The 60948-nt window shown below is 37.7% G+C and overlaps 3 protein-coding genes across 3 annotated transcripts; all 3 read left to right on the top strand.

Moving 5' to 3' along the window:
- Window positions 1-3522: 3522 nt before the first annotated feature.
- On the top strand, window positions 3523-7940 carry LOC110917268 (synaptotagmin-5). Its single transcript, XM_022161859.2, has 12 exons — window positions 3523-3720; window positions 3793-3917; window positions 4700-4801; window positions 4916-4966; window positions 5077-5197; window positions 5260-5381; window positions 5477-5575; window positions 5645-5725; window positions 5826-5911; window positions 6425-6650; window positions 6728-6892; window positions 7370-7940. Exons 2-12 carry the CDS (start codon window positions 3813-3815, stop codon window positions 7760-7762), a joined length of 1551 nt encoding a protein of 516 aa, XP_022017551.1. The 5' UTR covers window positions 3523-3720; window positions 3793-3812; the 3' UTR covers window positions 7763-7940.
- Window positions 7941-13313: 5373 nt separating this feature from the next.
- Window positions 13314-15274, top strand: LOC110920030 (glyoxylate/hydroxypyruvate reductase HPR3). The gene is made up of 2 exons (XM_022164272.2): window positions 13314-13760; window positions 14738-15274. Exons 1-2 carry the CDS (start codon window positions 13314-13316, stop codon window positions 15272-15274), a joined length of 984 nt encoding a protein of 327 aa, XP_022019964.1.
- A 36551-nt stretch (window positions 15275-51825) lies between these two features.
- Window positions 51826-54932, top strand: LOC110917285 (nascent polypeptide-associated complex subunit beta). Its single transcript, XM_022161872.2, has 6 exons — window positions 51826-51933; window positions 52155-52222; window positions 53111-53259; window positions 53460-53516; window positions 54192-54230; window positions 54579-54932. The coding sequence occupies exons 2-6, from the start codon at window positions 52155-52157 to the stop codon at window positions 54752-54754; spliced, it is 489 nt and encodes a 162-aa protein (XP_022017564.1). The 5' UTR covers window positions 51826-51933; the 3' UTR covers window positions 54755-54932.
- The last annotated feature ends 6016 nt before the right edge of the window (window positions 54933-60948 follow it).

The raw sequence follows: 60948 nt of genomic DNA, 5'->3' as shown, positions 1-60948 counted from the left end.
AAGATAGTGTCCTACATTGTGTGTGTTTACGGAGCACAAGTGTTACACTCACTTAATCTAACATGAAACCCAATAAGTGTATAACTGTAAAATTGTATATTTCTTTTCTCCTCCTTTCAACTCGGGAAAACATAAAATTTTTACTTTCTTTCGAACTCAGGAACACAAAATGAAATTATATCCCCCCCCCAAATGACCCTCCCTTCGCGAATCGTACTTGGAAACAAACTTCCTTCTTCCCCCACATCTGTCGCTTTTCTCCATCTTAGTCTTCTCTCTTTCACGTAAGAGTTTTAAGGGTCGACGAACCCATTGTAGGTGCTCTCATCATATATATACATACTACATAGTGATAATCAAATACAAGGAGAGAAAAATGAGGGCGGTTTACACGGTCATATAATAATCTTATGCGTTATATTTAAAAAGATAGATAAATACTCATACTAATCTACTTAAAATTAGTCATGTATTGAAACATCCGCTTAATTTCATATTACCAACAAAATACCATAATATAAAGAATGTACCCATTCAACACACGTAACATGTCATATTATCCGTTTACATATGCAACTCATAATATAACTATTCTATGATTCTTCTCATATGTAATCCGTAACCTAATTTGCGACCCGTTAACATGTGAAGATAATAAAATCTAACAGCGACTCGTTATTTCTAGAGGAAAATAATTAAACATATAAAAATTATTAATTTAAAAATGAACATAGTTAATATCAACATATCATATATTTAAAAATGAACATAGTTAATATCAGTTAAGGTAAAATGAAATCATACGAGTTGTAAGAACTTAGATAACTCGGTTTTACGAAAAGTTTTTCAATTTTTTTTATCAAAAATCCTAGAAAAAATTAACATTTCCAAAAAAAAATCTAGTTTTTTTATTTACAGCACAACAATTGTAAGGGGTCGAAAATATTGGCTCGATTTTTTTATTTTTTAGGCTGTTTTTGTAACATTATAATCTATAGCGTGAACAGGGGCGTACCCACCTATATCTCAAGCTGGGCGGGCGCACTCACCCCTTGAAAAAATAAAATTTAGTGTTAAATTCCCTTGAAAATTTTCGTCCGCACCCCTTGGAAATTTTCGTCCGCCCCCCTTAGGAAAAAAAATCTTATGAATTTGTAAAAAATTTACGTAAACACTGTTTTTTTTAAATACAACCTAATTAACTTTCCACTTAATTAATTAACTTTCACTTAACCCAATTAACTTTCTCTTAACCTTTAACCCAATAAATACACCATAACTCAAGCCCAACCCAATCTAATAATCTAATTTGAACTAAAATATAATAACCCAACCCACCGCAGTTTCGGCCACCAAATTCACGAAAACATCATCTCATCACTATTTTCGGGTATGGTTCGATTATTTTTTTGTTTTCTTGTTTATTTGGATTTTTAGGAGAAATACAATTGTTAAAAAAGTTTGAAATTTTAGATGTTTTGTTGTTTTTTTTTGAAACTTTAGTTGGTTGATTTTGTTGTTTTAGTTAAACTTTAGTGTTTTTAATTGGTTAGTTAGAAAGAATCACCAGCTAAAACTAGGCTTGATTTTAAAGTTGAAAATTATGAAGTTTGGTGATGATTGTTTAAGTGTTTAGTGTTGAAATTTAGTTGTATATGTTATATAAATAAAGACTTGCTTAGAAAAGTAGCTCTAGATGTTTTGGATAGATTTCAAAAATTGAAAACCCGTAGGACGACATTTTGAATAGAGTTAATTACATAAATGGGTCCTGTGGTTATACTTAATTTCGCCTTTGGGTACTAACTTTATTTTTTAACAGATTTAGGTTCTATGGTTTCAATTTTGTAACACCTTTGGGTACTAACACCAATATTAGTTAATTAAAGACTAAAATACCCTTGCATTTTTTTTAAGTTTATCAATGTAACACATTTGGGTACTAACACCTAATTTTATTTAAGTTTAAATCAATTTTACAAAATCTATTTATTTTTTTTATTTTCATCTTTTTATTATATCTCTTAATTAACATAAAGTCTATTTATTTTTTTATTTTCATATTTTTATTAAATTTCTTATTTAACATAAAATCTACTTGTTACACCAGTATTTTTTAAATAGATTTTTTAAATAAAATCTACTAGCTATATAGTTTTATGTAAATTAAATTTCTTACTAGTTTTAAATAATGTAAATCTTACTCGTTTTCAATTTTGGATATATATGATTGATAATAATAATAATAAATATCTTTCATGTAAAAAAGATTAAGCCATTTTTAACTTGTTTTTTTGTTCATTTACATTTTACTATTTTAGAAAGATATTTAATTTTCATAAAACCTACTAGTTGCACCAGTAAAATCTACTAGCTATATAGTTTTATATAAATTAAAAATCTTTTTTACAAAAAAAACGAGTTAAAAAAAGGCTTAAATTTTTTTAGTTTTATCTAAAATACCTAGCTATATAGTTTTATCTAAAATACCTAGCTATACAGTTTTATGTAAATTAAATATCTTTCTAAAATAGTAAAATGTAAATGAAAAAAAAAACGAGTTAAAAAAAAGCTTAAATTTTTTTACATGAAAGATATTTATTATTATCAATCATTTCAATCGAAAATTGAAAATGATTAAGGTTTACATTATTTAAAACGAGTAAGAAATTTAATTTACATAAAACTATATAGCTAGTAGATTTTATTTAAAATAATTATTTAAAAAAATACTGGTGTAACAAATAGATTTTATGTTAAATAAAAATATGAAAATAAAAAAAATAAATAGAGTTTATGTTAATTAAGAGATATAATAAAAATATGAAAATAAAAAAAATAAATAAATTTTGTAAAATTGATTTAAACTTAAATAAAATTAGGTGTTAGTACCCAAATGTGTTACATTGATAAACTTAAAAAAAATACAAGGGTATTTTAGTCATTAATTAACTAATTTTGGTGTTAGTACCCAAATGTGTTACAAAATTGAAACCATAGAACCTAAACCTGTTAAAAAATAAAGTTAGTACCCAAAGGCGAAATTAGGTATAAACCACAGGACCCATTTATGTAATTAACTCTTTTAAATATGTTTGTAATGACGTTTGGCATGTTTTTGATAATTACATAAATTTTAGCTTGATATTCTTTTGTTTTACATGACCCGGACCGACCCGATACGACCCAATATGAACCGATTTTTTTTTTTAAATATTTAGGGCCCTAAAATCTTTAAAAATATGCCCCGCCCTCATAAAAAAATTTATGGGTCCGCCACTGAGCGTGAAAAAAATGAGGGCAAAACTTGCACGAGAATGTCGATTCTTTAAATTCTCACAACTCGTAAAAGTTTTTCCTTGATCCGAATAGCGAATGCTATCAAAATATCATATAAATTCTATAGTGATGAAATGATATTAACTTACGTTCTTGTTATCAAGATATCATAGTGATAAAATGATATTAACTTACGTTCTTGTTTAATTAAGTATCTTGGTTAACTAACATTAATAATATTATTAAATTGAACGTTACCTTTACCTGTTTCTTTCCTCTCAAATTCATCCAACAAGAAGATATTCTGCAACTGAAGCAATTGGCTACACCGACCCCATTAACTGTTGCATAAACCAATCCAACTCAACAACGAAGCCGATTGCGACTTTTAGAGAGAGAAACAAACAACACACCAGTTTAAGCTTTGATCTACTTCAATCGGTAACAATAATCTTCACCTCTTTCACTTTCACTTTCTCTCTCCTGTTTTATTGATCGTAAATTTGCTTTCAGTGAGTTGAAACTGATAAACAATGGGGCTGATTTCTGGAATTCTTATGGGGACCATACTCGGGATTGCGATTATGGCTGGTTTCCGTCAGATGATGAGGTATCGAAGCAGTAAACGAATCGCTAAGGTAATTACTTGTTAGGGTTTGTTGATATCTTGCTCTGATTTTCATCATATGTTTGTTAATTTGATTGCTAGGGTTTACTTTTGCTACTGATTTTGTTTACTTAGGGTTTAAGTAAGAGCTGTGTGACTGAAATTAGATAGATCAGTGATCATAGCTTGTTCAAGAAATGTTACTTTAGGGGTTTTTTCAATGTTGACTTTATTAGGTTTAGTTATAGGATGTAAAGATGGTTGTGAGGCTGAGGATAGACTCTGATTTTTTGTGGCTTTTAAGCTGCAAAGGTTCTTGAATGAAATCTGATATGTTAACGCGTAACTACACGAGTTTCGGTTTTTAGGAGTGGGATGTTTGACTTGAGGTCAAACCACAACCACAACCACCTATGTTTTCTTCCATTCGGTAAGAATTCATGTTTGACCCTAATAGTCAAACACTTTGAAATTCTTGTTTGTAGTCAAACATGCTGGAATTTTGTTTCACTTCATCTACTTATGTTTTTGAAAAAAAGTTGAACTAAATTTACTCGTTAAGCATACTGTGAACCTTAAAATAGCGTAACGATATCTTGACAATGAACATATGGCTTGAACGGAGGGTCAACTGGTCAAGGAGCTGCATTGACACATTTGCTGTTAACATGATGGTGTTTACTTTTTGACGTACTTGTAGTAACAATAATTTAAGATGACCATGTTGACTTTGTAGCACTGAAATAGTGTAATATCTTTCTTTTGAGATGAAATGATATTCCAACATATTGAGATGCATTGTTTCTTCCTCAGGCAGTTGACATAAAACTCCTTGGATGTCTCAACAGAGATGATTTGAGGAAAATCTGCGGTGACAACTTTCCAGAATGGATATCTTTCCCTGTTTATGAACAGGTTAGCACTTTCAAAAGACAAATAATTACGTTAACTTTGTATGTTTTTTCAATCGTCAAAATATCATAAAACCTTGTGTTGAATGTTTCTAATCTTCTTGGCTTGATGTTTCAGGTGAAATGGCTGAATAAACAGTTAAGCAAACTTTGGCCATATGTCGAAGAAGTAAGTTCTCTATGTTGAATATTCATTATAGATAAATTTTGCATTTATATTTTCTAAATTTATTGGGTTCTTAGGCTTACTGGATTTTTGGATAAATGTTATATGTTTAGGCAGCTCGTATTATTATTAAGGATTCTGTTGAACCACTATTGGAAGATTATCGCCCAGCTGGAATTACATCATTAAAGTTTAATAAACTCTCTCTTGGGACTGTACCCCCAAAGATTGAAGGTACCATATAATTAGTCACAAATTAGAGTTTTCGATTTTATATAATTACTTAAAATGTGCAGGTATTCGCGTTCAGAGCCTTAAAAAAGGTCAAATAACGATGGACATAGATTTACGTTGGGGAGGTGATCCAAATATTGTTCTAGGAGTTGAAGCTGCAGTTGTTGCTAATTTACCTATTCAGGTCGGCACACTTACGATATGATTAATCACCTCCACGTATAAAGTTTATGAATCATTGTGCTAATATTAGATTGTGTGTTCTTGTAATGCTTACAGCTGAAGGATCTCCAAGTGTTCACAGTTGTTCGTGTTATTTTCCAGCTCTGTGAAGAAATTCCCTGCATCTCTGCTGTTGTTGTTGCTCTACACTCTGAGGTATAACTTATATTTTATTTTGAAACATGTGAAACTCGATGCGTATTGACCTACCATATAATTTATCAGCCAGAGCCAAAAATTGACTATACATTGAAGGCTGTTGGTGGAAGTTTAACAGCCATTCCTGGACTATCCGATATGATTGACGTAAGTTTGTTTATGATGTGATTAATGTTCGTCGTTAAATAATTTTGTCTGATTCATTTAGGCTGATAATCATCATACATTTACTTGTTAATTCATGTAGGATACTGTAAAGACAATAGTTACCGACATGCTTCAATGGCCACATAGGATTGTTGTTCCAATTGGCGGTTTAAATGTGGATACAAGGTGATAATAGTTCTCGGTTTAATATTGTTTGTAAAAGATGAAAAATTTAATTTAGTTTGGCCAGTTTCGCGACTTTCGTCCAAAGGTTTGTTTTTTCGCATCTGGATCCAAAAGGTTTGAAATCTTGTCATTTTCATCCAGCTCGTTAACCCCATTTATTTTTCTTCGGCAAGTCGGGGGAATTTTCGTCTTTTTTGTTAACTTAAGGGACAATTTGGTCTTTTGAATACTTGTACATTATGCTAGATTCTTGTACATAAAGTGAAAAAGACCGAATTGCCCTTTAAGTCAACAAAAGACATGGAAATACCCCTGACTTAACGGATAAAAAAGGATGGAGTTAACGAGCCGAATGAAAATGACAAGATTTCAAACCTTTTGGATCCAGATGCGAAAAAACAAACATTTGGACGGAAGTCGCAAAACTGGCCAAACCTCAGGGACGAAAATGGCATTAACAATTGTGAAGGCAAACAATTTGAAAAATATATTTATTATTGTCATATTATGCAGTGATCTGGAGCTTAAGCCACAAGGACTGGTCTCATTAACAATTGTGAAAGCAAATAATTTGAAAAATATGGAAATGATCGGGAAATCTGATCCTTATGTGACTGCGTATATTCGGCCACTTGAAAAGTTTAAAACAAAGGTTGTTGATAACAACCTTAATCCTGTTTGGAATCATCCAATTCAGTTGATTGCAGAGGACAAGGAGACTCAGTTTGCCGTATTTGAGGTTAAAATCTTTTCTTCTATTTGGAAACATGTTTTTTAGTTGAGTAATATTGATCATATGTGGTGGGCCCCAAACAGGTTTTGGATCAAGACATTGGGCAAGACAAGCGTTTGGGGATAGCAAGATTGTCTCTAATTGATCTCGAACCAGAAGTCGAAAAAGAGATTGAATTGAGATTGCAACCTTCGCTTGATATGCTCAAGATAAAAGATAAGAAAGATAGAGGAACTCTTACAATCAAGGTATGCAGCTGATCACACTTTATATAATTGATTATTATAGAAAACTGGTGTGAGGTTCAATGGGGAACGCTAAAAAGTGGGGGTCCGGGGAACAGTGTATTTACCATGTTAAATATATCTTAAAATTCAATTTAAAATGCTAAAAGTTATTTCTTTTTTTCAAAAGATTTTCGTAGCTTTTGCATATAAAGATGTGTAGAAGCTATTCCAATAAAAAATAATTTTTACCTTTTTCTACTGTATTATAAGATTTAAAAAAAAAAAAGATTTTTGAGTTCTTGAGTTTTCGAGTTTCTTTTTTTTTTATTATTAAAAAGGCTTCTATATATATTTATATGCAAAAGCTCCGATTTTTTTTTTAAATTGATTTTTAACATGTTAAGTGCATGATTCACCGGTTCCCTACTTTTTTAGTATTCCCCATTGAACCCTCCTCTAGAAAACTAATTATAAATCGGAATATATATGTGTATATAGGTCAAGTATCATGAATTTACCAAAGAAGAGCAAGATGCTGCTATAGAAGAAGAGAAGAGGATTCTGGAAGAGAAAAAGAGACTCAAAGCAGAAGGAATAATTGGAAGCACCATGGATGCCATTGATGGAGCCGCAGGGTTAGTTGGGTCCGGTGTCGGGCTCGTGGGTACAGGAGTCATCTCTGGGGTTGGGCTCGTGGGAAGTGGAGTCGTCTCTGGGGTTGGCGCTGGTGCTGGGCTGGTTGGAAGTGGGCTGGGGGCTGTTGGTAGCGGACTAAGCAAGGCTGGAAAGTTCATGGGGCGGACCATCACCGGAACCAGTGGTTCTAAAAAGAGCGGTGCATCGACTCCCGTGAACTCTGTTGAAGAAAATGGCGGGGCTAAACCGCGCTAACCAGTGTCGGTTATATATGTTGTCTATCAAATATGATTGACTTGTTATGTGAATTTGATTCTTATTTTCGTTTCGTTTTGTTTTTTCTGTGTATTAAGATTTTAATAAGTAGATTGACTGTAAATCATTGACGCTTGTTAATGTGGATATTTGAATGATACTATTCAGACCCTCCTCACCTCTCTAGTTCCGCCCATGGTTCTAATTTCTGAACATGTATTGGGATTCAGATCTAAATCCGATGCAGGGACCCCGTATCGTATAATCTAATAAGGTGGCGAAAGCAGGGATTTGCGTACCTTAATTTCGATGTGAGCTTTGGAAGGAAGGACATAGATCTGTTTGAAGGTGTTAGTAATCTGTTGTTTGGGGGAAACTAGAAGGATTGAGACGCTAGGTTAGTTTGTTAAGGTTTCTGTTTATAGATTTAGGTAAAACTATAATTACAACTATAAAAAGCTGAGTGAAAAAATATTTAAAAAGATTATTATTTATTAATCTGGTCAAATAATATAAAATGATAAATATTTTGTTCCTACTTTTAAGGTTTGTTACACTAGACTTGCGTTCAATAAGTATTTTGGTCTAACTTCACGGGTAACCGTTAATATGCAAACATGAGACCAGGGAGATAGGGTACGGTCAGGTTATCTGGGTTGGTTAGCCTGAAAGTGCAGCGGGTCAGACAATCTTAAGTTACAAGTTCTATTTAGCTATTTGGGTAGCTTGTTATTTAATGATTTTTGGTTGTCTAACAAACTTTTTTTAGCGACAAACTAACCTACTTCTAAATACAAGCACCTTGCATGATTTGAATATTTTATCTGTTGGACAGAAGGTAGACACCTTGCCACCACACATTCCATCTTGCGTTTAATAGTCAACCATTTATGTAGGCCAAAATCAACATGTATTGGTGATGCATTGTTTAGCCGTCATAGGATAAATATTTTAGGTTTCTGTTTGGAACAATTTGGTAATCAACTAATAAAGCATATGAGATGGATAAAGAGACGAAGATAAGAACACATAAGAGAAGAAGAAGAAGCTAATTCAATTCAATTCATTGATGACACATTCTGTTAACTGGGTTTGTTTAAGTTAACTGGGTTTGTTTGTTTAACTTACATCTACAACCCTCCATTATGTTACAGTTACGCACGACCTCCCTCAACTCTTTATAGAGTAAACTGCCATTTTGGTCCCTGTGGTTTGGTCAATTTTGCCACTTTAGTCCAGATCTCAAACTTTTTGCAATTGGGTCCCTGTGGTTTCAGTTTTATTGCCATTTTGGTCCAAAAATGAAAACAGACCAGATTCCCCTAATTAAACCCTCAACTTTTGTCCTTTTCCTCAGGGGTATTTTAGTCATTTACGTTTTATTATAACTGATTATCAGTTAAAATTAATAAAACTAAATTATAAAAACTGAAACTCAGTCAGTCTCTCTCTCTCTCTCTCTCTCTCTCTCTCAACTCTATCACCACACACACACAGAACTTAATCAAACACCTACCACCAACCGGATAACATCCACCACCACCTCTAATAGCCATCGCCCACCAGAAACACTCCACCACCTCTAACCGCCATCGCCCTCCACCGAATCGGAACCCTAGAAAACTACCAGCCCCCATCGCTGGAATAAGAAGAGTTCAAACCACCAGGGTTATGGTTTCGTTGTTGGCAGCATGTTAATCGTTGAGCCAGAGGCTTCTCCAGCTTACGGCTGCCTAGTTCCAGATAACATGATTCCGTATGTTGTTCCGTCACCGTCGCCGGAGACGGTGGCGTTGCGGCGGACGAATTGAGAGCTTGAAGTTTCTGCAACGCTAGGGTTTTGGCTCTGGTTCGAACACCGAGAGAAACATCGAGTACAGCTATTGTGTTGCCGGTGAATTTAGGTTTCCTCATGTATTTCCCCATTGATTGATGATGATGATGATACTCTATTTGAGAATGTCATAGAACTGTAAATTGTTTGAAGATGATGGTTGCAGGAGTTTGGAGAAGAGATGATGATGATGATGATGATACTCTATTTGATGATTATTTTGATGATTTGGGTGCTGGAACAAACTCGTGGGTTAGCGGCGGGTGGCTATGGGAGGTGGGTGGTGGTGGAGCATGGTGGGTGTGGCGGAGAATGGGGTGGAGAAGATGATGGTTGCAGAGAATTGGGGTTTGGATTAGGGTTTGCTTGTGACTCATTTGGGGAAGATGAAGATTTTTTATTTAGTTTTACTATTAATTAATAATCAGTTATAATAAAATGATAATGACCAATTTACCCCTGAAGATAAGGACAAAAAACAAGGATTTAATTTGAGGAATATGAGCTGAATTTACTTTTGGACCAAAATGGCACAAAACTGAAACCACAGGGACCAAAATGAAAGTTTTGGACTAAAGTGGCAAAACTGCCCAAACCTCAGGGACCAAAATGGCAGTTTACTCTTTCTAATATAAATGATTAAGGAATGATTCAGTCATCTTTTAGTTTCTTATGGTTCAAACATAGGTCTAATTGTAAGTCGGTATCTTTTAGTATCTTGGTATGCTTGGTGCTCTTTTAGTCTAATGTAATTGTTTAGGTTTTGGTCGTTGTGCTTTTTTTGTGGTTTTTGCAGCGTTGTTGTTTGTTTTAATAAAATTCAATGTTCAAAAAAAAAATCTATAATAGTTATTGTAACCTTATATTTTGCTTGATTTTGACGAATTCCTTTGGATCTAAGATGTGTTTCTATGTTTGAAAGTCTCAATGCATATTTATTAATTACCGTAAATTAGTAATTGTATATACGAAATTAATTATTTAGAATTGAACTAAAATATAATAAAACCTTAATTAAACGTGGAAAGTACGATGAAATAACCACCAGTCCCATAGAGGCATAGATTACTACAAAAGTTTGACTGAATATAGATTTAATTTCATAGGATCCAACAACATTAGCCCATACATCAAATATGGAAAAAAGAAAAAAGTACACATTTTTTGCCAGATTTTATTTTATGAAATCATATCGAGGAAATATGTTAAACAAGTAAAACACTATTATAGTGATATTTAATATTTAGTACTAGTATTAAGCCACTGCTTTGCAGCGGTTGTCATAAGACTGCGTTAAGTAGTAGCAATACTATACCATTGTCATCGACCACCAACACCGGAAAAGCTCGTAAAAACAAAATAAATAAAAGCGGGAAAAAATAACGTCGAGCGAAAAACAGACGTAAAATCTTTAAGTCATGCGCGCTCGTTGCTAAGAAATTAAACTGAAACGTAAAACATAGAAAAAATAACTAAGTCCATCCAGGACCCGCGTGTAGGACGAACTTGTCAAATGCAGAAAAATAGATGTGATGCGACGGGGCAGTCAAACGGGAAAAAAACATATGAAAAAATGTTGAACCCCACACGCACGTTGCGGTGCGTTAACTCATAAAATTTAGAACGAAACGAAAAACTTGGGAAAGATGAAAAGTATGGTGGACCAAAATTGAAAATAAAAAAGAGTTGGCATTAAATTGTAAAAGATGAAAAACTTTTGGTTAAAAGTAAAAAAACAAAGGGTCTAAATTGTAAAATTGAAGTTATTTATTAATTTTAGATAAAGATAAGGATAAAAATAAGTGATATTTATATATTAGTCATTAATTAATATTAATATTAAAAGAAATTTATTAAACAAATATAAATAAAATTTATGAGGTTGCAGAAGAAAATGTCATGTGATATTATTTGGAGTCTTTTATTATAAGTTAGATTATTAGAGATGGATGATGCAAATTCATGTAGTTGAATTTCTTCATTATATGAAATAAATGTTAAATTCTTTTAATGTGTTAGAATTAGAATTTTCTTTACTTGAAAGAATTTTCGAGCCGGAGACTCACCGGAAGCAGCCTCTTTATTCCTACGGGGTAGAGTTAAGGCTATCTACATCTTACCTTGAAATAATTAATTTTATTTCGATTCCTACCCTTGTTTGTATTCTATTTTGATGGTTCCAAGTTCCAACTAAGATTTGTGAAAATGGTTCCAAAGTTCTAAATTAATGAAAATGAAAATTATAAGACATCAACAACCAATTCCTTTCGAAGGGTGACACCATGAGGCATGAACCTCAATTTCCCTTTGAAGGGGTAGCACCCTAAATGGTCCGGTTCTACACGGATATACATGATTGGTGTGGAAAATACGATGGTGATCTAGTATGTTAATTTATCCAATCAAACACTGGTTTAAATCGAATAGTTGATGAAAAAGACTACGGGTTATCCTTTTGGGTGACCAATGCAACTCAACAAACTAGGGGCCACCACTTAACAAATTAATTAATTACGAACATATACATAACAATATTTGCTCTGAAGGAGGAATCACATGCCATTCAACTAGACTGTATTTTTTTTTTTTTTTTTTGTGTTACCTCTAAGGTATACATATAATACATAGTATTAAACTCATTTTGGTTGCTAAAAGGATGTCAATCGAGTCTAGAGGGTCGGAAATGCCAGATCTTGGAGCTAATGGACTGATTCTACTTTTTCCCATGCTAGAATAGAGCAGCACCATTTCGTCCCTTCTTTAAAGGAGTGGTACGGTTTTAATCAGATTCAATGACTAAACCTATCCAATCCTGAAACGATAATGCGCGATCAAAGACAACCATATTATCTCTAAACTAAGCCTCAACAATAAACAACACTAAAAAAAATTCATAATCCTTAGAACAAACACATAATCCTTGACCATTAGCGTAATTTAAAAGGAAAAAGAAAAAGCCCTTTAACTAATGAGTTGAAGTCTATCTAAACCTGAAATCAACTCGTTTAACTTGTGTGGCTCGAGTTCGACAGGTGTCAAACTCTATGTTGAAAACTCAAGCTCGATTCAATTCAAGCTTTTACCGAGTTATTTTTGAATAGCTCACGATCAGCTTGGCATGTTTACGATTAAACTTAAGTTTAAGAACCGCTCATAAGAAGCCAAAAAAAACTTTATTAATGAAATTATCACTGCATATATGCAATATTTTTGGACATAAAGAAAGTATTCGTTTCTTTAAGTACTAAAATCCATACCTAATATATCTGTATCTGGTTGTGCTATGCGTCACAATTATGTGAACCAAAAATTCTTTTTCTCGCATTTCTTATTTCACCCCTTCGTGTCCTATTTCCTATTTTTAAAACGTTTGTTAAATAAAGATAAACAATAGTAATACACATAATATAATTTCTGAATCTTTATTACTAATTATTTGAAATTTCTTTATCCAAACCGTTTATAAATAGATCAGTTTAACCTAAGTATTATATATTCAGTCATATATATTTATCGATGTATGTATGTTCCATTTTGTAGGATCCAAAGAGTAATAATACGATTATTATAACACAACTAAAACGGATCATGTCCACTAAACTTATATTTTATAACTAGCTTTAGTTTCAAGACTTCAACCACCCCATGCAAATACGTATACATACATACATACATACCATATCATACTCTCTGGCGGACTGGAGAATCGCCTGTCCAATGACAACGCCACCGTTAGCCACCGCGATTCTTGTCCTCGGTCCACCGCTCGTCTTCAAAACCTACGAAACCGAATTTTCAGAAAAATTCAACTTCTTAAAACCATGGAAAACCCCTCTTCCTCTCCACCAATTCATTGCCACGCATTCATGTAACGTGAGAGCCATTTTCTGCTCGGCTGTTAGCCCGGTCACTGCCGAGATCATCCAAAGCCTGCCGGAGCTTCGGTTTGTGTTAGCTAGTTCCATTGGTGTCAACCATATTGACCTCCGAGAATGCAAACGCCGTGGAATTGTGGTGGCCAATGCCGGATCGACGTTTTCGGAGGATGTAGCGGATATGGCAGTCGGGTTGTTGATTGATGTTGTGAAGAGAATTAGTGCTGGTAATCGACTTGTTAAGGCTAGGGTTTGGCCCCGACAACGAGACTACCCTCTTACTTATAAGGTTTGTTATATTTACATGAAAGAATTGTTACAACAAATTTTTTAGGCTGGTGGGTGTGGGTTGCCTCCTTGGCCCGTCGAGGCCCGGCACCACCGCCCCTTCGGTCCGTCACATCACTTTCGCGGGCCCCTTGCTGCATGTGACAAGCCTCCTTTCACAAATAGAGCCGCGAAGGTGGATTTTGTTGACCAATCAAATAGCAGGGGAGCTAATCACCCACACCCCAGACCCTTCATATTTAATCTTTTATTTTTGTAAATATATCATAGAGTAAATTACACGGATGGTCCTCGTGGTTAATCAAAATTTTGGATTAATCCCTACTAGTTTTTCAAAAGTATACGGATAGACCCTATGATTTGCAGTTTGTAATGTATTTAGTCCCCAATTTTTGTCAAAAGTACACGGATGATCTCTGTGGTTTGCACTTTGTAACGCATTTAGTCCCCAACCTTTAGTGGTTAAATATGTTACAAAGTGCATACCATAAGGACCATCATATACATTAGCAAAAGTTAGAGACTAAATGCATTACAAAGTTCAAATCACAGGGACCACTCCTGTACTTTAAGAAAGTTGAGGACTAAATCCAAAATTTTGATTAACCACATGGATCAACCGTTCTTTACTCTGTATCTTATCTCAAAATATTGTTTTGTAATTTTTAAATACGCGAGTTTCTAGCCTAGTATGCATTTAAAGTATGTTATAGTTAAATATTAAATTTCAATAATAAGTATGAAATTTAAAAATACGTATACTATACATACCACATATTTTTATATTTTAGTTACCAACGTTAAAGTTTGTCAACTTTCAAACAAGAGGTATTGGGTTCATATATCAAACCTCTCATTTGTGGAGTCACACCCACTAGCTAAAATTAACTTATAATAAGGGCTAGGGAAAATCCAAAAAAAGACTTCCGGTTCGGTCTGATTATAAAAACAATGGTTAAAAGTATTTCCAATTTTCAGTTAGGTGGCAAGCGAGTCGGTATTGTTGGACTAGGAAACATCGGGCTTCATATCGCGACGCGACTACGTGCCATGGGTTGCATCATCTCGTACACATCAAGAACCATGAAACCACACGTGACATTCCCTTTCTATCCTACAATTCATCAACTAGTGGCCAACAGTGATATCTTGGTCATTTCTTGCGCCTTAACGGAGCAAACACACCACATGATCGATCGAGAAGTGATGTTGGTTCTCGGAAAGGAAGGAGTTATTGTAAATATCGCCCGAGGAGCAATCATCAATGAGAAAGAACTAGTTGAATGTTTGGTCAAAGGGGAGATTGGTGGTGCTGGTTTGGATGTTTTTGAAAACGAGCCCCACTTTCCCGAAGAGCTTTTCAAACTCGATAACGTTGTATTGACACCTCATCATGGTGCGGTGACCGAGGAGGCATGTAGGAATCTTTATGATCATATATGTAAGAATCTTGATGCATTCTTGTCAAACAAACCTTTAGGAGTGTTTGGTTCGCAGGAATTCAATGGAATTTAAGGGAATTGGAATTTGAATTCCATCTTTTAAGATGTTTGGTTCACAGAATTTGATGGAATTGGAATCCCAATTCCAATCTTCATGTGTTTGGTTGACAATGAAATTGGAATTACGCATGAATAAGGCTGTAAACGAGCCGAGCTGAACCGAATCAGGGTGGGCTCAGGCTCTGCTTGTTTAAAAATCGAATCGAGCCGAGCCAGCTCGTTTAAAACCCAGCTTACTTTGAGCCGAGCTTTTTTCGAGCGAACTTCGAGCGAGCCTCGAGCCACGAACTTCTTAAACAGAATAGTAATTTTAGGTGTACTATAAAATGAAGGGTAAATTACACTTTTCGTCCTTTATGTTTGTATCAAATTGCAATGGATAGCCTTTAACTTCAATACTTACAGTCACAATCCTTTATTTAGAAAACTCATTACACTTTCCGTCCTTTACCACTAACTAGGTTAAAAATTTAAGCTATATCTGATCATGTGACTTGCACATGAGGGGAGATCGGTAATTTTACTCATTTATTTTAAAAAATAAAAATAAAAATACATAATATACACATACAAGTCTCCTTCTCTCAGCTAATTCCATCTCTTCAACCAACCTCACCACCACCAAATTCAGCCACCACCACTACTGTATCCCAGCCACCACCACCGAATTGAGCCCCACAACCACCACCGTATCCCAGCCACCACCACCGAATCGAGCCCCACCACCATTAGACTGGTTTAAATTGTTGCAGAAAGTTAAATAAAAAGACTTGAAGAAATTGTTGCAGAAAGTTAAATAAAAAGACTTGAAGAAATGTCAACATCTGCATTGACATTCCTAACATTGGAGTTCACGATTCCAACGTTGTATCGCATCAAGAACTCCTCTCGAGCATTGGCGAACAATGGCGAGACGGTAGGAATCATGGAATAATGTTAATGGATCAAATGGGTAGTCGAAATTCGCAAGGACATGGACCATCACTGAGTCTGGGTTCGCATATTCAACCGGCCGGAATCCAATTCCATTCCGGTGATTACAGGAATCCCAGCATGGGGTTCTCTTCATTTTGGTTTAGAACAATCAATTTTGGTTTAGAACTTTCATCAAGCACCTCATGTGATTGTTGTAGATCTGTTGACTACACCCCACCATAAGAAGATCGCCGCCGGCGCTGGTGTGAGCTCCGGCCATAGCCTCTGACCGCACAGGTTCAACGTAATTCTTGCACCAACATACTCGTCTTCATCTTCTAATCTAAAGCCCCAACATCTTAATGTCTAACTATGATTAAAGAAATCGAATTTTAGGTTTGTTATAAGAGGGTTGTTCCAGCTTCTTAAATGGTGGTGGTAGGGTTTGGTGGTGATTGCCAGATCTCTGGTTATTTAGAGAGATAGGGACTTATATTAAAATATTTCTAAATGATTTGATAATTGGTAAAAAGACTAAATTACCCTTATGTGACTAAAGTTAACTGAAAATTTTAACCAGGTTAATGCTAAAGGACGTATGTTGTAGTGGGTTTTACAAATAAAGGATTGTAGCTGTAATTATTGAAGTTAAAGTCTATCCATTGTAATTCGATACAAACATAAAGGACGAAAAGTGTAATTTACCCTACATATTTTAAGGGGAAAAAAATCGATAACAATAATATGGGGTACATGGGTTCTTAAAATGCAGTACCTATTTTACTCCCTAAATGCATGCAAAATAAAACAGAAACAATTGTGGGATACTTCATGGCTCGGATCAACAGGACGTTAGAGTGTATCATTTTAACTATGTTCCAAGTGTAAAGTGTGCTATAAGTATGATTCATAAAATACCTTTGTGTTTATGATTAAACAAGCAAAATATGCCAATATAATTTTTTTATGTTTGTAACACCCCGGAAATATAAAACTTTATATTAAAATTATAAAGTTTAAATAAACAAGAATTTATTTAACTAGGAATTTATAACCTAGTTAACTACAAGTCTAAAAATAACTTAAATAGGGTTAAAACAACAAAACCTTATGTTAAACAAAAGTGAGGGGCTAAATCAACTTGAAATCGAAATCTGAGCATAGAATCGTGATCACCTCGTCAAAAGGATCATAAGGTATGTCAAATTAGGTTGTTTTGATTCAACCTAAATTTCTTGCATATGATTAAAATTGAATGTTGAGCTTAATTATGTGTTATAAACATGAAATTAGAAGTGATATGAGGTTTAGGGACAAACCCTAGACGATTTCTTGTCAAAATCTTGCATGATACTAGGATGGATCAAAATCACTATAGTGGGTGGTTAATAAGTTAGTAGAACTTAGAACTTGATAAACACTAGGATTAAGACTCTTGTTCTAGTGTAAACTGAAATTATGAGATAATCCCTAAAATCATTGATGTTAACAATATGTGTATATTGTCTAATTGAAGTTAATTTGGATGATAATTTCAAGTCATAAACTTGGTTTAGATCATGTAGAAATTTGACCCGCTAGGTGTTTGATAAAACGCCTAAATTAGGGTTAAAATGTTAAAGGTTGTGTAAAACGCAGATTTGAATATGTTAAGAAAATGATGCGTTAAAGCTTAAGAAAGAGTTCTAAACTTGTTATGAATTGAACTCTTTAGGCAAGGAATCCGGAACGTCGAGCGGACACGCCGGAGGGGATACACGTGGAAAAGGAGTGCTTTAAAGGTACGTGACTTTAGTCTCGATAAATTGTGCATATTTGTTTGAGTTCAATGTATAGATAGAATCAAAGCGTGAAGGATGCGTTTGATGCATTCTAAAGTGGCGTAGTTCACTCGAACATCAAACGGGTCAAAATAAAGACTTGGGATTGGGTTTGACTTGTTAATAAAGTGATGGTTTCACTAGATAGTCAAACGAGTTGAATAGATGTTATAAGAGGAATCACGACAATAGTGACCATGATTGTTACTTGAATTAATATAGTTAAATTGATAAAGAACCGTTTGGTAGGCATTACAATGGAGGATTTTCCATAAAATGAGCCAACGGGTCGAATAATGGTGTTATTTGTAGCGTTGGTGTCTAATTACTTAACAAAAGTGACATCAAGCACAAGAGCATTAAGCCATGGAATTGGTAAGGAAATGCGAGTGATGCTAAGCCCCGGATGTTGGGTGAAAATGCCTCAAGGTTGCCATTGAACGATAGCAAAGTTTTGTAAATATAGTGGGTCGAATATCTAAATAGAGCTTTTAGTGACTAAGCCCGTAAACCAAATTTTCGGGATAACAATTATGGTAGACACGTCGGTAATTTAAATACGGTCGTGTAGGAAAAAGAATCACCAAAAACGGACTTACGGATCATAAGTTATGGCGATTTTAAGTTGGGATTGAATATACTTGGAGCTGGGAATGTACAGCAACAGCTGAGCAAACATTCTATGAAAAACAGGGCTAGGCGTGACGCCTAGGCCCTTGGCGTCACGCGACGGCCCCTTGATCCGAGAAAATTTTATTTTTTGATTGTTTGACCCTTGGAACTTGTTTATATCCATTGTAGCTTTATCAAAACTAACATTTGTTGTGGTTTTGATCTTAAATGATGTTGGAACTAACCGGAAGATGATCGAGCTAGCTTTTGAAGAACCGAACACTACATACAAGCTTCCGCAATGTTTTAAACTTTAATATATTATGATTATGGGTTGTAAACAAATTGTTAACAACTTTTGGATGTTTTAACTTAGTCGTTAGTCGACTAAGGTTTTTGCTACTAATGAACTATATTTATGGAATCCAAGTTAACTAGGCACGTTTTATCTAAAATGGTTTGAACTATTATTTAATTCAAGTAAATTAGACGGGTGTTACAAGATGGTAATCAGAGCTTAAGGTTGTCAACAAAGTGTTCGGTTCAAGCTCGATCGATCATCCGGTAAGAATTAACTTATTATGTTAACAAATTATGTCTTATGTAAGAATGAGAAAGGAATTGAAGTGCATGGGAAGAGCGTGTTAACACACTCAAACCCGGAAAGTGCACCAAATTTGAACGGTTAAAGCAAGTTGAGAACTTGGCTAAACCGAAACAAAAGAAGCAATGTTATAAATGAAATGTTTAACGTTTAGATGTAAACATTTCAGTTTTAAAGATGACGGATATGGGAAATGACGAAGCGGTGCCAAGAGTTACCGAGCAAATGAGAGAAGTGATTGTCGAGGAAGTAGGAAAGGCAATCGAAAATAGCTTATCCGGTTTTATTGATAAGATTCAGAATACGGTATTATCGGTGGTTGATGGGAGAATCAAGAAATTGGAAGATGATGCTAATGTAGCTAAGGAAAAATCTGTAGAGCGCAAGGGTTGCTCGTACAAAGAGTATATGGCATGTAAACCGCCACTCTATCACGGAGAGGTGGATCCGATAATGTGCCAAAGATGGTTGAGTGATATTGAAGGGGTGTTCGAGAGAACCCACTGTGATACAAGTGACTTTGTAGCTTATGGCACGGGTCAGCTGAGAGGTCAAGCAAAAGACTGGTGGGATAATAAGAAAAAGGAAATCGGAAGTGAAGCGGCGAAAGCAATGACATGGGAGGAGTTTAAGGTACCATTCCTCAGACATCACAGTCCTAAAGCGGTTATCAATCGAATCAGAGAGGAGTTTATTCAGCTTAGACAGAAAGGCGAATCTATTGATAAGATCACGGGGATCTTTCTTGACAAACTGAGGTTTTGCGATGAATTAGTGACCTTCGAAGAACAGAAGGTGTATTATTATTATAACATGCTAAGCGCAAAGTATCGGGAGTTCATGGCTCCCTCAAAATATGAGACCCTTACTGAAATTATCAATACTGCTCGAGAAAGAGAAATAGAGCTAAAGAAACAAATTGAAAGGGGTGAAAGAAGGGCGCAAGAGGTTAATCCGAGCCCTACGAAAAAGGCACGCACGACTGACTCATCGAAGAAGCAAGAAGGAAAGAGCAGTACGCCAAGTTGTAAAGTATGCGGGAAAGGGCACAAGGGTGAGTGCCGGTTTAAGGACAAGCCGTGTCCTATTTGTGGGAAGACAGGGCACACGGCTGCGTTGTGCCCGGGGAAAGTGTCGGTGTGCTACAAATGTTATCAGCCGGGTCACAAGAAATCTGAGTGCCCGGAGTTGGTCGGAAAGAAGGATGACAAGAGTACGCACACAGAGGCACCAAAAGCAAAAGCAAGATCCTTCCAGTTAACAGCAGTGGAGGCGAAAACGGAGCCCGATGTGGTCTTAGGTATATTTGCCATAAATTCAATTCCTGCACATGTGTTATTTGATACGGGTGCGAATAAATTCTTTATTTCACATGGACTTATTCGACATCCTTCCTTTGTACAAACGAAATTACCTATGCCATTAGAGGTAGAAATAGGTGATAACAAAAATTTCCTTGTGTGTGATATATGTCGAGATTGCAATATAAGCATAGACGATGAGGAATATCCAATAGACTTGATTCCTATGTCCATGGGAGAATTCCAAGTAGTGGTCGGGATGGATTGGCTATCCCGACACCATGCGAAAGTCGCATGTTTCCGCAAGGAGATAAAATTAACATCTCCAAGTGGGAAATCAGTTACCATACATGGCGAGAAAGAGGGTAAACCTGTTACGTGCTCAATGATAAAAGCTTACAAGCTCATGAGGCACGGTTGTAGGGCATTCATGATATATGCAAACGAACCAGACAAGGGGTCACTAAAGATTGAAGACGTACCAGTGGTACGCGAATATTCCGACGTGTTTCCGGAAGACCTACCGGGAATACCGCCAGAACGGGAGGTAGAGTTCGGAATCGAATTGATTCCGGGCGCGAAACCCGTGGCCAAGGCGTCGTATCGGCTCGCACCCTCAGAATTGCAAGAATTAATGTCTCAAATTCAAGATCTCCTCGACAAAGGGTTTATTCTCCCAAGTGTGTCTCCGTGGGGCGCACCAGTGCTGTTTGTGAAGAAAAAGGACGGGAGTATGCGTATGTGCATCGATTACCGGGAGTTGAACAAACTCACGGTGAAAAATCGATATCCACTCCCAAGAATTGACGACTTATTTGACCAATTTCAAGGCGCAAGATGATTCTCCAAGATCGACCTTAGATCGGGGTACCATCAGTTGAGAGTCAGGGAGGAAGATATACCGAAGACGGCTTTCCGTACGCGGTACGGACACTAAGAGTTCCTTGTGATGTCCTTTGGGTTAACAAATGCACCCGCAGCTTTCATGGATCTTATGAACCGGGTTTTCAAGTCTATGATAGATAAGTCGGTGATAGTGTTTATTGACGACATTTTAATATACTCAAAGGATGAAGCGGAACACACAAGACATTTGCGTGAAGTATTGGAGACGCTCAGAAAAGAAAAATTGTATGTAAAATTTTCAAAATGTGCCTTCTGGTTACGAGAGGTGCAATTTCTCAAGCATGTCATTAATGCAAACGGGGTGTTAGTAGACCCGTCGAAAATAGAAGCCGTGGCAAAATGGAATCCACTGAAGAATCCTTTAGAAATCAGAAGCTTTTTGGGGCTTGCGGGTTATTACCGGAGATTCATACAAGATTTCTCCAAAATTGCTATGCCATTAACCAAATTAACCTGCAAGGAAGAAAAGTTTATTTGGGGCGAGGATCAAGAAAGGGCGTTTCAAACGCTTAAGGAAAAACTGACCCAAGCACCGGTATTGTCGTTGCCGGATGGAACGGATGATATGGTAGTTTACTCGGATGCCTCGCATTCGGGGCTTGGCTGCGTTTTGATACAACGAGGCAAGGTTATAGCCTATGCCTCAAGGCAGCTGAAGACTCATGAAAAGAAATATCCTACGCATGACCTTGAGTTAGCGGCAGTGGTGTTCGCCTTGAAAATATGGAGGCATTATTTGTATGGGGTAAAGTGCACTATCTTTACCGACCACAAAAGCTTAAAGTATTTCTTCGATCAGAAGGAATTAAATATGAGGCAGAGGCGGTGGTTAGAGACTGTCAAGGACTTCGATTGTGATATACATTACCACCCCGGGGAGGCTAATGTGGTGGCGGACGCGTTGAGCCGAAAGACAGATTATACGCCTATTTGAGTCTGATCGATGCAACTAATTGTGACATCGGGATTGCTTGACTAAATCCGAAAATCTCAAATTGAAGCAATAAAGGAAGAGAATGTGAAAAAGGAAAGAATAGTAGGGCAGTTAAAAGACTTGGAGGACGGTAACCAAGGATTGAAAACTCGATTTGGGAGAATTGGGGTTCCAAATACATGTGGAGCCAAAGCATTTTTACTTGACGAGGCCCATAAATCTCGTTATTCGATACATCCGGGGGCGACCAAGATGTACAATGATTTAAAACAAAATTATTGGTGGCCCGGGATGAAGAGAGATATTGTAAAATATGTGGAGAAGTGTTTGACCTGTTTGCAAGTCAAGGCAGAGCACCAGCAACCATATGGTAAGCTGCAACCATTGGACATCCCGGTTTGGAAATGGGAACAAATTACAATGGACTTGTTGGCCAAACTACCCAAAACCAGCCGTGGTTTTGATGCTATATGGGTGGTTGTGGATAGATTAACTAAAAGTGCACACTTCATTCCAATCCGTGAGACTTATACATCAGAAAAGATGTCAGAAGTGTATACCAATGAGATCGTGGCACGTCACGGGGTACCGATATCCATTGTGTCCGACAGAGATATTCGGTTTACTTCGGATTTTTGGTGTGGCTTCCAAGAGTAAATGGGGAACTAAGCTGTTCATTAGCACTGCTTACCATCCCCAAACGGATGGGCAAGGTGAAAGAACAATACAAACGTTGGAAGATATGTTGCGTGCTTGCATTATCGACTTTGGGGGCTGTTGGGATGTCCATCTACCCTTGGTCGAATTCTCATATAACAATAGCTATCACGCGAGTATTAAAATGGCCCCATATGAGATGTTATATGGTAGAAAGTGCCGAACCCCAGTATGTTGGGGAGAAGTTGGTCCGCGAGGACTAGCTCAGACCGATGTAATTCGAGCTACGAATCAGAAAATCGACTTGGTCTGCACTCACTTAAAAGCAGCTCAGGATCGACAAAAATTGTATGCGGATAAACGAAGGAGGCCGATAGAATTTCAAGTAGGCGATAAGGTAATGTTGAAAGTATCGCCGTGGAAGGGGATAATTCGGTTTAGAAAAAGAGGAAAATTGAGCCCAAGATTTATTGGGCCATTCGAAATCGTTGAACGGGTTGGTAAGGTAGCATACCGTCTCGAGCTGCCTGAGGAGTTGAGTGGGATACATAGCACATTCCACGTGTCACGTCTCCGAAAATGTTTAGCAGATGAAACTACTCGTATCCACTACGATGATATCGATGTGGATAATAGTCTCAACTATGCGGTGAAGCCAATTGCAATTCTAGATCGTAAAGTGAAGAGTTTGAGAAACAAAAAAAGATCAACCAAGTGAAGGTTAAATGGGAACACGGGAAGGGTGCGGATACCACATGGGAATCCGAAGAAGAAATGCAACGGCTCTACCCTACATTATTTGGTACGTAATTCGGTTTCGGGGACGAAACTCTTTTTAAGGGGTGTGGACTTGTAACACCCCGGAAATGTAGAACTTTATATTAAAATTATAAAGTTTAAATAAACAAGAATTTATTTAACTAGGAATTTATAACCTAGTTAACTACAAGTCTAAAAATAACTTAAATAGGGTTAAAACAACAAAACCTTATGTTAAACAAAAGTGAGGGGCTAATATTGTCAAAACTTGAACTTATATTACTAAATTAGTGAAAACAAAACCAAACACCCATATTTGAGGTGTCTGGTTGATCAACAAGCAGAGGGCGACAAGGGGTTCTCCACCCAAACCCTAATTCACAGAAAAACCACAAATTGAAGGCCTAAATCAACTTGAAATCAAAATCTGAGCATAGAATCGTGATCACCTCGTCAAAGGGATCATAAGGTATGTCAAATTAGGTTGTTTTGATTCAACCTAAATTTCTTGCATATGATTAAAATTGAATGTTGAGCTTAATTATGTGTTATAAACATGAAATTAGAAGTGATAGGAGGTTTAGGGACAAACCCTAGATGATTTCTTGTCAAAATCTTGCATGATACTAGGATGGATCAAAATCACTATAGTGGGTGGTTAATAAGTTAGTAGAACTTGATAAACACTAGGATTAAGACTCTTGTTCTAGTGTAAACTGAAATTATGAGATAATCCCTAAAATCATTGATGATAAAAATATGTGTATATTGTCTAATTGAAGTTAATTTGGATGATAAATTCAAGTCATGAACTTGGTTTAGATCATGTAGAAATTTGACCCGCTAGGTGTTTGATAAAACGCCTAAATTAGGGTTAAAATTTTAAAGGTTGTGTAAAACTCAGATTTGAATATGTTAAGAAAATGATGCTTTAAAGCTTAAGAAAGAGTTCTAAACTTGTTATGAATTGAACTCTTTAGGCAAGGAATCCGGAACGTCGAGCGGACACGCCGGAGGGGATACACGTGGAAAAGGAGTGCTTTAAAGGTACGTGACTTTAGTCTCGATAAATTGTGCATATTTGTTTGAGTTCAATGTATAGATAGAATCGAAGCGTGAAGGATGCGTTTGATGCATTCTAAAGTGGCATAGTTCACTCGAACATCAAACAGGTCAAAATAAAGACTTGGGATTGGGTTTGACTTATTAATAAAGTGATGGTTTCACTAGATAGTCAAACGGGTTGAATAGATGTTATAAGAGGAATCACGACAATAGTGACCATGATTGTTACTTGAATTAATATAGTTAAATTGATAAAGAACCGTTTGGTAGGCATTACAATGGAGGATTTTCCATAAAATGAGCCAACGGGTCGAATAATGGTGTTAATTGTAGCATTGGTGTCTAATTACTTAACAAAAGTGACATCAAGCACAAGAGCATTGAGCCATGGAATTGGTAAGGAAATGCGAGTGATGCTAAGCCCCGGATGTTGGGTGAAAACGCCTCAAGGTTGCTATTGAACGGTAGCAAAGTTTTGTAAATATAGTGGGTCGAATATCTAAATAGAGCTTTTAGTGACTAAGCCCGTAAACCAAATTTTCGGGATAACAAATATGGTAGACACGTTGGTAATTTAAATACGGTCGTGTAGGAAAAAGAATCACTAAAAACGGACTTACGGATCATAAGTTATGGCGATTTTTAGTTGGGATTGAATATACTTGGAGCTAGGAATGTACAGCAACAACTGAGCAAACATTCTGTGAAAAACAGGGCTAGGCATGACGCCTAGGCCCTTGGCGTCACGCGACGCCCCCTTGATCCGAGAAAATTTTATTTTTTGGTTGTTTGACCCTTGGAACTTGTTTATATCCATTGTAGCTTTATCAAAACTAACATTTGTTGTGGTTTTGATCTTAGGTGATGTTGGAACTAACCGGAAGATGATCGAGCTAGCTTTTGAAGAACCGAACACTATTTACAAGCTTCCGCAATGTTTTAAACTTTAATAGGTTATGATTATGGGTTGTAAACAAATTGTTTACAACTTTTGGATGTTTTAACTTAGTCGTTAGTCGACTAAGGTTTTTGCTACTAATGAACTATATTTATGGAATCCAAGTTAACTAGACACCTTTTATCTAAAGTGGTTTGAATTATTATTTAATTCAAGTAAATTAGATGGGTGTTACAATGTTGGTGCACAATGTCTATCCCCTACATCATCAGTCTAGGTCGTGTCAGTAGTATGTAATAGTTGAAATGTAAAAAGTTAAGTTTTATTTGTTTGGAAGCCAGTTCGCACGAAGTGGCGTGTTAAGTGTCAGGTCGCACGAACTAGGAGTTGTCCAGTTCGTGCGAAGTGGGTAGGTTAGCTCGTGCGAACTGGTGTGCCTATAAATAGGCATGTTGGGTTTTTCAATTGTAACATTCTGGTGAAATATGTCACGAAGTGCTGCCGGATTCTCTTGGTGTAAAAATGTCTAATATCAATGGAAAACCAGTTTAAAGTGTATTTCTCTACTTCTACTCACATTCTAACACCGATTCAAGGTTACTAGTCTGTTTTCGCCTTTCTAGTGACCTAGATTTGACTCAGACCGACTCGTTTTGATCGAATCTCGATCCTACAAGTGGTATCAGAGCTCAAGATGAGTCAAATAAGTTGAATCAGTGTTTTGAATGGTTTAGAACTCTAAACTTCTACTCTTTCTTGGATTTTTGGACGAATTCACGGACAAAATGGACTGAATTTTGGATATAACGTGTAAAACACCATTTTAATCAATCCTTCAAAGTTACAGACCTTAATTCACACTAAAACTGATAAAAAAGTGTCAAAACTTCAATTTGTGTACAAACGATACTCAGTTCGTACGAAATGATCCAGATCGTGTGAATTTTTACCAAATCGTGTGAAATCCCTTTCCAGCTCGCACGAGTTGGATCAGGTCGCTTGAAATTTTCAAAAAGTTCATCACTTCACATGAAGTGAGTGTCCATGTCGTGTGAGACTCATCAGTTCGCACGAACTGAAACTTCTTTTAATATGTTGTTGTCACTTTGTGTGACAACCCTCACTAAATCAGGTATCCGTACAACTTATTAAATAATTAATTACTGCTTAATTACTATGCTTGCTTGAAATTGTGGATAAACTGCTACCTGAATACTGATACATGTACATACTTGCATCATACTTTATTTGCTGTCACTCCATTATTTACATACTGAACTCTAGTGACAACCTTGATGCACAAAAACACGGTAGCACAATAAACGGATAACCTATTAAACGTGCTGTCATAACTAGCACCAGGCAGGTACTGCCTCTAAGGCCTGTATAAGCCTGAGATAGTTTACTACACTAGTAGAGAGTGTAGGGATATAAGGGTTGTAGAACTGCGTCACTAGGTATAAGTTATAGTGACCGGATGTGCCTAAAACGTACTCTAAGTACAAAACTCAGCACTTTAAATAAAAATTCAGCATTAAGCTAACTAATAAAGTGCCAAAACATGAGAAAAATATTACTAGATACTTTCCAAAGTGTCGGGAATAAGTTGTGTCACTAAAAATAATAATAACAACACTTTAAAGCTTTGTTAAGCACTGTAACGGATCACTATCCAACCGAACAACCGGACTTTACCCGGAACACAAAAATATTGCCACTTACATTGTTTTTCTTTTTCTGAGCCAGTTAGGGTCCCCGAATACCCTAACACCCGCTACAACGCATAACACGCTAGTAACCGAGTTAACCTCCAACTTAACTTAACTAAATGGCTAACTATTAGTTGTAATCTAACTAAGGACCCCCCCTTCCAACGAAACCGTCCCCAAGGGGACACCCTTGTCCTATTTTTGATTATTTAATTCACACTTGTCTAATATCAAGGTTACATAAGAACCCTTGGATAATTAAGTTAGAGTTTGCCTATAAGTAACAACTATAGCACACCATGATCATCACAACACTTAACCACAAAACACTCTCTCCCTCTCCTTGCTCACTCTCGGCCGAAGACACAAGCACACACACACATCATTTTCGATTTCCTTCAACCCATTCCAAGTAACTACAAGTGTCAAGGAACTCATACAAGGAAGCTTGGTGCGTTCGGATCGTGAAGGACCTCACCTCATTGCTTTTATCCACTCATTCTTCGACTAGTTTCTTCCCTAGCCTCGAGCTAGTAGTAAGTGACTTCAAACACACTCTTGATCTATTCTAAAATGGTTAAAACGAACTTGGACGGTTAAAAAAGTCATGAACTTACAAGAAGACATGCTAAAAGTTTACTAAAATGTTAAATGTGTTGGTTAAAAGCATAAGGGTTGTGTAAATCTTGTAAGACTTGGTTGTTGTAATTATTTAGTGCCGATCTATGTTGTGGTAGCTCGGATCATCATCTAACCCAGATTAGTCATGTTCATGAATCATGACATAGAGTATGTTTAAGTGTAAAAAGGGTTAAATGATGAAACACTACTACACACTAAACATGAACTTGTGTAAAATCGATTTTCTTATGAAATAGTGTTCTAAACTAGTAGATCTACGGATCTACAAACGGTATTTTCAAAGAACCAAGTGTCAAAAGAAAACATATTTTAAAATCGGATCTTCCATGAACAAGTGTGATTTTTAAACACACAAGTACGAAAACACTTGTGTAACACTAAGTTTCGACAAAGAACTATTTTTGTAAAATTCGACAAGAAGTTGTAAAGAAGAAATTCCTTTAAAAACGAGACTTTCAAGAAACCGAGTTGATTTATACGAAGATCCACTAAAAGTAATGGAAATTACTACATATTTTTGGACAAACCACAAGTTCATGTAATTTTTGCGATTTATATACATTTTGACTAGTTTGATGGTTGGATATTGTTATTGTTGAACGAGAAAATTGACTGGTTTGAATTTTAAAAGAAAATGATACGCTTGAAAGCGTGGCCACCTCCAGTTACAGGGGAAACTCTGGCGAAATTTTTCCAAAACCTAACACTTGGAAATATTTTCACTACAAGTGTTATGAATATATTTCTAACCTGTTTTCAAAAATATAAATTTCGCCACGATTTTTATTACGACATTTCTAAGTGTCGGAGGTGGGATTTTTACAAAATAAAAACTTGATAAATATATATTTAGTATATATATTTTCATAACAACACTTGTGAATTTTTATGATTATTTTGTGAACTATACAAATATTATTTTTAGGGTAAAAATAATATTACTAAATAGTAACGATTCCAAAATAATACGAACGCCTTCACAATAATTATTTAAGTTACACCGGTAATTATTATTATTACCACCCGATCTTTAAACATAACTTACGCATTTCTCGGAAAAAAATACTAATGAATGTGTATTTTAACAAGAATATTATTTTGGAGAAATTATGTGAAATGAAATATAATATTTTTGAGAAAAATATTTATATTTTGGAGAAAGGATTAAAATATATTTTAAGTGAGACTTAATAGTATATTCCGAAGATACAGAAACGTACATGTATTAAGACCCCCATCCTTGGGAAGGAAAATATTTACTAAATAATTACTAAGTGTAATTACGAAATAGTTGTCTAACTATTTCCCAAAGACATTAAACCTTAAACTAAGGCACGACCGTCCGCCTAATAGAAGTTAGTACGTGTAGGTCGTCGCACAGCTGTTTGATCAGGAGATTTACTTGGTAGAGACGCACCACTGTGAGTTCATGTCCCCCTTTTCTCTTAACTGTTTTCAGTTTTCCAAACTGCGGGGGTGAAATACATGTTACTATGATTACGAATACTTCTTACATGGTATGGTTAGCGTAGGAGGGTTACTACTTAGATCATGTGAGTGGGTAGGCGGAAACTTGAGGCCATTAATCCTCAGGGTAGGACCGAGGGACAGGAGCGGTAGATCTATCTGGGTGTAGCGAGCCCAGCCCCAGGCCCAGCATAACGGACCTCGGGGTGACTTTGTGCCCAACGCATAAATCCGCTAGGTTTGAGTCTTCCTACTTGCACTTCACACATATCAATGGCCTTGCAAACCATTGGTGATCTCTTTTTCCTTATTTGCTACATACCAGGAATTTTTATACTTACAAAGGTTTTATTACTCACTTACACATGAGCTCGCTCAACAATTTTTGTTGATTTTTCCAACCTACATGTATTTCAGGGAACTAAAGATCTGGCGCGGTATGTTATGTTTTCCCGCTGCACATGAGTTACGAGGTCATCCAAGTTTAAGGGATGTGACTTTTTCCTGGACGAGTCACAGTTCTTAAACTGTGTTTATTTCATGTTGAAGTTTGTGTCTTCTGAACAATGTTTTATGTTATCAGGTTGTAGTTTCCGTTGCATGAGTCAACGCCGTAAAACAATGTTATGTTACTTATGTTTTAAAACTTAAATGGATGATCTTGCATGGTTTTTATTTCATATAGCTTTGTTATGATTAAGCTATGGTATTAAGAAGTCACACCAAAATAAACCACGCTTCCGCAAAGCCAGGGTGTGACAGCTTGGTATCAGAGCTCTGATCATAGCGAACTAGGATTCCTTCTCGAGTCTAGACTATGATCACTAGGGCTCTCACGAAAACATTTTACACTGCATACCACTTAAGTCCAGATCCAAAACGTTTTTACAAACAAATGTTGAGCACATTTTATTTATTATATATAGGCTCGGTCTGGGAGGCCGAGGCTCGGTCTGGGAGACCGAGGTAGTTGTCTAGTGGGACTAGGGAGTCAGTCTGAGAGGCTGGGAGAATTTGCTAGTGGGACTAGGAAGAGCAGTCTGGGAGGCTAGTGGGACTAGGAAGAGCAGTCTGGGAGGCTGGGAGGCTAGTGGGACTAGGAAGAGCAGTCTGGGAGGCTGGGAGGCTAGTGGGACTAGGAAGATCAGTCTGGCAGGCTGGGAGGATAGTGGGACTAGGAGGATTATTTGATTGCTTAATTGGTGACTAATGTGTTTATCTGACTGTATGATTGATTATTTGTGCATATTTGTGTTATACAGACACCATGGACTCATCAGGCACTGGTGATTCGGACACCACGGGCCCTATGCCCATTGTATCAGACGACCTAGAGTCTTCGGAGCATGAGGTCCACACATCAGATGTTACCAGCACAGATGAGGATGACTTCCAGCCCTTTGCGTTACCCGACGCTGTCGACGAGCTCGCTGATAGCCCTTTTGCTGGGAACCTACCGCTCGTGGAGATCCCTGCCCCGATACCACTTGCTTCATACCCTGCTCTTGATATACTCCTCGACGCCGACGCTGACAACGACGTCGATCTGTTTGATGACGAGCTCCTGGAGGATGATGTTGAGGGCGAGGCCCTTCTAGCTGACGGTGGTCTTTTGTTGCTCGTAGATGCCCCAGCTGGGGAGTCACCTGCACACTCACCGGTCCCAGACTCTTTCGAGTCTGTGGCCTCTGCACCATCACACACTCAGGATGCGCATCACTTTTCTCACGGTTTAGATCCTGACAGGGCATCATCTGTTGCCCCTGCCCCGAGCTACGCTTTTGAGCACGACATTGAGGAGGATTCCGACCCTGTCTTTCCACCAGGATTTGACCCTGACCAGGACATAGAGTTTATACCCCTGGATCAGCCTATGGAGGACCCGGTTGACCCAGTTGACCTTGCTGACCCTGCGTTTGCTGACCACGCAGATTTTGAGATGGCGTTCGATGACCCCGAGCCTGCCATGGCCCCCGAGCCGGTAGCCGCTCTTGACCCTGTGTTTGAGCATGACCCTATTCATGCTGGTATACCCGTTGTTGACCCTGTGGTTGCTGATCTACCCGTTGATGATCACCCTGTCGATGCTCCACTTCTGGAGGGTGATCATGTTGTTGCTGCTGATCAGGCTGATGCCCCTTTTATCGCTGATGCACCTTTGACCCTATTGTTGCTCCCCTACCTGATCCTGTTCCCCTGGAGCCCGATCATGCACTATTCGCGACCCAAATTGATCCCCGGTATGCGCACACCCAGAATGGGTGGATTGACGCTGATGATGAGCTCCCACCTATTCCCCCACATACCACCGATGCACGTCACATTGATTTCTCTTTTTCGTTTGCTCAGTTCACACCTCCAGCTCGACCTGGAGAGGGTTCCTCGGCTCATCCCTTTGGACATGTGCCGGCATCTATCCCAGTGGTACCACAGTTTTCTACTGCTATTCCCCCTGTTCCTCCATTCTCTGTGCCACCTTTCGATCCAGCCAGTGACCAATTTCTCTGGACGTCACCGCCTATTATGCCGCCATCCGACCCCTACCATCCTTTCCATATGGGGTATTCTATTGAGGACGTTCTGATGTCGTTTGTTGTCCAGCAGGAGGCACTCACACGGCGTATACAGGAGCTCGAGAGAGCTCAGCCACCGCCGTGCCAGTGTCAAGGTCAGACCCACCCTGCTTCTTCGCAGCCCTCTCGACCATTGCCACAGGACTCTGTTGCACGCCTTTTGGCACTGGAGCAGCAGATGGCGTCCTGGTTGCGTTCCTAGAGAGCCATGGAGGAGGACTGGCTCCATTTGCGTCGTTTGTTTTATTCCCATTTTCCCCTCCTCCACCGCCATCAGTATAGGGCATCTTTAGTACAGCATGGGTGGACGTTGGTGAGAAGACGGCGATTGCTCTGACTGCACAGCTACTTTTTGGAAACTGCATTCTGATTCTGACTTTTGTTGACATGTATATGGGATGTATTGACACTGATTTGATATTCTTTTGGACTGGGGTGATGTAGCCCTTAGTCGATGATGATGTATGACACTATTATGTACTTGTACACTTTACCATGTGGTCTCGATTTATGGCAATGCAATCGCAGTATTCTCATCATATGTGATGTTGTGATTGATATATTTATAACATGGGATGTTGTGTGATTGATATGATTGTAACATGGGATGTTATGTGATTGGTGTGTTTATAACATGAGATGTTATGTACTATTACTATCATTATATACGTACGCTTTACTATGGCCTGACCCACCAGCCGAGACGTCAAACGCTGATGCCTACCAATGAGGCAGAGCTTCAGCAAGTCATCGCTGCTGCCATCGTACAGTACGCCGCCTCTCAAGGAGGGACTAGTGGAAGTAATTCTGGCAATACTGGCAACAACAATCCACCTCATGGTAATACTAAGTCATTGAGACATACCATGATCTAATTGGATATCTGTAGCAAAGATGCTAATGCCATTCATATGTTGTAACGTATGTGCAGGGTGCACCTATAAGCAGTTTCTAGACTGCAAGCCTGTCAACTTTGATGGCACCGGAGGTGCTGTCGCTTTTGTTCGTTGGGCCGAGAAGACGGACTCAGTTCTTCGCATGAGCAAGTGTGCTCCAGACCAGCAAGTTACCTACATTTCCGGGCTATTCTTGGACGGAGCCCTGTCATGGTGGAATTTGCAAGTGCAGACTCTTGGAGAAGCCGCAGCCTACGCAATGACATGGACCGAGCTGAAAGAGCTTATGCGTCGAAAGTATTTCTCTCGCGCTGAAATTCAAAGGTTGGAGACTGAATTTTGGCATTTGAAGATGGAAGGTCCGAAAATCGCAGAATATGTTCAGAGGTTTCACGACCTGTCGCATGTGGTACCTTATATGGTTACTCCAGAATTCAAGCGGATTGAGCACTTCATTTGGGGATTAGCTCCTCAAATCATAAGCATGGTGACCTCCTCCAAGCCTGCAACAATCACTGAGGCAATTGATCTGAGCGTGGCTCTCACTGAGGAGGCTATCCGCCTAAACAAGTTCGATGATGTCGAGACTAAGAAGAAGGAGACTCACGTCGAGTCATCCGGAGGTAACAAACGGAAGTTCTCGAACTTCAAGCAAGGCACTAGTGGGTTTGTTAAGAAAGGAGGGTCAAGCGCGCCAGCTCAAGTTACAGCTGGTACTGGAAAGAAAGGAAAGGGATATATGGGCACCCAGCCTAAGTGCAACACCTGCCAGCATCACCACTCTGGCCGATGTGGTTTGAAAGTATGTGAAGCGTGTGGAAAAACTGGCCACTTGAAGGATTCATGTTGGGCCACTGTTGGCCGGGGAGGCCAAGGAGGATTTGGAAACAGAAACAATAACCGGGGTGGAAATGGAAATCGCCCCCAAGGAAACAATGGAGGGAATGGGAATCGTGGCAACAACGCAAATCAAGTTGGTAATGCGAACCGAAACAACAACAATCAAGCTGGAAACGGAGGTGAAAACGGGCAAAGACCACGATGCTTTAACTGTGGTGACATTGGCACTATAAGAGGAACTGCCCAGAATTGAATCAAGTCCGTGGAAGAGTTTTCAATATCGAAGCAAGGGAAGCGTGCCAGGATCCCAATGCCGTTACTGGTACGTTCCCTGTAAACCAACGCTATGCATCCGTTTTATTTGATACTGGTGCCGATTATAGCTTCGTATCGTAAGAGTTTAAGAATATGCTGGGGTTAGCCGCTAGTAAATTAGATATTCCGTACTCAATCGAATTGGCGAATGGAAAGTTGGTAGAAGCCAATGAAGTTGTCAGAGGTTGCGTAATCGAATTGGGAGAGCGTGAGTTTGCTTTGGATCTACTACCAGTCCAGCTGGGAAGCTTCGACGTGGTGGTAGGAATGGATTGGTTATCAGGCAACAAGGCTGAGATTGTTTGTCACGAAAAGGTCATTCATATCCCAACCGAAGATGGTGAAACAATTGTGGTTCATGGAGAGAAGCAAGATACGCCTTTGAGGATTATCAACTGCCTGAAAGCGCGTAAATGTTTGCAGAAGGGATGTGCTGCCTTCCTGGCACACATTGTGGATAAGAAAGTTGCAGAACCAAAGATCGAAGAGATCCCTGTCGTGAGGGAATATCTAGAAGTCTTCCCAGAGGACTTGCCTGGATTGCCACCTCAGAGGCAAGTGGAGTTTCACATCGATTTAGCCCCAGGCGCCGCACCTGTGGCTAAGGCACCCTACAGACTTGCCCCGTCTGAGATGCAGGAACTGTCAACACAACGTCAAGAGTTGTTAGACAAGGGATTTATCCAACCAAGCTTCTCGCCTTGGGGAGCTCCGGTCCTGTTTGTCAAGAAAAAGGACGGTAGTTTCCGTATGTGTATTGACTACCGGGAGTTGAATAAGCTGACGATCAAGAATAGATACCCTCTGCCAAGAATCGATGATCTATTTGACCAACTCCAAGGCTCAAGCTTTTATTCAAAAATCGATCTTCGATCTGGATACCATCAGTTAAGGATACAAGAGGAAAGTATCCCAAAGACAGCCTTCAGAACTCGTTATGGACACTACGAGTTCCTAGTTATGCCGTTTGGGTTGACAAACGCGCCTGCAGTTTTCATGGATCTAATGAATAGAGTTTGCAAGCCGTACTTGGATAAGTTCATGATTGTGTTCATCGACGACATTTTGATTTATTCAAAGACAAAGGCTGAGCACGAACAGCATCTAAGAGCTATTTTGGAGTTGCTGAAGAAGGAGCAGCTGTATGCCAAATTCTCTAAGTGCGAGTTTTGGCTACGTGAAGTCCAATTCCTTGGACATGTGGTAAATGGAGATAGAATTCATGTGGATCCAACCAAGATCGAAGCGATCAAGAATTGGGAAACGCCAAAGACGCCAACCGAAATTCGACAATTCTTGGGTTTGGCTGGCTACTATCGAAGGTTCATTGAGGACTTTTCAAAAATTGCTCAACCATTGACACTCCTCACGCGGAAAGATAAGAAGTTTGATTGGGGAATCAAACAGGAAGAAGCGTTCCAGCTATTGAAAGATAAGCTCTGCAATGCGCCAATCTTAGCACTACCGGAAGGTACTGGTGATTTCGTGGTATACTGTGACGCCTCACGCCAAGGTTTGGGTTGCGTGTTGATGCAACGCCAAAAGGTTATAGCTTACGCATCGCGTCAACTGAAAGTGCACGAAAAGAATTATACCACACATGATTTGGAACTTGGCGCAATGGTATTTGCATTAAAGATCTGGAGACACTACCTATATGGTACGAAATGTACGATCTTCACAGATCACAAGAGCCTACAACACATATTCAATCAGAAGGAGTTGAATATGAGATAAAGACGATGGGTTGAGTTGTTGAATGATTACGACTGTGAGATAAAGTATCATCCAGGGAAGGCGAATGTGGTCGCCGACGCCCTAAGCCGAAAAGAAAGGATCAAGCCCATAAGGGTTAGGGCTTTGGAGATGATTATCCAAACCGATCTTTCCTTGCGCATTCGTGCCGCACAGAAAGAAGCTCTTAAGGAAAGAAACCTTGAAGAAGAATATCTCCGTGGGATGGAGAAGCATTTGGTGCCAAACGAGGAAGGAACGTTATGTTTTGAGAAAAGGATTTGGGTTCCTCTGTTTGGTGGTTTGAGGAAAGTTATTTTTGATGAAGCTCACAAATCACGGTACTCTTTCCATCCAGGAGCGGATAAGATGTACCAAGATCTTAAAGATTATTATTGGTGGCCTAGGATGAAAGGCGATGTTGCTGTTTATGTGAGCAAGTGTATAACATGCGCCAAAGTGAAAGCAGAATACCAGAAGCCTTCGGGACTTCTGCAACAACCTGAGATTCCCAAGTGGAAATGGGAACAAATCTCCATGGATTTTATTACAAAGTTGCCAAGAACGCCAAGAGGTCATGACACTATTTGGGTAATAGTGGACCGATTAACGAAGTCTGGGCACTTCTTACCTATCAGAGAGAAGGATAATACGAGCAAGTTGGCTGAAATTTACATGAGAGAAATCGTTACGCGCCATGGAGTACCTCTCTCGATCATCTCTGATAGAGACGGAAGGTTCGTATCAAGGATTTGGCAATCCTTCCAAGAAGCTTTTGGCTCACAATTGAATATGAGCACTGCATTTCACCCACAAACCGACGGACAAAGCGAACGGACGATACAGACTTTGGAAGATATGCTGAGAGCATGTGTTATGGATTTGGGAGGTAGCTGGGATAAGCATTTGCCATTGGTCGAACTTTCATACAACAACAGCTACCACACCAGTATTGGTGTCGCGCCATTTGAAGCTCTATATGGCCGCAAGTGCAGATCACCGCTTTGTTGGTCTGATGCAGGTGATAGAAAATTGGTCGGCCCTGATATGGTCCAGGAAACCTCAGACAAGATCGCACAGATCCGAGATCGCATCAAGGCGGCTCGTGATCGTCAGAAATGTTATGCGGACCGAAGAAGGAAACCTCTAGAGTTTGAGGTAGGTGATATGGTTTTGTTAAAGGTATCACCCTGGAAGGGTGTGGCACGCTTCGGGAAGCGTGGAAAGTTGAACCCGCGGTATATTGGTCCGTTCAGAATTTTGGAAAGAATTGGGATAGTAGCATACAAGTTGGATCTACCTGCCGAACTGAATGGTGTTCACGATACATTTCATGTATCAAATTTGAAGAAAAGTCCAACTCAAGATACCGTTGTCATTCCCACCGACGAGATTCATGTTGACGACACGCTCCATTTTGTCGAAGAACCTGTTGAGGTTACGGATTGGAAAGTGAACAAAACCCGCCGGAGCAGTGTCAAGCTCGTCAAGGTTCGTTGGAATGCCAGACATGGTCCTGAATACACCTGGGAGCGTGAGGACCGGATGAAAGAGAAATACCCCCACTTATTTCCCAAGAACCCTGCTTCTAGGAGCAGAACTTAAAATTTCGGGACGAAATTTTTCTAACGGGGGGAGAATGTGACAACCCTCACCAAATCAGGTATCCGTACAACTTAATTAATAATTAATTACTGCTTAATTACTGTGCTTGCTTGAAATTGTGGATAAACTGCTACCTGAATACTGATACATGTACATACTTGCATCATACTTTATTTGCTGTCACTCCATTATTTACATACTGAACTCTAGTGACAACCTTGATGCACAAAAACACGGTAGCACAATAAACGGATAACCTATTAAACGTGCTGTCATAACTAGCACCAGGCAGGTACTGCCTCTAAGGCCTGTATGAGCCTGAGATAGGTTACTACACTAGTAGAGAGTGTAGGGATATAAGGGTTGTAGAACTGCGTCACTAGGTATAAGTTATAGTGACCGGATGTGCCTAAAACGTACTCTAAGTACAAAACTCAGCACTATAAATAAAAATTCAGCATTAAGCTAACTAATAAAGTGCCAAAACATGAGAAAAATATTACTAGATACTTTCCAAAGTGTCGGGAATAAGTTGTGTCACTAAAAATAATAATAACTACACTGTAAAGCTTTGTTAAGCACTGTAACGGATCACTATCCAACCGAACAACCGGACTTTACCTGGAACACAAAAATGTTGCCATTTACATTGTTTTTCTTTTTCTAAGCCAGTTAGGGTCCCCGAATACCCTAACACCCGCTACAACGCATAACACACTAGTAACCGAGTTAACCTCCAACTTAACTTAACTAAATGGCTAACTATTAGTTGTAATCTAACTAAGGACCCCCCCCCTTCCAACGAAACCGTCCCCAAGGGGACACCCTTGTCCTATTTTTGATTATTTAAGTTAGAGTTTGCCTATAAGTAACAACTATAGCACACCATGATCATCACAACACTTAACGACAAAACACTCTCTCCCTCTCCTTGCTCACTTTCGGCCGAAGACACAAGCACACACACACATCATTTTCGATTTTCTTCAACCCATTCCAAGTAACTACAAGTGTCAAGGAACTCATACAAGGAAGCTTGGTGCGTTCGGATCGTGAAGGACCTCACCTAATTGCTTTTATCCACTCATTCTTCGACTAGTTTCTTCCCTAGCCTCGAGCTAGTAGTAAGTGACTTCAAACACACTCTTGATCTATTCTAAAATGGTTAAAACGCACTTGGACGGTTAAAAGTCATGAACTTACAAGAAGACATGCTAAAAGTTTACTAAAATGTTAAATGTGTTGGTTAAAAGCATAAGGGTTGTGTAAATCTTGTAAGACTTGGTTGTTGTAATTATTTAGTGCCAATCTATGTTGTGGTAGCTCGGATCATCATCTAACCCGGATTAGTCATGTTCATGAATCATGACATAGAGTATGTTTAAGTGTAAAAAGGGTTAAATGATGAAACACTACTACACACTAAACATGAACTTGTGTAAAATCGATTTTCTTATGAAATAGTGTTCTAAATTAGTAGATCTACGGATCTCAAAACGGTATTTTCAAAGAACCAAGTGTCAAAAGAAAACATATTTTAAAACCGGATCTTCCATGAACAAGTGTGATTTTTAAACACACAAGTACGAAAACACTTGTGTAACACTAAGTTTCGACAAAGAACTATTTTTGTAAAATTCGACAAGAAGTTGTAAAGAAGAAATTCCTTTAAAAACGAAACTTTCAAGAAACCGAGTTGATTTATACGAAGATCCACTAAAAGTAATGGAAATTACTACATATTTTTGGACAAACCACAAGTTCATGTAATTTTTGCGATTTATATACATTTTGACTAGTTTGATGGTTGGATATTGTTATTGTTGAACGAGAAAATTGACTGGTTTGAATTTTAAAAGAAAATGATACGCTTGAAAGCGTGGCCACCTCCAGTTACAGGGGAAACTCTGGCGAAATTTTTCCAAAAACCTAACACTTGGAAATATTTTCACTACAAGTGTTATGAATATATTTCTAACCTGTTTTCAAAAATATAAATTTCGCCACGATTTTTATTACGACATTTCTAAGTGTCGGAGGTGGGATTTTTACAAAATAAAAACTTGATAAATATATATTTAGTATATATATTTTCATAACAACACTTGTGAATTTTTATGATTATTTTGTGAACTATACAAATATTATTTTTAGGGTAAAAATAATATTACTAAATAGTAACGATTCCAAAATAATACGAACGTCTTCACAATAATTATTTAAGTTACACCGGTAATTATTATTATTACCACCCGATCTTTAAACGTAACTTACGCATTTCTCGGAAAAAATACTAATGAATGTGTATTTTAACAAGAATATTATTTTGGAGAAATTATGTGAAATGAAATATAATATTTTTGAGAAAAATATTTATATTTTGGAGAAAGGATTAAAATATTTATATTTTGGAGAAAGGATTAAAATTATGTTACTATGATTACGAATACTTCTTACATGGTATGGTTAGCGTAAGGAGGGTTACTACTTAGATCATGTGAGTGGGTAGGCGGAAACTTGAGGCCATTAATTCTCAGGGTAGGACCGAGGGACAGGAGAAGTAGATCTATCTGGGTGTAGCGAGCCCAGCCCCAGGCCCAGCATAACGGACCTCGGGGTGACTTTGTGCCCAACGCATAAATCCGCTAGGTTTGAGTCTTCCTACTTGCACTTCACACATATCAATGGCCTTGCAAACCATTGGTGATCTCTTTTTCCTTATTTGCTACATACCAGGAATTTTTATACTTACAAAGGTTTTATTACTCACTTACACATGAACTCGCTCAACAATTTTTGTTGATTTTTCCAACTTACATGTATTTCAGAGAACTAAAGATCTGGCGCGGTATGTTATGTTTTCCCACTGCACATGAGTTACGAGGACATCCAAGTTTAAGGGATGTGACTTTTTCCTGGACGAGTCACAGTTCTTAAACTGTGTTTATTTCATGTTGAAGTTTGTGTCTTCTGAACAATGTTTTATGTTATCAGGTTGTAGTTTCCGTTGCATGAGTCAACGCCGTAAAACAATGTTATGTTACTTATGTTTTATAACTTAAATGGATGATCTTGCATGGTTTTTATTTCATATAGCTTTGTTATGATTAAGCTATGGTATTAAGAAGTCACACCAAAATAAACCACGCTTCCGCAAAGCCAGGGTGTGACACTTTGCACGAAGTGAATTGTCCAGGTCGCTTGAAACTTTTAGTCCGTTTGAAAGTCAGTTCGTGTGAAAGTCCAGATCGTGTGGAAGTCAGTTCGCTTGAAAGTCTGATTTTTCAAAACTTAAAATTTTTCCGAAACATTTTTCAAAGTATAAAATGAATAACCAAGAGTTTTACAACGCTTTTTTCGGAAGTGGTATGCCTGTTCAATCTCCGGCAAGTATAGCCAAGAATATGAATTTGGAGAACGAACTCGGAACTATGCAAAAACCACCGAAATTGCTCAATATTGAAGATTATTCAGGGTGGCAAGATAGATTTCGCACTTGGTTTCAGGCGAATCATCTTGAATGTTGGTTGAAAGTTGTGACAAAATATGTAGTTCTTGTGAATGATGCTGGTATTGCGAAAACACTTACCTCGTTAACTCCAGCTAAAGTAGAAAGTTTTAAAGCCGAGAAGAAGATGGTCAGTATATTGCAGCAGGCAATTAAAGAAGATATTTTGGTATTGCTACAGCATCAGAATGATGCGCAATCTATTTGGAATTCTCTTAAACTGAAATTTCTTGGAAGTGCTGCAATGATTGAAAGCAAAAAGGCATTACTAAAAAAGGAATTCGATATTTTTACTGCTATCAGTGGAGAATCAACGAAAGAATTGATTGAGAGATATACTGTCACTTGGTAGTGGAGATGAAGTGTTTGGGTATAGATAAAACAGACGAAGAGTTGGTTGATAAGTTAGCTGACGCATTTCCTCAAGAAGTGTGGGGTACATTCTTAATGGTGTTGAAGAACAATTTGGAATACATTGGTTTCAATCTGAGTACGTTTATCGAGAGAATTGAGGCTCAGGAGCTGGAAATGCGGAAGATGAGTAAAATGAAATCTGCAAACGTACAGCAAGATGTTCAGCTTTACTACAAAGGAAGCTCATCTGCCACAACTACTCCAAGTCCAAAGATCCAAACGGCTTTCAGTGCAGATTCTACATCGGGAGTACCTCAAAGCACGTCTAACAACAGCTTTTCACCATTCCAAATTACGAACCAAACCCTAAGGTTCAGAGTTCTCCAGAACAAGTATCTTCTCAAAGTTCATCAGGATTGAACAATCAGAGTTATGCTCATGGGATACTATGCAATATTGCTGTGAATATCAAAAATGGTCAAGATTTTATAGAGTCAGCAGCAAAGCAGCATATAGCACTTCTTGCTTCTGTACTAGAGTCTAGTAGCCGGAAGAATTGGTAACCCAGACATGACAAAAGAAGACTACGATCAAATTGATCCAGAGGAACTAGAACTCATTGACATCAAATGGGGAATGGCGAGCATTGTGAGAAGAGCTCAGAGGTTTATGGAGATTACCAGACGAAGTAGTATTGCAGGTCCTGATCCGAAGCTTGGATTTGATAAATCAAAGGTGACTTGCTTCAAGTGCAAAGAAAAAGGACACTTCAAGCGTGAATGTCTGAACAGAGAGGTCAACAATCATCAGAATCCATTTGCCAATGATTACTGCCGACAGGCCATCTATCACAAAAACAGTCAAACACCATTTAATCCAAGACCTCAAATCGAGAACAGTCCATCCAAAACTAAAAAAGCCCTTTTAGTGAATCAAGATGATGAAAAACTTCCAGAAGATTTCAGTTGGGATAAGTACATTCCTGGAGGTGGTCTTGCAATGATGGCTGAGATTACCGAAGAATCGGATGTTCCGAAAATAGTTGAAGAAGTCGGTGAAGTGATGAGTGAAGAAAGTTATGCTGAACTTGAAGAGGCTGCAACAGCAGTTTATTATTATCAGTCTGAACAGGAGGTCATTACGAATACATTTAAATCTATAATTCCTTCTAATATGTTTGATTCCTTTGCAGGATTCTTTGGAGAACCGACTATGGGTTTTTGCACAGTATGAAGCTAAAAAAACTCTGGTTCAAGAAATCATAGATGTTTCGAAAGAAATGAATGAAGAGACGTTGAAAGAGATTGCAGACAAAGCTCTCATGGTCAAGCTGCAAGAGGTAGATCAAACTGAAACATCTTCTGATAACAATGAGAACAAAGAAGCAACTCAGGAGTCAGTGTCAGTTGAAACGGAGTCAATTTTGTCAGAAAATGTGAAGTCCGAGTCCGATGATAAATCAAAATCCAAATCCGGAGAGAAGTCTGAGTCCGAGTCCGAGTCCGAAGAGATTGGTAAAACAGGAAGTAAAAATGACAAACAAGAAAAGGTTTTTGAAAAGGTTGATCCAATTCCTGAAACACCATCCAAAAATTGTTTAAAACCATGCATGGATTGTCTTGAAAAATACAAATAGTTTCAAGAGTTGAAAAAGTTTCATGACAAATTAAAATTTGATTTTAATGATGTTAAAGAAGCTTATGACACTCTGTCACGATCAATTAAAGAGATTCAAACTGAGAGTTTAGAAAATGATAAAATTGTTAATTTGCTTAAAGCTACAGTCATGGACAAGCAAACGTCGATTAACATTCATTTGGACACAATTGCATCTCTAAAGAAGGAACTTGAACTGATGCGTATTGAGACAGAAAGAGTTGACAAAAAGCTGATCAGTTATCTTTCATCGTCATATGTGATTGATCAGATTGTTCCTCAACAAACAGATTTCAAAAATGTTCTCCCAATGTGGAACCATTATACTCAGAAATATCCAGACGGGGTGGAAGAGGCATTGAATCTCAAATTAAGAACAGAGGAGAATGAATTACCTGAGAACAAAGATGTTACATTCTCTCCGTCTGACACTGACAACGAGTCACAACTTGTGAAAACAGTTGTAGACCAAGTGTTGGATGAAGAGAGTGATAACAGTGATTTCAAAACTGTCAAAACTCATTTTGAGAATTCCAGTTCAGATTCTGAAGATGATGGAAACTTTCTTGACAAGCTCATCCCAAAATAAGATAAAGTTGTGGATGATGATTCGATCATTGTGGTTTACACAATGACCGGAACTGACAAACTCTATACTGATTTTTAGTACCCAATTCAGAATGCGAACTTGGAAAATGTTGAAAAAGTTTTCAAACTTGTGGAAATTGATATCTCAGAAGTCAACAACAATGCGTTTCTATCAAAACCGAAAAAATCTTTTGTGAAACAACAACCAAATAACCTGGGAAAGAATGAATGGGTGGGTAACAATGGTCATAACAAAAGACATGGTAACAATTTCAAAAAGGAAGGTGTTGGTTTTTAGAAGAAAATGGCTAAGAAAGAGGTTAAGCCAAAAGAGAAATTGAGTGATGTGTTTGTGGCGGGTAAGAATACAGTAGCTGAAAAAGATTATATCTTTAGTCAGAAAGCAGTTGACGATTTTATTGCAACTAAAAAGATAAGAGATGAGACCAACAGATCCACTTTTGTTGAATATGACAAAAGAATCTGTTACCGTTGCAATGAAATTGGTCACATGGCGAAACAATGTGTCAAAAAGATCATAAAACCAGTTTTCCAGAAACCAAAACCAAAAGTTTCAAAAGATGTTAAGGGAAAATCACCGATGGTATCCCCCGTGCGTATTCTCGAACGTGGTGAATCATTGAAGTCCGAGGACAAACTAAAATCAACTTTTGAAATTGGTGAATCTTCGAGAACACAAAAGACTTCAAAGGTTTATCCCAAAACAAAGACTTTCCAAAGCCAATCATGGATGGAGAAACCTAAACAATCTTTTGATGAAAAGAAAATGGAAAAGGTTTTAAAATCTGAATCAAAAGTTTTTGCAACCGATGTTGAGAAACTTGAGTTTGAATTAGACAAGTTGATTGAAGAATTTCCACCTATCAAGGAGGGAACTCTAAAATCAAAACCAAAACCTAATGTTTCAAATGTTATCTTTAACCTTCCAAAAGTTGACCAAGTAGCTCATGATATTGTATTTGGCAGTGTTCCAAATGTTAAAAAATCTTGGACATCTTTGTTTAACTAAAATGTTGTTTGATGTGTGCAGGGGCTTCCGAGATCTATCATTTCTAAGTGGATCATGGATAGCGGCGCCTCAAGGCACATGACATGGATGTTAGCACTGCTCTGCGACGTCAAATCAATCAAAGGAAGATATGTCAGAATTGCTGGAACTCAAGGTGGAAGAATAGTTGGAGAAGGAATTCTTACAAATGGTGTCATATCTTTTGATTATGTGAACTAAATTGCTGAGTTAGAAGACAATCTGTTGAGCATCTCTCAGAGTTGTGACAATACGTTCACTGTTCATTTTACAAAAGATGAATGTCTGATTCTTAAACCAGGGTTTAAGATACCTGAGGAAATGGTGTTGATGCGCATTCCTCGTGAAAACGATCACTATATACTAGACATGAGCGTTGCAACAACGACAAATTGGGTTCAAATTCAAATCTAATCAAATTCTTATGCTTGTGCAGGTGTTTAGAGGTCAATTCCAGTTCAGCATGAATAACGGAACAGCCTGGCATGTGAGGAGAAAATCCTGTGTCTGTGGTTAAAAACAGGAAATGTTTGGTTTAAATTGTTAAAATTCTTGAAAAAATTAAAAGGAATACGCCGAAACCCTCACGGCTGAACAAACACATGATAAAACAAAGATTGAAAAATGGTTTCAAAATGTTATAATCAAGTGGTTTGTAAATCATGGGGTGCATGTGAGCTAAACAGTGTATGTGAAGCAGAGGAGGCGGCGATCAGAAGTGATCCGCGTCTTGTTGTCATGTTTCTGTACAGTTTATTTTCTGCTTTTGATAAAACTAAAAACACAAAAATATGTTTTTGATTTTAGGGGGAGAAAGTTTACAGAAAATACAAAAACATGATAAAATTTCAAAATCCAAAAATATTGAAAAAGACAAAAAAGAGTTTTGTTGTGAAAAAGAGGAAATGATAGTACATCAGTGGACTATTACAACACGCTAAAGAAATGGAAAGTCAAATGATTTTAAACAAGTCTTACTGATGATGTGCCAGTAGGCTTCACACAAATAGTAGATTGTTTTCGAGATATAAACCTAAATATCAAAACTTGCTTATCTCGTGGGGAACATCTCTCGGATATATAGGTAACCCCCGAAATCTTGTTTGAGAGATTGCCTGATTCTGAGATACTAGGTCTTTATACTGTTTGATATCTGGGGTATTATACCTGGTCTTCTGATATTGCGGAAGCAATGGCCTAGACTTCGTATAATACTTTACACGCTTTTAAAACATACCCTCTGCATAAAAATTGATAAACTATCGAAAGATACAAATCAAGTGCAGTTGTAAAAAAGATTCCCTAAAGGGAACACACCGAAAGTCGAGCCTTCATCTCTTTGATCGAATGGTAGTTCGTACCTGAGCTCTCAAGGTCTCGCACTAACCCGAATACAAATATCAGATTGGTATACTCACCTGTAAGACTGAATCTAGGGAATTTTGATACAGGAGTATATTCTGAGGTGGGACACGCGAATAAGTTTAAGTCTGTAAAACATTAATCCGTATCTCGAATCAATTGAAACTTGTGTTAGAAGTTTAAGTGGACAACAATACTGACAATCAGAAGTGAATTTGTTTAAGATTTAAAGTTAAATCAAGATCAACGGTGTTGGTGATACGTCTTAAAAACTGATATGATCCTCTTACGCAAACTCACAAAAAGATGTCTGTAAATATGTTTGTACAGTTTCCAGTTCCTTGAAATCCAAAAAGATTTACTGTTTGATTAGCAAAATATTTTAAAATCCAAAAAGATTTGATTTTTCATCTTATTTTCGACAATAGACTTTGGGGATCTGATGATCAAAGTTTCACAGTGCTAAACAAGTTGGATCTTTGGGGTTGGATAAGTAAAAGTTTGTGAAAAGTGTTGGTAATTGCTCGAAATGTATAAAAGTTCATTGATTTGATCTTAAATGTTTCATAATGTCAGTGAGATCAGAATTTGGTCAGCCAAAGTCATTAACTTGGACTTGGTAGGCTAAACAGTTGACCAGGGTCATTAATTTGAACTTGGTTAACTAAGTGTGTTAGTAAAAAGGTAAAAAGCTAAAAATTCAAAATTTTTTCTCATAAATGTATGAGATTTGCAGATAAAAGTTCCAGACTACGATCCCGATAGCTGAGTCTAAGGGGGCGTCTGAAGACAAGCTTAATGCAAGGGAGAGCTTGTAACTGGAAAGCCAGGTGTCGATCCCGGAAGCACGAAAGCTTAACGAAAGGGGGAGCCTGAAGAAAGTGTTTTTTGAAAACAGAGAAAGGGAAAGCAGAGTGTGAAAAGAAATTGAAAAGCTTAGGAAGACGTTATTAAAGAAGCCAAAGCGTCATGAAGAAAAGTTCAAGTCTTTGTGAAAGAAAGTTTTGAAGACAAGCTGACTGAAGACTACGGCAATATCCAAGGGGGAGATTGTTGGTGCACAATGTCTATCTCCTACATCATCAGTCTAGGTCGTGTCAGTAGTATGTAATAGTTGAAATGTAAAAAAGTTAAGTTTTATTTGTTTGGAAGCCAGTTCGCACGAAGTGGCGTGTTAAGTGTTAGGTCGCACGAACTGGGAGTTGTCCAGTTCGTGCGAAGTGGGTAGGTTAGCTCGTGCGAACTGGTGTGCCTATAAATAGGCATGTTGGGTTTTTCATTTGTAACATTCTGGTGAAATCTGTCACGAAGTGCTGCCGGATTCTCTTGGTGTAAAAACGTCTAATATCAATGGAAAACCAGTTTAAAGTGTATTTCTCTGCTTCTACTCACATTCTAACACCGATTCAAGGTTACTAGTCTGTTTCCGCCTTTCTAGTGACCTAGATTTGACTCAGACCGACTCGTTTTGATCGAATCTCGATCCTACATTTTAGTATTTTTTTGTAAATGAGTGCCTTGCACGTGAAGCTCTTACCTTTCGCCTAGCCTTTTAGGACCTAAACGCTTTGGAGCGCTTTGAACTTTTTAAAACCAAGATAGGTCTCTTACATAATAAATGAAATGTTGGTAGGATTTTATGTAAATCAGTAATTAAGATAAGCTTTTTGCAAGGTTCAAAGGCATGGTTAATTAGATGTGTATGTTGCCATTCTAAGCTATCAACATTCTGCATATATGATTTATGTTGCAATGCAAGATACAGTTACATAGTAAAGTAAAATTCGAAGTATTTTTGAATGAATTCATTGAAAGGGATAAAATTTTGGTCATATTAACCTTGACTTAAGATTTTTGTACAAATTACCAGAATTACTCTTTTTCCGGTCACTAAATGAGCATGATAATTTTTTTAATATTACACATATATTAACATTGAAGTTTCAACTATCAACCGTGACATGTGATTTATTTTTAATTTTTATTTATTTATTTATTTATTTTTGCAGAAAGAAGAAGGTTGTTCATAAAACAACCACCACAGATGACAAAAGGCTGCAGAGCACTTTAAAAAGAATAGGAGTAAACGCGATACCATCAATTGAGGAAGTTAACATTTTCAAGGACGATGTAGTTATCCGGTTCTTAAACCCCAAAGGTGCCCAGATTGAGATTTAAGCCATTTTTTCCTCTATTGTTTCAACTATTTTTGCATGCTAACATTTTTGTATATTTTTTTACAGTTCAAGCCTCCGTTGGTGCCAACACATGGGTTGTTAACGGTTCTCCACAAACAAAGAGTATGTTTACAGTTTACAACTATTTTTCCGTTTTTTTTTTTTGCCAGAATTGCAAGATATTCTTCCAGGCATTATCTACTAGCTGGGTATGTCTATAACTTCCGTGAAAATGTAGTATCATTGAACCATTTGTATACAAATGGGACATTAAAAAGGTCACATGAAACGGGTTGACTTTTTCAGGAGCGGATAACTTAGATAACTTGAGAAAGCTAGCAGAGCAGTTCCAGAAGCAAGCAGCAAGTGAATGTGAAGGTGTTGCTGCCGCAACAGCACAGGAGGATGATGACGAAGTCCCGGAACTGGTAGCAGGTGAGACTTTTGAAGCTGCTGCAGAGAAAGGGCAAAAATCTTAAAGAGTTTAATATTTAAGTGTGTATGATTTTGCTCTTTATATTTCAAAAATGTTTTTGATGTTTTATTTGCATAATGATTTTTTTAGGTTCTCAGTTTTGTTACTTGCGACATGTAGGAATGTTGTTTTTTTACGGTCTAATATCTTTCCGCATGTTCATGGTACATTTTTGCTTTAACTATAGGCCAATCTATGGGTTTTGCACGCGAGTTCGGTTTTTTATGTGACTTTAAGCCTGGCTAGTCCTTTTCTCGCTTAGGTTTGGTCATAAACAGACTTGATTTGCTCTAAAATATTGATTTGAATTTTGTCTGGCGTATGGTCCAGTCACAATTAGCCTCTGAATGATAAGTTAAACAAAATATGAGAATAAATCTGGGAAAAAAACCCATTGTTGGAATCGAACCCAGGATCTGGAGGTCCCTAAGCCTTATCCCACCTTCAATATGCCATTAGGTTATAATGTCATAGGCGGGTATGTTTAATTCTAAGTTCTAATTCAACGTTTGATTATAAAGTCATGTTCCATACTTGTTGGGCACTTGTTACTCCCAGCTCATCATGCTTACTAAGTTGCTAGTATATTAGTTTATACTTATTTATGTTTTATGTATTTAATGCTATCTGTTTGGGTGCCCAATACTCAAAACCAAACTTAAACTTACCTCAATAATCGACTTCAAAAGTTCAAATATATCATAATACTTTAAAATTTTAAGTTTCTAACATCGACTTGCTATTTCTTATGATTATTTTGTATGATTATGTAATGTATTACTACATTCGATTCTTATGCGGGTAAAAGGGTTTGGTAAATCAAGTGGTAATCACCTAATATCATACGTGGCTAAAATCTACAAATATATATATACACACATATATATTTTAAACTAATAACTATCTCATAGCCGAACATTCATCTCATTATCTCTCCTGGATATTTTGGGTTCTTTTGCCATCCTTACTTATACTTTTAATATTATTTGGTATTATAACAAACGGGGTTAAGAGGCTTTGTCGACTACGTTCAAACCTCTCGTTTATGTGTGAGAAGACTAGTGGCAGATTCAAGAATTTTCGTCAGGGGTGCATACAAAGTTATTAGTTAAAATGGGTCAAAGCAAGTTCTTTAAGAATATTGAAATGAGCTCAAAACACCATAAGGCTGCATGGTATGGTCCGTCCCCCACCCCGTCTTCATTCGGCGCCGGCGTCACCCCATCCTCCCCCCCCCCCCCCCCCCCGTCTTCATCCCATCCCCGTCTTCAATGTCAAGTTTCAGACGTTCAGGACAATCCAAATGGTGGGCCCCCTTTTTATCAAGTTGCAAGTCTTATGCTTTAGTGATTTGTACATTAGGCTGGTGGTACTTGTACATAGTGGTAGGGTAGGATCATCCTCCCATACCCTCTATTTTGTGGGATGGACCATCCTTGGGAGGACTATGACGTGGCGCCTACGTGGCGGATCATCCTCCCTTGGAGGACCATCTCCATACCCTCTAGCCTAAGGAAAATAGAAAACAAAGAACTAAACAAAGAACTTTATTTATTGAACTACTCAGGGACCAGGGAGCTCTTCAGTCTTTATATTGTGAGATTGATATTGTTGGGTTTAGCAAGAGGGCCTCTTCAGTTAACAGGGGCCTGTTGACAAAACTTGAAGGTGTCCAAATATTATTTTCTAGGGGTGCCCCTAGCACCCACTGGGGCCTAAGTCAACCCACCCCTCGGTAATTTAGATTCGTGTTGGTCTGCCGGGTCAAGACCATAACCATTTTTATTAAAATTCCTACACTGTAGTCCCGACTATTCACATTTCGATACAATTTTGGTTTGACCCAATTTCGGTCACTAGTTCGTCGGTCTTAAGAAGGTTGTCTGGACCAAGAATTGACGTTACTCAGCTTCTTATACCGTAGTTCAGACCGTATACATGTATTTGGGTCGGGGTCTAGTGTTACTAGGGGTGTAAACGATCCGAGCCGCTCATAAACAAGCTCGAACTAGGTTTTCAGTGTTACTAGGGGTGTTAACGAGCTCGATGCCAAGTTTCACATATCATGCTCAAGCTGGCTTGCGAGCCTATACAAGCTTTTATTTATTTAGTTTTTAGTATATTATAAAATTCATTAAATAAAATAGATAAATTATAAACAAACCAATCTCAAGCTTGAAAAACTATTCACGAGCTGAGCTCGAGCTTTGGAAATAGAGCACTAAACTAGCCGAGCTTAAGCTTGAGCTTGAACCCTTTTATGTTAAATCGAACGTCGACGAGCTTAGGCATGACCTAGCTCTTTTACACCCCTAGGTTTTACACACCCATAAGAGCATCCACAATGTGTAAATTTTCAGACTTCTACAAACTATCACCCCAGCACCACATCAGATTTTTAAACTTTCATAAAAAAAACTTCTTTTTTCCCATAATGTGCAAACTTCCACAAACCCTCGATAAAAAATATTAAAACTATACATAATGTGTGTATGTGTGTATATATATATAAGGTTTGTGTGTGAGGTGTCCACAAATGTCATTCGAAATGATGTCCGAAATTACAAGACTTTTGCTCCACAATATGTTTGACTTCTCCACCTTACCTTATTTGCAACAATCATACATTGTGGGTACTCTAAGAGACTAAGACCATGTGTAGTGGTTAACACCCAATCCTTGGGCGTTTTGCGCCATGTGGTAGCTCAGTCAGCAATGAGGCATTATTAGGCGTTTTCTAAAATGAGTGTAGTAGGGATGTGGGCATTGTGGGGCATTATGTTTGTAATAAAATTAAATAAAAAAAGGTCAAAAATATGATTGGTTTTACAAAAAGGAAAATGAAGGTGATTGGACATAAGAAATGGGCATGGGCGTGAAAAATAAAACGCCTAAACCAAATTTTGCCAAAAAAACACCCCGGGGAGCCGAGCTTGGACGTGCTTTGGGCGTGGATGGGCTTAAAAACGCCCCAATATTAACGAGTACGCATGGGCTAAGCGTGAATGCGAGTCCCATAGAATTTAAGGACCTATTTTGCATAGTTCAAACTTGGTCATAGATGTGTCATCAAACTTAAAACAAGGATAGTTTATGAAATTCTATAATAGTACAGGGCACTAATATGAAACTATACCTGCCAGATCTAGGGCTGTATATATAACACTCTAAAACACTGTCGCTAGGGTTTTATCTCTTCCACCGAACCTCCTCAGCTTGCCTTCATTTCTCATTTATCCTCTCAACGCAAAGGTAATTTCATCTCTATCAACTAACAAATCTCATACTTTTTTCACCAAATTAGCTTACTTTTTCAGTATTATCAGCTGAATTTGTGAGCTTGATTGATTTACACAACACAGTTTCATTCGGTCATTCGGAACAGTTTTGTTTGTGTTTTTTTTTTGAATTTTTTTGTGATGTTTAGAGTTTTAAGATTGTAAATTTTTCATTTTTTTTGGTGATTGATGCAGATGAATGTGGAGAAGCTAATGAAGATGGCAGGTGCCGTTCGCACCGGTGGGAAAGGTAGCATGAGAAGGTACGGTTGTAATAATAATAATAATCATCGGATAATTACAGTTTGCATTTGAAGTATAAAAGCCAGGTTAATGATTTATTGAAACTTTTTGATTAGTTAGTATTCACATATATACAATTTAATGACACAAGAAACTTGTTAAATGATACAGTTTTCAGCTTTGAGGACCATAAGTAGGAAATAGGCGTACCTGTACCTGGTAACGATTACTAATAACTTGGTTTTAAAAAGCGCGCCTGAGGCGTGCTTAGGTGCGAGGCGCAACAAGTCGCACACCCTCGGGCTTTTTCGCTTAGCGCCTATAGTAATTACAAGAAGCGCCAAAAAGGCGCACTTTTTTGGCATGAGGCGCGCTCCTCTCGTACCCGAGGCATTTTTATGCATCTAACTGCGGTACCTTGGGTTTTTTGGCCTGTACATGCAGCTAAAATCATATAAAAATCTTATTTATAGCTATATTTTGGGTAGGGAAAGCTAAAAACCTATGGGATATATTAAATATTAATAATATATATAATTAGCTAGCGCCTCGGGTACAAAAAGCCTGCCGCTTTTGCGCTTCGCGTCTCGGTTTTAGACCTTATTGCTTTTGTGTGCCTCTCACTTTTTAAAACCAAGATTACTGTATATAAAGGTTGGAAATAAAATAATGGTAAGTATATAGACTAAAGAGGAGATGATCGGATATTTTATCAAATGCTAATTGGAAAAGGTGCTTGATAACGATAATTATATAGAGATTAAGATTTATTTGCTGTTTTCTCTTAACCATGATTTCTAAATGTTATTAGGGATATCAACTTTTTTGGATGCATGTGTATAGTTTTTTTTAATGATAATCATATTTCTTGCTCAATTAGTTTTACATTGTGGTTTATTCGTTTGCAGAAAGAAGAAGGCTGTGCATAAAACAACCACCACAGATGACAAAAGGCTTCAGAGCACTTTGAAGAGAATAGGAGTAAACTCAATACCATCAATTGAGGAAGTTAACATTTTTAAGGATGAAACAGTCATTCAGTTCTTAAACCCCAAAGGTACGATCTTTTGGAGTCGTATATTGGGTGTTTGGTTTGAGGGTTTGGATTTGATGGTGTTAATGTTTGGTTTGAGGGCGTGGGCTTTGAAGTAATGTGGTTGATACCTAAAACATTGGGTATCATCTACGAACCAAACAGAAACTTGCTTCTGTTGTTTGTTTATTTCACTTAAGTTTTGTTTGTTTGTTTGACTTCAGTTCAAGCTTCTATTGGTGCCAACACATGGGTAGTTAGCGGTACTCCTCAAACAAAGAGTAAGTTGCCTTTTATTCTATTGAAGTTATTGTCAAATGTACATGTAACTGAGTGGGCTGTTGTTTAAATGTTTTTTTAAATAGATTAATTCAAATAAAGTAAATGACTTGTTAATGATATAGTTTTTGTAGCATTTAAAAGTTAAAACATTAATTATTAGCAAGGTTTAAAAGAATGGAAACGAGTTTTGAGGCGTTTTTCCTTCGCCTCACGAGGCACAAGCCTCAAGGCGAACCGAGGCGGAATTAAAAAAAAAATATAAAAATTATATATCGTATAAAAATAATAATACTAACCAAATTTATCATCAAAATCATCAAAAACACACATAAGAAAGACATAAATTGCTTGAAATTGACACAATAAGTCAAAAACATCAAAAGCAAATATCAAAAACCCCTTAGGCGCAGCCTTTTTAGCGCCTCACCCTCTCTGAGGCGCGCCTCGAGGCACACGCCTCAACCGTTTTTTAAAACCATGATTATTAGTAAGACTGTAAGAAATGTACATATAAAGGTGTTTTAGTATGTCAACTTAATTTGATCTGTTTTTCAACCCCTTGCCCCTCGGACGTTACATGTTATGTTAGCTTTACCAAATTACTCACTAGGTTTTTTTTTTTTTTTTTTTTTTTTTTTTTTTTTTTTAATTTTTGATTATGTTCTTTTTTACAGACTTACAAGATATTCTCCCTGGAATTCTCAACCAGCTAGGTATGTTTAAATGCCCTTATATTTCTCTAGATCTAGCAATCTTGACCTATTTACTTTCAAAGTGTTGATTCGGGCTATGTTTCATCTCTAATGGGTCACAATGGATAAAGTAAAAAAGTATAACTAAATGTAAATCAATCATATTGGTCGAACGGGTCGTAAAAGGTCATATTTTAAATAAATTTGGACAAAAAAAGTCATAGATCAACCTAACCATCTGATGCAAAAATCTAGTAATCTACCTACTTTAACCAAACCGTACCTCTTTTACCCGCTCCTTTCGTCTCCTCCAGTGTATTCTCGGACTTGTAAAAGTTAACAGTTCGTAAAATGGGCTGTGTTTAACAGGCACGGATAATTTGGAGAACTTGAAAAAGTTGGCGGAGCAGCTTCAGAAGCAAGCTCCAGGCGGTGCAGGTGAAGGCGCTGCTGCCACATCAGCACAAGAGGATGATGATGAAGTCCCAGAACTCGTTGCTGGTGAGACTTTTGAAGCTGCTGCTGAGGAAGGACAAAAATCATAAATTAGTCATTAATCTGAGGTGCATCATATTGCATGTTTTGTTGCTCGTTGTATTTGCATTATTGCTTATCACCCCTTTTTATTTAAGAAAAAAAAATATTTGGGTATTTGTTTTGATGTTTTTATGTAACTTGTAGGGATATTTATGATGCTTTGCTCATGGTTTTGTTCATTTTCTATAGGCTTTGGGTTTAGATTTTTTTCTCTGTTTAGCGTTTACCTAAAAGTGTCGATTTAAATCGCTTAACGCTGTGGGTCGATTTGGTTAAGTTAATTGCTAAAACAAAAATTTTAATTGATATTTTGGTTATTTGATTTTTATAACCTGATTGGTGTTGGTTTTGGTTATATTAGATTTTTGTAAGTTGATTGGTTTTGGTATAAATGGTATGGTTAAATTAAACCGTGAAGCGGGTAGATTCAAGTTTGAAAGTAGGTATCAATCTCGTGAGTTTGTTATTTGATACATCACAACTATATATAGATTAAATGGGTTGACCTATTCTATATTGATAAGAGACTGAATATTACACATGTTATTAATGATTCTAATAGAAAACCAGTTATGTAAAAAGTTTTGAAAATAGAAAAATAAGTTGTGATTTTAACAAAGTTTTTAGTAGAAATAGCACCACTTACCCTATTGTAACAATACGGATACCGACTATCGAAAGATTAACAGACCATTGTGACACCCTAGGCAATCCCACATCGGCCGTGGCCAGGAGAGATCCCCGGTTCTTAAGGAATGCCCTGCCTCTTAAATCACCAACGCGTTTTGGGCTTAGTTGGCTGTGGAGCCTATGAAAACTCCACAGTTAAGCGTGCTCAGGTGGAAGTAGTACTAGGATGGGTGACCTCCTGGGAAGTCTCCACATGAGCAAACAAAAACAAATCCGTGAGTTCCTGGATGGGCAACCCATCGAGGGCAGAGCGGACAATATTGGTGATGAGAGGGGCCGGATGTTACACCTATAGTGGGTGCCAAATTGTTTTGGTCAAAAATTACCGAATCAATTTAGTGATCAAATGTTTATGAGGTAGTGTGCTAATGATGTTTGAAAAAAATGTATTGAGTTGATTGTGTACGAAAACAGTTTCAGGATATAGCTTGAGGATATCAAGCTATACCAATAATCAAACAATGAGCGGAAAAAGTAAAAGCGGACACAGGATGTACAAGGAAAGCCCTTGATCAATCTAGATCTTTGGCATAAAATTTCGGTAGCTGACAATCGTCGGCTGCCTTGTTCTTCTTATTGCTTTGAATAACCATGATACAGTGCAGGATAATGCTCGGATCGAATCTAAGTGTTACAACGATTGCAAGTAGTGAGTGTTAAAGTGTGATTGTTGTTAGAGAGAAGAGAGTGCGAGTTAGAGAACTCGAAAGTGTGTGTGTTGTGCCCCCCTCTAAGTCTACCATTCAGCCCTATTTATAGTATACAAGAGCTCGAAAATGTGTGTGTTGTGCAAACCCTAACTAACTCTCCATTGAACGTTGGTGGGCTGTTTCAACTTGTTTTCCACATGCATATTAACTATAAATCCGGGTCTTCAGCTCACATAACCGTTACAACATTAATAGCATTAATCAACATCTGAAACTCTCGCAGAATATGCCTTTCTTCAATTCTGACCATTACAAGACTCATTCCACATGTGTTTTAATGTGTCTCCGGTAAATTAGCATGTGTTAATCACCTGCAGCCAAAGTCTACAAGCAAATCATTAGTCATGACCAAGATATTCCCGCAAGATGTTACTAATATCCTGGTTTGGTATCCTGATCACAGATAAGGAACATAAAAATCAAGATATATTGTCAGGATATGGGTTCAAAATTCCACCCATAACAGAGGACAAGCCCAATAAACTAGGGACAAGCTCAAAAAACCGGGGACAAGCCCAAATAAACTTGAGCTAACGTGAAAACGTTAGAAACCTTAGAATACTTGGGTATTGCCCATCCTGGCGACTATCCCAACGTGAGTGACATGAAAATGCCAAAACCTTAGGAACGGATGTATGGTACTTCTTCATCAAGTTGTTGATGGGCGCCAAACTGTTTTGATAAAAAATCTGATTAAGGATAATGTAACCAAGCTTTGAATGTGAGGTAGAGTGCTTAATGTGTTGAACAATTGAGTGAACAGGTATCAAATGTAAATGACAATGAACACAGAGATTTATACGAGGAAAAAGCCCTTGATCAATAAAATGATCTCCGACATAAAAAACCCCGGGTGACGGAAACTGCCGATCACCAACTATATTGAACAACAAAGGTTACAACTTTGGATGATATTGAGCTTGTTACAAGAGATTTCTAGTGTGTTTTGAGAGATGTGTTTGAGAGAGAATGTATGCGAGTGTGTGTTGTAAAATTGTTAACTATTCAAGCTCAATACCCCATTAAAATATCTAACTAATCCTAACCAACTAACTATCCGAACTTCATGCTAAACACCCATATTCACCATAACGGTCACCAGCCTCATGCACGTGCTCGAAATGGAAGCATATTCCCAGATATTCAAAGATAGAAAAAGTCCACTTCGTAATATACCTGCAAAATAAGGCTGATTATATAGGAAACAATTGTTAGTTAGATAAGATAACAATAAGGATCCGTGATCCATAGTCTTTCTGCACCATTTGCTGGGGATCCACGATCCAGGCTGAATTAAGGATACATGATCCATAAGTATTAAAAATCTATCCCTAACAATTACAGAAAGGAAATACAGAATGTAAATATTAAACACTGATGTTCCAGAATTAACCATATGAAGAATAGTAATCTGGAATCATCCATCACTTGAAAATCATCGAAACATGAAGAATAGTTGCATTCGCACAGATGGGAGGTCATATTCATGCAGATGGGGATGTCCCATTCGGACGGATGCGCCTGCTATTCGGGTGGATGGGGCTGTTCTTGAGGTAAATCAGTTCGGTTTTGCTTGAACTAACCACCTACTCAACTGGAATTGGTCACATCTTGAATCCACATCTATTTATTCAGCTTGTGAGCTCGACGAACCTTATATTTAGTTAAGTTTAAATTCAGAAAGTTTGTAAAAGGGTTTTGAAAAGGTTAAATCTTCATTTCCAGCTTGGTCCTCAATAGTTTGAGAGGTTGTATCAGATTCCCCAAGCAAATCTAAAAAACCAAGGGAATGGATGATGAAGGATCTAAGTAAACTTTGTAAAAATCAGAAAAAGTAGAAGATTAAGATGAAGAACAGAATTTATCAGCTCAATACTCACTTTAAAAGTGACTGAGATGAGCTCCGAATGCTTCTGATCAATGTCGGTTCGAGAGAGAAGTTTGAGTGTGGAAGGTTTGAAAGTGAAGAAGTGGTCTCGTATTTATAGGCTGGAAGGTAGGTTAATGGCGGATGGGCTCTTGGGCGGATTGGGCTGGCCCAACCGCACGGATGCGCCAGGCCCAAAGGCACAAGTGTTGATTTTTGCTTATTTTGACGGTTTTAAGTGTTTTAAACGTATTTTTGCGATGTATAAGTGTCGTGCATAAGTAAAGGAGTGTAAAAATGTATTTTGTATGTATAACAAGTATGAATAGGTATGAATTTGCATGTAATGAAGCATGAAGTATGTATGTAACATGAATAATCATCAAGTATTTATGTATATTGTATAACACAATTTCTCATTATGATTCAAGTCTCAGATTACAACGTATGAAATGAAGTACGAAATACAAAGGTTTACAAGTTTCCATAAATGGAAAGTACAATGAACTTGCTAAATAAGGAAAGTTGCAAAAAGCGGTGCGTTACACCTATAGCCACTTTTCTTAACCATTTGAGTCCAAATTTCTAACTCTGTTTGAATTTTCTGTAAGCTTTTCATTAAAAGACTAAAATGCCCCTACATATAATTATTATTATTAATTGTTAATAATACATAAACTATCTCACACAGAATGATTACTCTCTATCTCTCTTCCTCATCTCTATCCCCCTTCTCTCTCAACCACACCACCATCACCACCACCATCCTAACGCCGCCACCATCACCACAACCATCCTAACGCCACCGCTACCACCACCATAACGTTGCTGCCACCACCCTAATGCTACCACCAGTACCATAACGTCGCTGCCACCACCCTAACGCTACCACCATCACCACCCTAACGGGGCCAGCATCACCGTCGCACCACCACACCACCACCACCACCCTAGGATGAGAAGAAGATAGCCGACAATGTGATGTTCTCCACTATACCCCCAACCTAGGGTTCCAATTTCTGCACCCTTATTCAAAGCCACAGTTCATCTTCCAACCGCAAATACATAATAACTGTCTTCCATCATGACAATCAAAACCTATAGTTCGTACGATGCAACGTGAACAATCAATTAAAGTATCCAATTTTCCGATCCCCTTTCCTAAATTCCAAACCCTAGGTGGATGAAATGATCGATCATGAAGACAGTACGCACCTAAAGGCCTCCAGATCGGCTATCGAACAACAAAAACGTTAGTATAGATTAGGTTAAATGAGCAGATGGATATGTAAGGGGAATTAGGGCTTTTTGTTGTGAGAGGAATTGGGGAAGAAGAATTGGATAAGAGGATAGAGATATAAATCTATGTGTGGGAGGGGAAAGTGAATCAGAGGATAAGTGAGATTTGTTATGTTGTTATGGCTGGGGAAGTTGTTGGTGGTTGAGAGTGGTGGCTGGGGATGGTTGTTGGTGGTGGCTGGAGAAAGGTAGAGAGAGACGGTGGTGGTGGCTGGAGAAAGGTAGGTAATTTATTTTTATATATATTATATATTAAAAGTTAATGCATTAAAGACTTGTTCCTTGTACTTATTTGCATATAAGACTTGTACTTTGTGTGTAAATGACCAAATTAACCTCATAGTTAACAAACTTGGTGGATGGTGGTAGAAATTTGGACTCAAATGCTTAAAAAAAGTGGCTATAGGGACTCAGGGCGTTAAACATTTTGATTTTGGACTTAAGTGATTAAAACCCCTAAAACGCAAGGACTCAAAAAGTAATTTACCCTTTCTTTTGTTTCTTATTTTTTATTATATAATTTGTGTTAAACAACTTGTTTTATTTGTTACTTTAAAACAAAAATTTATAGAGTTGTTTTTTGGCTATTTAAGTTTATTTTATTTTATGTATTATGTATTTTCACATTTCTAAATTATATGGGGCGTCAACCGGTTTTTAATAAGATTCTTTATCATTGGTTCGATTTTAAAAATCCTGCTCATGCAGATTTTTCTTGAGTTTTTTATATTAAAAAGGAATTTAAAAGTTTTTTTTTTTAAATTGGGACATAACTTTGTCGTTTTTAAGTTGAACCGACGCCACAATGAACCGAACACGTGTGATATCATTTTTCTTAACATTACGACTTTGTTATATGGGTTTTGTTTTCGATTGTTATAGCATATGAATTTACTATATCGGTATCATAACATACATACTCATCTGATACCGGACGAATTTCTATCGCGTCCCGCAACAATTTATGGGTTGCTTAAACAACTAGTTAGTATAATATTAATCAGTTTCGATTGAATTGAGTTATACAATCGAATCAGAACAGAACTTCCGAGAGATAGAGATAAGAACACAGAAGTTAGGATCAATCAATGGTATTGTTATTACAGTTCATAACGGTATTTAACAGTTCTAACAGTCTAACTAACTTCTTAGCTAATATTACAACTAAGCCCCTGCACTATTACAATATTACAATTGATTATAAAACCTCATTGACCATTCTGTTGACCTGTATCACTTTGACTTATCATAATCGACTCCGAAAAGGTGCTAGAACAGATGGCGATTCACGAGGTAACTTGACAGACGGTGAAGTACCAGAGGAGACCAGTGGTTTGCTGGATGTTGGATTGGTGGGGTTTTTTTGGCGGAAGTGGATTGGCCGGGACTTGTTGTGAGTCACCGGAGATGTGCTCTGATTTCTTGGACGGAGAAGAGACGGCGTCAACTGTGGGGACCAGTGGTTTGCTGGATGTTAGATTAGTGGGGTTTTTCGCCGGAAGTAGATTGGCGGGGACCTGTTGTGAGTCCCCCTGTGATTTCTTGGACGGAAACGAGATGGATTAGGTGAGTGTGGATTTGCCTACGACACCTCCGGCGTTAACTGTTATGGAAATATGATTGTTACTAGTTACTA

Source organism: Helianthus annuus, chromosome 16 (genome assembly GCF_002127325.2).
Source record: "Helianthus annuus cultivar XRQ/B chromosome 16, HanXRQr2.0-SUNRISE, whole genome shotgun sequence".
In the NCBI taxonomy this organism is placed as follows: Eukaryota; Viridiplantae; Streptophyta; class Magnoliopsida; order Asterales; family Asteraceae; genus Helianthus; species Helianthus annuus.
The sequence above is the reverse complement of the archived record's forward strand: the minus strand, read 5'-3'. Positions and strand labels throughout refer to the sequence as shown.

Bases quoted from the DNA above. Each gene is read 5' to 3' on its own strand.
- LOC110920030 (XM_022164272.2), top strand. From the start codon at position 13,314: ATGACAACGCCACCGTTAGCCACCGCGATTCTTGTCCTCGGTCCACCG. The intron at 13,761-14,737 runs GTTTGTTATATT...TCCAATTTTCAG, and splicing joins ACTACCCTCTTACTTATAAG to TTAGGTGGCAAGCGAGTCGG.
- LOC110917268 (XM_022161859.2), top strand. From the start codon at position 3,813: ATGGGGCTGATTTCTGGAATTCTTATGGGGACCATACTCGGGATTGCG. The intron at 3,918-4,699 runs GTAATTACTTGT...TTTCTTCCTCAG, and splicing joins GCAGTAAACGAATCGCTAAG to GCAGTTGACATAAAACTCCT. The intron at 5,382-5,476 runs GTCGGCACACTT...TAATGCTTACAG, and splicing joins TTGCTAATTTACCTATTCAG to CTGAAGGATCTCCAAGTGTT.
- LOC110917285 (XM_022161872.2), top strand. From the start codon at position 52,155: ATGAATGTGGAGAAGCTAATGAAGATGGCAGGTGCCGTTCGCACCGGT. The intron at 53,260-53,459 runs GTACGATCTTTT...GTTTGACTTCAG, and splicing joins TCAGTTCTTAAACCCCAAAG to TTCAAGCTTCTATTGGTGCC. The intron at 54,231-54,578 runs GTATGTTTAAAT...TGTGTTTAACAG, and splicing joins TGGAATTCTCAACCAGCTAG to GCACGGATAATTTGGAGAAC.